The sequence below is a fragment of the Tiliqua scincoides genome, chromosome 13, assembly GCF_035046505.1.
Source record: "Tiliqua scincoides isolate rTilSci1 chromosome 13, rTilSci1.hap2, whole genome shotgun sequence".
Classification (NCBI taxonomy): domain Eukaryota; kingdom Metazoa; phylum Chordata; class Lepidosauria; order Squamata; family Scincidae; genus Tiliqua; species Tiliqua scincoides.
This window is the reverse complement of record NC_089833.1, coordinates 4,334,313-4,398,924: the sequence shown is the minus strand read 5'-3', so window position 1 is coordinate 4,398,924 and position 64,612 is coordinate 4,334,313. Positions and strand designations below refer to the sequence as shown.

Genomic DNA, 64,612 nt, shown 5'->3' with positions numbered 1-64,612 from the left:
CCAAGGCCATTAGTCATGGTAACAATGGAACCCCCATATAAAGGGGCAGTGTGCACCTCTGAACACCAGGGCCTGGGAATAAACAATGGAAGAAGGTGCTTGCCTTTGTAAATGGAACCTCCATATACAGTGGAGTGTATTGACACACAGTGTATTTCTGAATACTGGGAGCAGGGAGCAAACAGTGGGAAATGGCTATAACTGTTATATCCTCATTAGGCTGGCCACTGTGTGAAATGGAAATCTAAAAATCAGATCTTGGTCTCTCCAACAAGGCAGCTGTGATGTTTTCTGCTCCCTCTCCTTGCACCACAGGCCTCTATATTAGTGCAAGACTTTGCGCGAGTGTTGTGCAATAATCACAAAGAATTGAGGATTCGGGGAGTGTAGCGGAAGAAGATAGGGAGGAAAGATACCTGTTAAATAAAGTAAACAGCTGCTGCACCCACCCCACCAAACTTATTTTGTTGGCTTGCTGAATGAATTTGTCACCACCATGTTGTCAAGAAAACAACAGGATGGGACTCTGTTCGGTGCCCAGAACAGCTCCTGGGGTTCCTCAGCAGCTGGTGCTGGGGGACCAATCAGACTTCTGGGGCGATCCAGTTCCCACAGCAGGAGATTTGGTCTTCAGAGAAGTTGTTTATTTCAGTGGAACGTCTCCCAATTTGGCTTACAGCAGCAAATCCCATTCCGCATTGTCTACTAGGCCCCAGGGGAAGCCACAAGTGGCCCGCTTGTGCTTTAGCCCAAAACTTCCTTTGAGTTGCAAAGCCCAGTTCCCAGGTTATCCAGTACCATTTCAGAGGTGGAAATAGGGACACTCTTTCTCATGTCAAAGATCAGGACACATTGTGGAAGATCTACTACATGCCAGTGGCATAGCTAGAGGGGGTGCAAAGCACTAAGTTTCGCAGGAAGCCTCACCGCAAGAGGCCCCTCCCCTTCAGAGCCATTCCAGGCAGTGGGAGCAAAACAGAGGCATTTTGGTTATGCGCCAAGTGGAACTCACAGAGAGGTTTCCACTGGATTTTGAGGGTGTGGGTGGAGACTCCTTGGTGAGCCTCAAACCCTGAGTACCTCTAAGGAGGTGTCACTCCAACATAATGGCCTATTTGAGATGCCATCTAAGGAGCCCCAAACAGTCAACATACTGCAAGATCTTCAAGAAAGTAAAGAACGTTCCCCTTGAGCCTTACTTGCTGGACACTCTAGGGGACTGCTTCTCTGGAGTACTGTCCGATGTATGGATTTTGTTTCCAGAAAGAGTTTGAAAGCATCATCACCCCATTTCCTTCATAACAGCTTGAGAGTCTGACAGAGAGAAGCTTCGTGGTGTCTGTTGCCCAGAAAACTGGGGCTTCTAGTCATCGCTCTCTCGCCAGCCTTGGGAAGGAAGGAGCAACAAAGATTTCTGGGTGCCACATGGACAAGCTCGTTGCTGAAGCTGTGATGACTTAAAGGAGCCATCTTTCCAGGTAAATTAGGAAAAGAAAAAGGGAGAGACAAACAGCATGATTGATTGCTTTGAAGGATGGTAGCTTAGTGGTGCTGTTGCACAAAGAAGGTCCCAGGCTCCCCTGTGGCAGTGTCTCCGGGCAAGCTGGAGAAAATTTCCTGCTTCGTGCTTAATGGACCAGTCATGGTCTAACTCAGGGAAAGGCATTTTCCTAGGGCTGGGTCCATTCTGACAGCATGTTAGAATGACTTCGATTCATTTTAAGGGTCTCATGAAAAATGCAGGCATGAAACAGTAGGCAAATGGATTCGCAGCAGTCCAAATCCAACGCACAGCCTCTGGGAAGTAGCCAGAGTCTTCTGCAATTGTCCTCGGCTGGGGAGAATTGGGTGCCTGGTTTGAATGTCAAATTCAACCCCTTTTCTCTGGAAGTTGCTTCAGCAAACAAACGGATAAATATATCCCCAAAAGGCACTTGTTTTTTGATGTTTTGGAATTATCTGTTTCATTCCAAAGTGTACCTTTACATGTTCTTTTCAATGACTTAGGGCACAATCCTAACCAGGTCTACTCAGAAGTAAGCCCTATTTTGGTCAACGGGGCTTAGGAAAGTGTGGTTAGGATTGCAGCCTATGGGTCCAACCCTGTCTAATTTTCCAGCACTGGGGCAGCTGCAATGCAGCCCCAAGGTAAAGGAACAAATGGTCCCATACCTTCAGGAGGCCTCTGTGACTGCTTCCACACCACAGGGTACAGTGCATGCCCCATTGGCACAGCTGCACTGGCACTGGAAAATTGGATCGGATCGGGCCCTTAGTTATGTGTTCTTAGTCAGTGTTTACTCTAGAAAAAGGGCACCTGAGGGGGGACATAACTGAGACATACAAAATGATGCAGGGGTTGGTTAGAGGGATGTTCTTCTTCCTCTCCAACAACACCAGAACCAGGGGACATCCACTAAAATTGCTGAGTGGGAGACTGAGAACACACAAAAGAAAATGTCTTTACCCAGCATGTCATTAGTCTGTGGAACCCCTTGCCACTGTATGTGGTGATGGGATCTGGCCTAGCTGTTTTTAAGAGGGGATTGGACAGATTTCTGGAGGAAAAGTCCATCACAGGTTACAAACCATGACAGGTATGTGCAACTTCCTGATTTTAGAAGTTGGCTACTTCAGAATACCAGGTGCAAGGATGCAGGTCTCTTGTTGTCTCATGTGCTCCCACCTGGTGGGGCACTGTGAGATACAGGAAGCTGGACTAGACTGAAGAGCCCCAAACACTGTAGCCTTTCCTCATCAGGGAGGTGCCCCAGCCCCATAATCATTTGCACCTTCTCTAGTTCCACTATATCTTTTCCAGATGTGGCAACTAGAACTGGATGTAATACTCCAGGTATGTCCTTATCATCGATCTCAGCAGTGACACATCTAGCTGAGACTTGGAGCGTCCTTCTCAGGCAGCAGACTCAAGGGACAGTGAAAGGCAGTATCTGTGTGGTGGAGGACACACTTGGAACTTAGGTTCCAACAAGAAGGGATCTTGGGTAGGGCTGGGAAAGAGCTTCCTGCCCAAGTTCCTTGAGAGCTGACACCAGTCAGAAGAGCAAAGTTGGAAAGACCAGCCTCCTGACTCTGGATATGGCAGCCCAGGAACAGAGGGAGCTGCTGCTACCCATTGTGTCAGGTTTGTGGTCTACCTGGCGCAGTCTTGTCAGCACTGATAGGAAGCAGCTGTCCAGCACTTCAGACAGGGATTTTTTTCTCTGCCCTACCTGGAGATGCTGCTCCTGGAGACTGAACCTGGGATCTTCTGAATGCAAAGGAGGCGTTCACTGATCAACTCTTCCTGACTGTCTACCAGGAGATAAACTGTCTACCAGGAGATAACCCCTGCTAATTGGGTAAGAGGCACTTTTTCAAGTGGGTGCTCTTTTTTTTAGCAGGGGGAGAGTAACTGGCCCACCTCACCCCAGCAGTGTCTGTTCTAGTGGCTGTCTGCTGATATTCATTTGCAACTTTTTAGATTGTGAGCCCTTTTGGGACAGGGAGCCATTTAGTTATTTGATTTTTCTCTGTAAACCGCTTTGTGAACTTTTAGTTGAAAAGCGGTATATAAATGCTGTTAATAATAACTAGAAGGATTTTTTCAGAGAACCACAGGGGATGGGAGCAGAAAACAGTTGCCATCGAGTCTAGTATTCTCTGTGGGCAGGAACTATGAGGTCTTGAGAAAAGGGCCCATTGCCTAGTCTGGAGATCCAGGATCCATCTGAGACTGGAGATTCCCAGAGACTAGAGATTCACTAGATTGAACCCAGGGCCTTGCCCATGCAAAGCTCCAATTCTACTGCTGAGCTATGGCTGCTCCTGCACAACCCCATCAATGAATGACAGAGGCTGCAATCCTGGCCACACTTTCCTGGGAGTAAGCCCCATTTACTATAATGGGACTTACTTCTGAGTAGACATGCGTAGGATTGGGCTGAGAGGCACCTGTGCATGAGCCACAGATGCTCCCTCTATCTACAGGTCTGCTCTAGCAGGTCTACTCAAAAGTAAGCCATTCTGTTCAGTGGGGCTTACTAATAATAATAATAATAATAATAATAAAACTTTATTTTTATCCCGCCCTTCTCCCAAAAAGGGACCCAGGGCGGCTAACAACATATAAAACAAATTAAAAAAGCTTACTCCCAGGAAAGTATGCGTAGGATTGTAGCCTCAGTCATCGAGAAATAAAATGTATTTTAAAACATGACATGAAATACATTTGATGCTCTAGGGCAAGCATGCATGTTGCCAAAGAAAATACCTCACATGGAATCTGCATATTATTATTATTATTATTATTATTATTATTATTATTATTATTATACCTACCTTGTTAAAGTCAGCTTTCTGAATTGATTTTAAATACGTAGCACTGAGAATTAATCCTGTAAAAAATCCGTCGTTAATCAGGAACAAAAAAAGATTTTTTTAAAATCCATCCTTGCAGGAAGCAAAAATGTCTTCATGCTTGCACGTTGCTGGCCAAAGCCATCAGAGATGCAAAAGAGAATATGTTAGGGGGCTCCCTAGAAAGGGGTGTAGGACATTTTGAAACTTTCTCTGCATGCACAATATCTATTTTTCTTTACAATTTCCAATAAATGTTTTTGTTTTTTTTCCAGTTTCAAGGTTTGCACCCTTCATGACTCACTTATTCCACATGGTGGCTTCTCAGCAGGCTTCCATTGAAGTGCGTGTTAAAGCTTCAGTCATTTCCCAGCCTTGGGGCAAACCTACATGTGGCATTAAGGCCATCATTAGTAGACAAACTTACAATAGGGAGTGTCCTTTTTTTGTTCAAAAGTTGTTGCATGTGTGCGTAAATCTGACCGTAACCCCTTTGGGAGGCAAACAGCTATTCTAGGGGTTGAAATAAAAGAAAAATAAACATAGGAATGTCAATGATCGTTGACGTTGGAAGGTTGGATGAAATCAGACAGAAGAGGAAAGGATGTGGATTAAATTTGAAATGTGGTTATAATTGAAAATGGTTGAAAGAGCCAAGCGTTGAGAGTCAAGAGGATGAAAGTCGAGGTATTGCTGTAGCAAGTACAGGCATGTGCCACTTGGAGATATGTTCTCCGATCCGTGTTATGCGATTACGTTGTTAAGTGAACGTTCAGCCCAGTCTAGTGCCTTTATTGTGTAAACAGACACTCCCTGCAAGATACGTGCTGGCTGCACAGGCTCCTAGAGACCTATTGCCTCTTCTTTGCTTTGAGAACCTCTGTTGTGTAAACTCTGGTGCAGGTTGAGTTATAACCGCCTTATTAAGAGCCTCTTTGTTGTTCTTTGACCACCGTCGTATATGCGGTCTGTCATTAAGCAGAAGGTCATTAAACGGCACACACCTGTACTTTTAATTTATTCAACCACTTAAAATGCAGACAACTACTGCACTATACATGACATAAATTTCCCCTTTGGAGCCAGTCCCATAGCTCGGTGGGAGAAGGTCCCCCTAAGGTTCTATCTCTGACATCTCCAGTTAAAGGGATCTCAAGCACTAAGGTGAGCAAAGACTTCAGGAAGATGCTGTCAGGTCAGTTAGTACAGGTTGGAATGATCCATAGATATCCTATCTCCTTCCTACAGATCAACATCAACTATTAAGGATGGGGAATGTAACCACCATCACAGAGTTTATTCTCTTGGGGTTCTCGGGACCCCCAGCACTGCAAGTCATCCTCTTCGTGCTCTTCTTAATTATCTACATTGTCACTCTGGTTGGTAATGTTGCAGTCATCACTCTGACCGGCCTAGACTCCCGCCTCCAGACGCCCATGTACTTCTTCCTCTGCAACCTGGCCGCCTTGAACATCTGCTGCACTTCCGTTGTGGTTCCGAAGATGCTCATCAACTTCCTGGCAACGAGGAAGTCCATCTCCGATGCCCTGTGTGGAGTTCAGATGTACACCACATTGTTCCTAGGGGCCGCGGAGTGCATCTTCTTAGCTGTGATGGCCATCGACCGCTATGTTGCCATATGCTATCCACTGCATTATTCCACTCTCATGAACATGCATGTGTGCGTCGGCATGGCAGCTGGGTCGTGGATCGTCACCTTCCTTGGTTCAGTGGTTCCTCTCACTGCGCTAGAGCTGCCTCTCTGTGGCACCAACATCATCGACCACTACTTCTGTGAAGTGCCAGCGATGCTGCAGCTGGTGTGTGTCGACACGTCTGTAAGCGAGAGTGCAATGTTCATGGGGGGCATAGCGGCAGAGATATTCCCCTTTGTCTTGATCTTTCTCTCTTATGTGCGCATCATTGTCGCCATCTTGCGCATCGCCTCGGCTGACGGCAGGCAGAAAGCCTTTTCCACCTGCTCGGCGCACCTGACTGTGGTCACCATTTTCTACACAACCGCCATGCTCATGTACATGCGGTCAAAGGCGCAGCGCACTGCAGAGCAGGACAAGGTGATCTCCATCTTCTATACTGTGGTCAACCCCATGATAAACCCAATCATATACAGTCTGCGCAATCAGGAGATGAAAGGAGCGTTGATGAAGGTCCTGGGATGGAGCAAAATGCCCCAGGTGTGAAGCTGCCTGGTCATCTCCGAGTGACAACACGGATGTCTACCATCTTGTTGACCAAGCAAGCTAGACTTTTGGTTTAGCTTGCCTGTTGGGGATCTGCAGCTCTTTCCACTACCTACCTCTGGAAGGAAGAGTCTGGAAATCAACCACAAGGGACCAGGAGAGACTAACACCCCTCTGCATATTTCTTTCATGATCCTGCTCTCCTTCAAGTGCCCCCTCTGTCCCAAGTTAGAGGGATGGCAGCGAGGGGGCGAGCCTTCTCTGTCGTGGCGCCACAACCATGGACTTCCCTTCTGGGTGGATTAAAAACTACCCCCTCCCTCCGAGACTTTTTTGGCAAGGGCTCAGAACGTGTCAGTTTCACTTGGCATTTGGGTGATGGGTTGTTGCCTGCCCTTCATGCTCTGGAATAGTGCTGTGGCTTGGCTAATTCTCTCTAGTTCAAATACTCTTGCTCACACACACACCCCATGGCTCTACTGTGTTTGTATGTTTTTAAATGATTTTAACTTACTATTTTTATACATTGCACATTTAATTGTGGAACTGTGTGAGCTGCCTTGGGCACGGGAAAGGCAAGATATAAATTTTTCAAATAAATATTTCAATATATTATGCCTCTTTAGTGGATTGCAATTGTAAATCACTTTGGAAACCCACCTTGGCCAATGTAAACTAATAAAGTGAACTTCAGCCTGTCATGGGCAAACACTCCTCTCCTGAGGACACCCTCCCCCTCCCCAAATGGCAGAGCACTGTGTACACTGCAGCCAATCTAGGAATTGGCCTGTCATATTCCCCATTAGGACCAGAGCTCTAGGTCGGCATTCTTCATAGTGGAGACCACTGGGTGCCAGTAAAGGTGTCCCCAGCGTGGACGAAGCTTACTGTTTCACCCAGGAGCCTCTGCCACAGATCACCCCTGACCTTTGCAGCAGCCAGCCGCTTCTGGGGTATTTCGACCCAGCAGGCTTTGCACCCGGATTTCCGGGTATGCACAGCTAGCCATCCTGAAAGTTGGGGGCAATTTGCAGAATGGAGAGGCCCCCAGGCAGAACGGTAAGCTCCGTTCACCCCGAGGAAGGACCACAGTGGGTGCTGGATACAGCCTGCGGGCTGGGGTTTGGCACCCATTGCTCTAGGTCATGTACCCCAATAGCACTCCCCGATTTATATGTATCCTGAAATGCCATGACTATCTGGCTACCCCATGGAACAGAAACCTTGGCTGAAACCTTCCTAGACCCCTCCTGGGCTTAGCTCACCCCTACTCATTGGCCCAGTTCACTCATCTAATTTTGAAGCAGGAAATTTGATGGTCAATTCCAAACCAGCCCAACAGAGCTGAGGGGGAGGAGGTTCTCTCATCTCATATCTTCCCAAAATGAGATGAGAGAGCATACCAGTTGTGTTAAATTGCAAAAAGCCAATCAAGCTGGGATGAAAATGGTGCTGCTGTCAGGCTAAGACAAGTTTAATTCCAAAGATCATGCTCCCTGGTGCCAGGAGGAGGCTGAATTGCAAGTGGATTATTTCAGTCAAGGAAGCCTTGGTTAGAACCTGTTCCTACTTTCTTTTGAACTCGAGAACTGGCTGTCAAGTGCAGAATTGGGACTTTTTTTTCTCTTTTTGATCATCAATAAATCTTTTCTGTTGATTAAAACAAACTTGCCAACTGTTTCAACCCAAAGGGCAGTTGGCCTCCTGTCTCCGGGACCTTGAAGCAAAGAAGGCTTGAGTGTGTGTTATGCGTATGGCACATGTGAGGAAGAGGGAGAAAAGCAAAGCAAGGAGGTTGCTCAAGACACAGCCCTGCTCCACCCTCCTGCCACTCTCTCTAGGCCAACACTTACTTACCTCCTCTGCTGTTTGATCTGGTGCTGGTAGGCCAGCACACATCCTTGCATCAGCTTACCCAGCTCACAAATCGTTGCGAACATGCTTTATGGCACACTTGCAACACTCATAATGAGGCTGGCAGGGGACTTGCGCTAGCCTAACCTCTAGTTAGGATTGTGCTCTCAGTCTGTGGGTTGTTGGGGATCAGACAGACTTACAGCTGAGTGAAGGGTTAAAACATGACTCTGGCCCTACATTATTTTACCCCACACCAGCCAGCTTTTCCCCTAGGCCTTCTGCTCACCCTGCTCCTCTGAGCAAGTGAGCCAATGGCAGCCAGACTGCCACTTGTGTGTCCCCCTGCCATGAAGGTGACACACCCTTGGGAAACACAACTACCCAAACCCTTGGCTGCATTTCCGTACGGATGAAGTAGGAGGTGGACAAGCTTAAATAGGACATTGGCTCTGTCTGGAGCAGGAGTTAACTGACAAGACTCACAATTCTGCGTACGTTCACTTGTGAGTAAGTTAGCACGAACTTTACCTAGTGGCCCTTAGTAAGCATGCCTAAGATTGCATTATAAAGTAGAAAAGATTTTGAATGCCTGTGAGCAAGCTTCAGAGAAGACTTTGAAAAAATTCACCATATAAAAGCACATTTATTTTTTAGAGGAATCATTAATTAGAATGTGGGGATTCTGCTGTCGGCGTCACAATTGAACTGTTGCAAAAGAGAGGAAACACAGTCTGTTCCCAGCTTTCGTCCCATCGAAGCTGCTTGGTTTTCTGCATGTTTCTTCTGAATGAATTAAGCTTGCCTTCCGCATTAGGGAATTCCCAGAACAGCGTCTTCAAAAGGTCAGAAAGAAAGGAAGAAAAACAGATGAATGCAACATGCAGGAGAATGAAAATACTGTCATTCCAAAAGATAGCAGCTTCTGCGCCAATAGATGCAATGAGGCCAGAGATACTCTTTCCTAAATAAAGATCTCTCAGAATAATTGCATCCTCTGTCAAACTCATTTCATCCAGCAGGCCAAATTATCATTCATGAAGCCTACAAAGTGATGTCATTAAGCAGGAAGTGATGTCATGCAGCAAGTGAGGACCAGAAATAATTTTTTTCCCTCACCTAGGAACACATTAGCTGCATATGACAGAAGACAAAATATGCAAATCTTGATCATATTTCCAAGATATGGGAGAGCCCAATTATCACGCAGGCTGCCCTTTCAGCAGTGATACCTCAGAATAGCTCAGTAGCTGACAGCAGCTGATGGTCATGCTGGGAGAGCCCAAGGGCTTCCATGGGCTGCATCTGGTCCCCGGACCTTATGTTTAACACCCTCTCATCCATGCATGAGAACAGATGCACCCCAACAAGTGACACATCTCTAAGAATAAACCACTTTTACATATATTTACATATATACAGTAAGATGTGAGAAGCCCTAGAGTCCTCAAAGAACAGCTAACACAATTCAACAATAGTCAGGACTGCTATTGGTATGCTGGCATTCTACAGGAAGGCAGAATTTGGCTGAGAATCTCATCTTTTATCTTCTTCTTTCTAAAGAAAGTTTATAGGCCAGGGCCAGCTTGAGACCTCCCAGCATGATGACCTGAGCCAACACGCCAAAAGCTGCAACTTCCCCTTACCCAGCACTGAATTTATTTAATAAGAGAGCTGGTCCTCAAAACTTCTGTACCTTCAGCTGCTCTGCAAGTTCACTGGAGTCTCTGAATATCAAACCGTTTACTTCGTGCTTCACAAGTTCATGTAAACTGCAAAGAAAGTTGTCCTCAGGTAAGCTCAAGTCAAGCAGTGTACCCAGCACACCAAAGGGCCCAATTCTATCCAACTTTCCAGTGCTGATGCAGCTGCAATGCATCTCAGAGGTAACAATGCCCCCTTTCCTTGAGAGGGCCTCCGTGACTGCCTCCTCACTGCAGGATGCAGTGCACGACCCACTGGTATGGCTGTATCAGTGCTGCACAGGATTGGGACTGAAGAAACAAATTCAGACAACGACTTGCAGCACAAGTTATATAGCTGCTTTCAGTCCAGCCAAGCAGAATGTGTGCATGGTAAAGGACTTCTGTGAAACAGGCCTAACCGTCTATGATGCTTGAACAGCATCCAAAGGTACTCTTCCTCCTGAGCAAGAGTCCCTTCCTCTGAAGCAGGTTATTTTGGAAGCTACCCACTTCCTATGTCACAGCCCAATCCTAACCAACTTTCCAGTGCTGATGCAACTGAAATGAAACCAAGACCTTGAAGAGGTCTCCGTGGCTCCCCCCACCCACTGCAGGATGCAATGTGCACCCTGTTGGCATGGCTGCATCAGTTCTGGAAAGTTAGGATGGGGTTGCCAGTTGTCAGCCTTCAGAGACACAAATTCAATAAGAACAGCTCTGCTGAATCAGATCGAAGGCCCATCTCATCCAGCACCTTTGATGAGCACTGGCCAAGAGATGCCACCTGGTAGGTGAAAAGCAAAGCAGGAAGGCAACGGCCCTCCTGTTTGACACCAACACGAGGTATTCAGAGGTGCGCTGCCTCAGACCAAGGAGACTCCAGGCCACTATCATTTATTTTGATCATATGCTATTGCTATATGCCCAAGCTATATGCCCTAATCACCTTTTAAAATGATCGAAGTCATTCATGGCCCAAGTTGACCTGACAAGTGTGTGTGAATCATGAAATGTTCTTACCACTGGAAGTGCACTGCGCACACAGGCAAACCACAGCCAAACATGTCCACCACTTTCATAGGCAGGTCTAGGCCGCTAGATGATTTGTGGAGACAAACGCCTAAATCTGCTGCACCTGTAAGAAAAATGAGTCCAACACTTGGTTTTTAGCAGCATGCTGGCTGCTAAAACAAGCAAGCACCTGCTTTCTTACTGTCAGAAAGATCTGACAAGATTAGCCATGCATCATTCGAGATTCTCATGGGACAAACTGGGTGGCACCCCTAGGAGCAGCCTGCAATGGATTAAGCCAGAGTGCAGAATCAGTGGCATACAGAATCCTAACTCTAGCATGGCTTCCACATATGTTTTTTCTGTTGCCTTTCATGCACCTTATGTCCTGCCCATATATGAACACATGTAAGAGCACAAGAGGCTCTCAGGGACCCTGACCCCTTCCTACATTTCTGCCCTCCACTCTGTCTTCATCCTTGGGGCATGGAGGAGAAACAAGAAAGGTGGAGGATGATGGGGACAAAATGCCTCTCCTGCATTCACAGGCGAGATGTCCACAAAAAGGCAGGTGCAGCAGCCTCACCTTCCCGCAATGGTCCAGTCAGATCCAGCACTTTTCTATGCCCCCCTAAGGACATTTTACTATCTCTTCTCGCAAAGCAGCAGTGGAGATTTCCAAGGAGGCCCTTACCCAGCAGAAGGGGGTAGTCTTCTGCTTCCAGCCATGGAGTGCAGACCTGAATATGCTTGAAGTGCATCGTCACTATCAGGTGGTTGTAATGCTCCTTCAGAGGCCCTTTGCCTTTTAAGACACAGACAAAGCAGGCAACAGGTTGTTGTTTACCAAAGGGACACTGGCCAATATCGTAGCAAGTACTGGACTCCAGGCCAGGTCTCCTATATCTGCCCAAAGTCAAAAGTATCCCGAAGATGGTCTGGACACTAAATGCATGTGGACCAGCACCTACTCAGAAGCTGGGCGCTACCTGGGTCAAAACGTGCCCAGTGGAGCAGGCAGGGGCTTCCTCACTACTTTGGTGCAAAATGGGCCTCTCCATTGTAAACCACAAGAGGGACAGAAAACAAACTATTAGATGTCACTACCTGTTATCACGCACACTAGAGGAGGAAGTTTTGCTCCCTCACCGATATGATGTTCATATTCTGTGGCACAAACAAAACAAGCAAAAGTTACGCCTTTCCTGCTGATATTATGGTGGACAGTTAACAAAACTCACCACAGCTGCAATCCTAAACACACTTACTCAGGAGTAAGCCCCATTTGTCACACTGAGTTTTGATGCTGAGTTGGTGTTCCTAGGACTGCACTATAGGTGCATTTATGGATTTCTGAGCAGCCTGGCATCACATTTACTTATCTTTGTATATTGGTTAGTTGGTCTGCTCCATTTTACATAATAGATGTATTTCCTGCATTTGATTGTACCAGCTGTAATTCTGGTTTGTCAATTCAATCATCACACCAAGCCATGATCTGTGCTAACCTCATTTCCAACCCAAGCTATGGTTCAACTTCTAAATGTACAGGCAAATCATGGTTTAGAGCAGGGGTGCTCACACTTTTTTGGCTCGAGAGATACTTTGAAACCCAGCAAGCCCCGGAGATCTACCAGAGTTTTTTTTACAATGTTCACGCCATCATAACATATAACATTTATGTGTACAACGTATGTTGGTGTACCTTGAGCCCCACTGAGTATAACAGGACTTACTCCTGAGTAGACATGCCTAGGATTAGGCTGTGAGGCTGCAATCCTAGCCACACTTACCTGGGAGTAAGCCCCATTGAGTACAATGGGCCTTACTCCCGGCGTTTCCTCCCAGAGGCACCTGAAGGGGGGGTCGGCACTCCGCAATCTACTCATTTTGCCTCGCGATCTACCGGTAGATCGCGATCCACCTATTGAGCACCCCTGGTTTAGAGACACTCACCTATGTCTGGTTTTACCATCACCTATGGCGCAGCTGTTGTGGAGCTACTCTGGTTTGCCAATTCAGAGGTCAGGGCAAACTGTGATTTGCAAATTTACTTCAAGTCATGGATTCCAAGCCTGGTTTGCCGGCATACTGCAAACCATAGTTTATTAGTTCACAGATCACAGCTAACTATTGGGGGGGGGGGAGAGAACCTTCATTTGTTTTTATTGTTTCTTAAGAAAAAACAAAAGCTTTCTCAGCAACCTACCTTCTAAAGCTTTTAACAAGATAGAAAAATCTTCATCCTCTGTAAAAGAAAAAAATGATTCTTTAAGACAGAGATCTCCAAACTTTTCGGCCAGAGGGCCACATCAACTATCTGGCATGGTGTCAAGGGCTCGAAAAATAAGTAAATTTAAAATTTAAATAAATCATTGGGAGATGGAACTTAGATGAATTATAAATGGGTTCAAAGTTCCAAGATTTCTCCAAGCACCAACACACATCACAGAAATAAAGCACACACTCAAATGGACCCCCATTCCCCAACCCCACAGCTTGTGGTTGCATTCAAGTTGAGCAGGTCAGAGGCCCAGAGGGGGCCAGAGGCTGGCCATGGGTGAGACAGAGGCTTGCTGTGAGCTGTATCTGGCCCCCTGGGCCAGAGTTTGGAGACTCCTGCATCTCAATGACATGCCCGGCCTCACTGAAAAGCATGCTGTGATTATGTGTGCTTTTGAGAGCTACAGTTGTTGAAAAAGGAATAACAATACCCAAACTTCTCAAACTTTTCCACACCGGGACCCACTTTTTAGAATTACAAGTTGTTGGGACCCACCAGAAGTGATGTCCTGAAAGTGATGTCATGGTTAGAAGTGACATCATCAAGCAGGAAAATTTTTAACACCCCATATGACAAAATTAAAATCAATCAATTAAATAAGTAAATTAAGAGTTTACAATAAGTTAAAAAATTGTTTAAAATAAAGAACACTCCCAAGCAGTGGCTTATCTGCTTTAAAAATTCCCCAAACATGCCAAAGGTTGTACAGTTCACAGAAGTACAGTTCTGTAATATTTCCCCAAATGCAGTCACATCCCATGGTAGCATCAAGTCTAATATATTAACAATAAAATGCACATTGAAATGAATGGAAACCCACTTGAAATTGGCTCGCAACCCACCTAGTGGGTCCAAACCCACAGTTTGAGAACGCTGACCAATATAATCAACAAGCACTCTCTTCTTCTATGGCCAAAAGGCTCACAGCAACTGAAGCCAAACACCCACTGGAAGCCTTCTGGCAAAATCTATTTGTTCGTGGGTAAAAAGGGAAATTGAAACGTGTTGACTCAAGGGGAGGGTTGCGGTATTTGATGTGCAGGCTTAGGTTGTCCCAGGCCATTCCTGCTTTAAAGCGCAGATCAATACTGAGGGAGAGTCCAGACCTGTCCAGCTGGTGCTGCTGATCAGGAGAGCTGGTCGGCCTGGGCAGTGCGTCACATTTCCGCTTTGGACATCAAGCTGGGTAAAGGCGGATTTCTCCACATCATCGGACTGGAAGGGCTCCACTCTGAGAAGAAACACAGTTCACTTCTGAAGATTGGCCATCCGGGATATGCAGAGAAGATAAACACCCGCAGAAGAGGTATGGCTATCCAACTAGGTAACAGAGGGCCTAGAGCAGTGTTTCTCAAACTGTGAATCTAGGTGGGTCATGAGCCAATTTCAGGTGGGCCCCATTCATTACAATGTACATTTTATTTAATTTTTATTTATTTAAATATACATTTAAATTTATTTTAAATAAATTTATTTAAAATATACAATGTATATTTTATTTTTAACCTATGAAACTTGATGCTACCCTGGTATGTGACTGCATTTGGGAAAAGTTACAGAACTGTACTTTTAACAGGCTACTATTTCTATGCTTTTAACAATGGTAGTCAATGGCTTTTACTCTGGGGTAAGTATGGATAGGATTGCAACCTTTAGGGAATTTTTTTTTAAACAGATCAGCAACTGCTTAGGTGGGTTAGGAGGGGTCCTCTTTATTTTAAATAAATTTTTAAACTTATACTTTTGCAAACTTTTAATTTACTTAATTGATTTAATTTGATTTTGTCATATGGGGGTGTTAAAAATTTTCCTGCCAGATGATGTCACTTCCGACCCTGACACCACTTCCAGGTTAATTACATCACTTCCGGTGGGTCCCCACCAAGGTGACCAGATGTCATAATCGCAAAAGAGGACAAGGCACCCCAAAATGTAGGACATTCAAGAAAAATGAAGACATGACAAAATAAAAGCTAAGAACACTTATATATAGATTGCATGTGGTTAATTTAAACACTATATTATTATTACATGTAAAACTATATTACATATAAGTTATTAATTACAAGAAGACTATGCACTGCTTGCAGGGAAAAGGAGGACATTTAAGTTCTTTTCCAAGACATGAGGTTAAAAAGGAGGACATGTTCTGGAAAAAGAGGACATCTGGTCACCCTGGTCCCGACAGATTGTCATTCTCAAAAATGGGTCCTGGTGCTAAAACGTTTGAGAACCACTGACCTAGAGCATCCAGCTGTGCCTTTCATAAAGATATGTAGAGTCCATGATTCTCCCAACCTCAACTCTTTTGCTGTAAAACAGGAACAGAAACAACCAGTCCTGCAGGGTGGTATTGTGGAAAAACACAACAAGCCACATTGCAAACCCAATACTAAACAAGGAGTAACACTTTGAGGCTGATCCATGCCAGGCCTCTCTTAAGGTCATTTCCGCATTACAAAGGCCAATTCACTCATGCACGTTCGTCACCAGCCAACAAGTCTGTTTTAACTTACGCGTTCCGGGCTTTGAAGGGAGAATAGTCTTTGGCAAGTTTCATAAACAGTTTGTGTTGATCACTCAATGATGTTTCTTTAAAGAAAGAAGGCGGCTTGTCATAGAGGGTAATTGCTCTGCAAAGAAATGTGCTCACTGTTCAGATAGTAAAAGTAAACATAGCTGAAAAAGCACCAAGAAAGAATTATCTCACCCTTAAAAAAACTGCCCTGGAAAAATATTTATACAAGATTTAAAAACCCCTAGGCAGACGGTGTGTTACAAAGGAAGAGCTGACACAAGTGAAGGATCAGGATAATGACCCCAAGTCCCACCCTTGTAGTCACACACTGAATGTCATATTTGTTGATGTCCATCAGGATGTTCTAATACTGTGGTGCATAGATTATACAAGATTGAGCCAATTTGCATTGGGATCTATACATATAAACCAGTGTTTCTCAACTAGTGGTACGTGTAAGTGGTACTTGAGGTGGTGTCTGGTGGTACTCACAGTATCCCTAGACACCTGCCCACCCAGCAGTGAGACCAGGAACATGATGCAACAAACAGTGGTAGGAGACTTGAGTCTGTGGGCAGAGCTCTAAAGCATGCTTTTCTGCGCTCAAAAAAGCCCTCCCATCCACCCTGAGCCTCTTACTGGTGTTTGCCGCATTGCATCTAGCCTCTCAACCCAGAAGTAACTGGCAGTGATGTCATTGCCAGTTACTCCTGGTGGTATTTCGAATAGGTGGACCATGTGAAGTGGTGCAAACCTTGAGAAACACCAATCTAAACCTCTCTGCAAATATGACTTCCCTTGTTTGATCCTGCCCCAGCAGTTTTATTTAATTAAAGGTTTACAGGCCACTTTTCTGCCTCATTTAAAGGATCATCAATGTAGCTTACAATCTATGTTAAGCTATGAAATTCAACAAAATATCTTGTAACAGATAAACAGAAAATTAGATGCCCATATCAAAAACCACACTCTTCAATATGGGGATAATATAAGTAATACTACAAGTCCTTTGTAAGTTCAAAAACCAATGTGCTTTTATTACTGCTTACTAGGCTCTACTATAAAATTAAACCACAATGATCAAGTACTAACTCTCAAATCAGAAGCATTAGGGCATGCCCCCACTCACCCCAAAATCAGCAGGACTGGATATTCCTAGATTACTGACTTCATCATGAGGTAAGCCACCTAATAAATCCCATCACAATGTACTGTCTGCTTGGCCCAAGCCCACCAGGAGCCACTGATTTACCTGATGTTACAGTTCACCTGAAGATCCTCTTTCATGGCCTTTGTCACACAGATGTTATAGTCAGCCAGCCGACCAAAGACTTCTTCGTACCTGAAAAAAACCAATCTTTAAAGACTTCTTCGTACCTGAAAAAAACCAATCTTTTTGGTTAGTGAACCTCAAGTGTGCTAACCTTGCTCAGATATTTGCAGTGTAATTTAAAGTTTCCTTCTCAGTTGCTATGCTTTTTTAAAGCAATTCAAATGCAAAAGAAACTAAAGCCAGGTCACGACATCAGGGGCCGAACTGCATTTCTCAATCCCCTTCCAAAGCACAGAAATGTATCATTTCTCCATTTTCTTCCCCCAGGCCCGAGTCACGGTGATGCTCTTCGGGTCTAAAGCAGATGAGTTTTAGTCTCTAGTTTCTAGCTGAGTCTCTAGTTTCCTTTGCTGCTAGGTTACAAAAGGTGCACAGCTTCTGTCTCACTCCCAAGGCCTCCCTGCCTGCTGCCACCAGAGTTTGCTTTCCACAGGACACTTGCAGTTTGTTAAAGAACAAACATCCTCAGGTTTCCAGGAACTCTACTAGCCTGCCTGTGCCTTCTACTAGCCTTCCAAGGACATTGGAAGTTGCTCCTGAAGAGTTTAATTAGAACTGACAAGAAAACACAGCATTCAGAAGCATCACCTTACCGGCCTCCATACTGCTGCAAAAACATGGCTGAAAGTGTGTGCCTTTCAATTTCTGAGTCATGCTTTCATTGCAAGATGATCTGGTCAACATGGTACATGCAAATCTTTCGCTCGGGAGTGCACAAATCACGTATATTTGCTAATCGTTGTTCTCAGGGATGGTTCTATAGGTGGACCACAGTCACACCTAGCCAATCTGAGGCTGTGCACGTCCACTGCAGCCGTTGCTTTCTGCCACTGCCCAGGAAACAAGGCACCAGGAGGCAATTGCTTACTGGGCAATTGTAGGGTAGTATGGACAGCAGTGGACACCATGACACAATGTGGCATCCAGAAATGGCAATATACCACTGGGAGAAGAGGTTGGCCTATGGCTTCCCACTGCCTCACAAGAAACCTCCAAATTGAGTGCCTAGCTGGGAACACTGATCAGGATCCAGGCATCAGATGGACAAGAGTCTGTCTCCATCACGGTCATGGTAGCTGTGTAGAGGAGGACTTGCATTTGTCTGGTTGCCTCTTTTCCAGCAACGTGAGGGCCCAGAACTAGTATGTGCTTTCCAAAGTGTGGAGATGCATGTCAGCTAGGGCCCCCTCTGCCCCAGGGCCCCAAAAACTGCTTTTCTCTCGAGATGACCACCTGCCTCATGCAAGTTCACATAAAGAATTTTAATAGTAGCCTGAAACGTGATTCACAGACTCTACCCCAGGAGTCTAGCTTGTGCTAGAAACGGAAAGAAAGGGATGCAACCCTCTTTCCCTGCAACACAACCCTCTGAATAAAGCTGATTGAACTTTATCTGCAGCACCTGGAATCTCCACCTACCTATGTCTCTGTGTGCATGTCTGCCACCTACAAGAAGGGACCTCCTGTGGCTACAGAGTCAGGCAACTTGACAGCCTGTAAAAATAATGTACCTTTTCTGATGGGAGGAACGGAGCTTTAGAGCCCTGTCATTCCTTTCCAGAGTAAATGATTCAGAATAAATGGAAGTCATGAAAATCTGCTCATGTTGTACAGTGCAAACAGGTCACAGATCATCTGGGCACAGAACTTTAATTCTGCTTAGTAGTGGATACACAGCGCCCTGGCACATCATCACCACACATACAGCAAAGGGCATGTGTAAGCACGAGACTAGCAGTTGCCTTTTCTAAATCCACTGCATACAACATCACTGAGCCCAAACATTTCCACCTACAGATCCCACCTTTGCCAGAAAACAATAAAGAGGAGAAAAAGTATGTACAAACCATTTGGCCATCCGGACGATCGGGTGCCTCTCTCCGTGTGTCAGACTCATGATCGTATACCCATAGTTGTGCCAGTCGATTATTAGCTTGCTTTTTCGCAGAAGACAAACTACCCACATAACAGCTATGCTGGGCAGACCAGGAGGATTCTGGACATTACAGGAGGGGAAAGGGGACAGATTTCTGAGCCACCTCAAACAAATAATGCCTGAATATAGAGGCAAGAACATGCAGTTTGTTTGGAAACAAAAACATAGATGCGTACCTGGAGAAGAACGTAACCTGGTTTCGCTATCTTCAACATTGTATACAGCAGTTGGATGCTCTGAACCATCACTTTTACAATATAGCGGAAAACCCTGGGCCCAACTGCAAAAAGAAAGAGCCTGCAGTCAAAGCCTCAGGCAGCTCTGTATAAAAAACAGTTGTTCAGTTATGAAAAACAAACAAGAAAAGCTAGCTACATTTTCTAGCTGATCTGCAACAGACAGGTATCAGAATCTTACAGCCCAAACCTAAACAACTTTTCAGCACCGATGCAGTGTGTGCACTGCATTTTGTGGTGGAGGGGAAGTCATGGAGACCTCCTCAAGGTGAGGGAACATTTGCTACCATTGCAGTTGCATCTGCACTGGAGGGTGGGTTAGGGTTAGGCTGTCAAACGCTTACCTACGGCATGCATAAGCTATCTGGGGTCTCCCATAATCACCATTCTCAATCGTGAATGCCAAAGTGGACACATTTGTAGAGTAGAACTTGGTGGGTGGTCTGCACTCACCAGTGCTCCTCTGCAAATGTTCCCACCTTTACCTCCAAGGTTGTTCTTCCCAGCTGAGCTTCCTCCGGTCTTAAAGGCAATCATGAAAAAAACAATAAAAAAGGCTAGTAGTGGGAACTGATAAGGACAAAAAAGAGCTAAAGACCCTCTTGATTCTCCCCTGCAACCCCACATTATGCAGCAAAGACACAGCCCTCCCTGTAGAATTTTCTATCAACAGACTCTTCTGATTAGAGGTTTCAACCACAATGCAGTCAGTCACCATACCTTGCCAGATTTTGAGCTCTGGAATATGTACAATCTGTATGTTTTCATTGCACAAAATCTCTCTGCGCGGCTTTGTGCCTGGGGGGAGATGCAAACAAAATTAAGAGAAGCTGTGTACACATAGAGGAGTGTGAGAACATGAAAGACAGGTCAGAAGGATTAGCAAGAAAAAGCTGCACAGTCAAGAATTCCCTTTATGGTTGCCTGCCTGCTCTTACTCCTCCTTAACAAGTGAGAACACGGCCGAGGTCACCCAGTGACCAGGCTGCCCAGTTCCAGAAAGGAACAGGTCAGTTTCTCAAAGAAGAGGTGCAGAGGGCATGTCAAACCACCCACAAGCTTCACTCTGCCTCTCAGAAACTCTTGCCCCTGCATTCTGGATAGGCCCAGCTACCACTGTTTTTCCTGGCAGTGCTGTAGCACCATAAAAGCTACATGGCATGGATAAATTCAACACATGCTACTTTCCTCCAAGATGGAAATGCAACAATGAGGGAAACAATTATATTTTTGGAATTTCTGATGGTCACTTCTTATGTTTGAAGTCCAGCAGTCAGGAGAAGACAGCAATCTGGCTGCTCCCTGTAGAAACCAGAATAGCGGACCTGATGACCCTTTGATGTGACCCCAGAAAAGTTGCTTATGTTTTTATTAGCCACAATGCTTATTCACATCCTTCATTTTTACCTGCAAACAGAGCACTAGGGGCCCAATCCTACCTGGCTCTGGTGCCAGTGCTGATCTCTAGCAATGGCACTGGGTGTTGCAAACGTGTGGTTACGTATGTTTGCGGTGCCTGGGAAGGAGGGGCCAGTTGGCTCTGGACCTCAAAGCCACATGGGCAACCAGCGCTCCTCCAGCACTGGCCAGCTGTAAGATGTCTTGGGACTGGGGGAAGGCTTTAAGTTCTGTGACTTAAGCCATTCTAGCCTCCCTGAAGTCAAACAAGCTCCATTTAGAATAGAACCTCCATGCCCAAGGGCACACTACCTCTGAACACTGGTTGCTGGCAGGCAGGCAGCATGGGAGGGCTTTTGCCTACATGCCTCGTCCCCCCAGACATTCACAGGAGCACCCAAGAAAGCAGGGCACGCTGGTCTGGATGAACTTTTGGCCTGTCGAACTGGGCAGGACTCTTCCTGGGATAGCTGAGCCTGGAAAGTCAGCTGTCAGTCCCAGAGCTGAAAAGTCCCCCCCCCCATAGAAATTCTAACTTTAAAAAGGTGTAGAGCAAGAGTGCCCTTGAGCATGCACAGAGTGTCCTCCCATCTTAAGTGAGGTGGGGTGTCTGGTGGGAGGAGGAGCTTCCATGGCAGGAGGGGGTCGGGCTTCTTGCCAGGCAGGGCAGGAGGGGGCTTGGCTTTCACATGGCAGTGCACGAGGGGGCGTGGCTTCTCACCTGCTGGGAGGAGGAGCTTCCATGACAGGAGGGGGCTTGGCTTTCACATGGCAGTGCACGAGGGGGCGTGGCTTCTCACCTGCTGGGAGGAGGAGCTTCCATGACAGGAGGGGGTTTGGCTTCCTATCAGACAGGGCAAGGGGGCGTGGCTTCTTGCTGCCAAAAAGCAAGATCCCGGGGCAGGAGGGGGCGTGGCTTTAGCTTGGCCGGGGAGGGGCGTGGCTTCTCGCCTGGCTTGAGCCCTGGTCTCCCCCTCCCTGCAGACGGAAACCGGGAAGACTCACCCGGGAAGCCGATGAAGGCGACGGAGAGCCCGCGCCGGACTAGCGAGAGGACGTGGTACTGCATGCGGGGGCTGCGGCCCAGGTCGCCCAGCACCAATACCGCCACGCGTGTTTCCGAGCCGGCGCGCGGAGCCCGCTGCCACAGCAGCAGCAGGCAGAGCAGCAGAGTCGGCAGCGCCGTGGCGCAGAGCGCCGCCCACAACGCCGCCGCCGCCATCTTGGGGGAGAGTGAGAAGGAGGGGACGGACCGGCAGGGCGCAGCGCCGGGGGAGGGGAGAGCGCGTGCGCGCCCCCTGGTGGCCCGCCATGGAAGAGCCGCTGAGGAGAAAGAGGCGCCGCCATCTTGGCTCTTGAGAAAAGGCGGGAAAGTCCTGTCAGGAGGCAGCTGCAGGCGCTCCTCTCAGGAGGAAACTCCTCAAGAGACAAGATGGCGGCCGCTTGACAGGATTTTCCCGCCTTTTTCTCAGTCAGTGCCAGACCTCGCTGTCGGCCCGGTCCTGCTCAGTTCTGCTTGGAGGAACCCCAGAGAGTTCATGGGGCCTCGCTCACTCCCAGTTAAAGCAGCCTGAAGCCAGGCAGAGGCTCTTGGCTCAGCGTCACGATGGCGGCCCTCGTGGTTCCCCCATCCCACTTTTTCCTCACAACAACCCTGTGAGGTGGGCGAGCGGCTGTGTGTCGATGGCTACCCAAGGTGGGCTTCCTGGACAGAGGAGGGAGAAGATGGACCAGGTCTCTCAGTTTTGCTCCAGGCTCATTAAACACACTGCCTCATTTTATTTATATATATATCTGTTTATGTATATATATATATATATATGTGTGTGTGTGTGTGTGTATATGCACACACACATACATATACAGATACACACACACATATATACATACATATATATGCGCGCACACATATACATACACACACACACACACATATAGGGGATTTATATCCCGCCTTTCCCATGCCAATCTTCGGACTCTCCATCCATTGTGGCTGGCAACTGGAACAACACAGTGTCTTGATTAAAACATCAGAAGAGCCCTGCTGGATCAAGCCAAAGGCCCATCTAGTCCAGCCTCCTGCATCCCACAGTGGTCCACCAGACGCCTCAGGGAGCCACAAGACCACAAGAGACCTGCATCCTGGTGCCCTCCCTTGCACCTGGCATTCTGTCGTAGCCTCCTAGAATCAGGAGGTTGCATGTACACACCATGGCCTGTAACCTGTGATGGACTTTTCCTCCAGAAATCTGTCCAATCCCCCTTTTTAAAGGCATCTAGGCTAGAAGCCATCACTGCGTCCTGTAGCAAGGAGTTCCACAGACTCCTATGAATGTCTTGCCCTGTGCCCATGCATGCAGACACATGCAGTAAAATAGTGCAACACTTGTTTCTACCCCTGTTGAAGCCTTTTCCCCTCTTTTTTGTCCACACAGCCACCTATTTTACCATCGCCTGGATTTTCTAATGTGGCGAGGTGGTCCCTTCTGCCAGTGACCAGTGGAAGCGTTGAGTTTGACTTAGCAGAGGGACAGAAGAGTTTATTGAATCCCATGAATTCAAGAAGCTGCAGTGCAGGCGTATTATACTCACAGTTCAATCCTGTGTTGGGGAAGCACATGCACAACGGTCACCTTCCTAAAAGCAACAGCAACAACAACAACAATAGTATTTATATAACGCTTTTCAACAAAAGTTCACAAAGCGGTTTACAGAGAAAATCAAATATCACTGTAAAAAGTGCTGTAAAAAAAAGCACTGTAAAAAGTGCTAAATGATGTGAGGAGGCAGCACTGGTGGATCAGCCTGTGCTGGTCCACCAGCGCTGGATCCAAGCCCCTGGCCGCTGGTGGAGGTGGGTTTTGCACTGAGAGGTGCAGGGGCTGGGAGAGGGTGGCGGGAGTGAGTTTTGAGCCAGGGAGGGGGCATTTCTGTGTGTGGGGAGATGGAATGCAGGCAGATGAGGTCTGGGAGGGGGCAGGATCAGCAGATCAGGCCTCCACCATATCCCATCGTCCCTTCTGGCCCAGCTGGCATTACACCAGGCTGCTCGGACTCCTGCCAACTATATAGCTGGTGGATATCCAAATAGCTCCATAGATCTGGCTGGGGTGATACTCAGGGTAAGGGGGAAAATATCCCTTTACCCACTCTAGCTGCCTCCTGGCTGCTCCGCCATGCAGCCTGGCTGCTCCAGCACAAGTTAGGATTGGGCTGTCGGTATCTGGAAGTTGCCTTCTCCCCTTTGCATTGGTCTTGCTGCTTACAGCAACTGTTCCTGGGGTTTTCTTTGTCTGTATCTGCCTTTCCACTCTGACTAATGGCGAGTGTTGATTTGCGGGCACATCACTTTGGGTGTTCCCTGCCCTGCTTAAAAACAGGAAGGTTTCCTATAGCTCCCCGCTGAAAGAAGACTATCGCATGAAACATTTTCAGGGGGTAGCTGGCTGGCTTAAACGTTCTACCAAAGAAACATTGACTAAACACAAGGAACAGTGAGAGTGTAGAATTAAGTTAAAAATAGCAGCATATAGAAAACGCCCAAATCAGGCAGAGGGCAGATGAGAGATGTTTGGTTGTCATGCCAAATTGACTGTCATAACTGATTGCAGCAGAGCAAGTGGAAAGGAGGGTGCACAGAAGAGTGGGGGCCGCAAACGGAAGGAAAAAGGTGAAGTGACGATGCAGAGTCCATGAATGGCTGATTCCCTGACCTTGGTGAGGGGGACATGGCACAAATGGCATGTGAGCTAAGCTGCTGCTGCTAAGGGCCAGATTCAGGCACACAACTCTATCACTGCCACTCAACCTATTCCTTTCCTTCTAGGCCCAAAACCAGCAGGTAAGTTTAACAGTTGGCTGTGAATGCAGGGCAAGACCAAGCTCACTGCTGTTCACTGCTTGCTTTCTAACTTAGGCTCTTCTCTTGGCTTCTTCCACTCCTGTTCTGCCACACCACTGTCTTCTCATAAGAACAGCCCCACTGGATCAGGCCATAGGCCCATCTAGTCCAGCTTCCTGTATCTCACAGCGGCCCACCAAATGCCCAGGGAGCACACCAGATAACAAGAGACCTCATCCTGATGACCTCCCTTGCATCTGACATAGCCCATTTCTAAAATCAGAAGGTTGCACGTACACATCATGGCTTGTAACCCATAATAGATTTTTCCTCCACAAACTTGTCTAGTCCCCTTTTAAAGGCGTCCAGGCCAGACGCCAGCACCACATCCTGTGGCAAGGAATTCCACAGACCAACCACACGCTGAGTAAAGAAGTATTTTCTTTTGTCTGTTCTAACTCTCCCAACTCTCAATTTTAGTGGATGTCCCCAGGTTCTGGTGTTATGTGAGAGTGTAAAGAGCATCTCTCTATCCACTCTGTCCATCCCCTGCATAATTTTGTATGTCTCAATCATGTCCCCCCTCAGGCGCCTCTTTTCTAGGCTGAATAGGCCCAAACGCCGTAGCCTTTCCCCATAAGGAAGGTGCCCCAGCCCAGTAATCATCTTAGTCACTCTTTTTTGCACCTTTTCCATTTCCACTATGTCCTTTTTGAGATGTGGCGACCAGAACTGGACACAATACTCCAGGTGTGGCCTTACTATAGATTTGTACAACGGCATTATAATATTAGCAGTTTTGTTCTCAATACATTTTCTAATGATCCCAAGCATAGAATTGGCCTTCTTTACTGCTGCCACACATTGGGTCGACACTTTCATCGACCTGTCCACCACCACTCCAAGATCTCTCTCCTGATCTGTCACAGACAGCTCAGAACCCATCAGCCTATATCTAAAGTTTTGATTTTTTGCCACAATGTGCATGACTTTACATTTACTGACATTGAAGCACATCTGCCATTTTGCTGCCCATTCTGCCAGTCTGGAGAGATCCTTCTGGAGCTCCTCACAATCACTTCTGGTCTTCACCACTAGGAAAAGTTTGGTGTCATCTGCAAACTTAGCCACCTCACTGCTCAACCCTGTCTCCAGGTCATTTATGAAGAGGTTGAAAAGCACCGGTCCCAGGACAGATCCTTGGGGCACACCGCTTTTCACCTCTCTCCATTGTGAAAATTGCCCATTGACACCCACTCTCTGTTTCCTGGTCTTCAACCAGTTCTCAATCCACGAGAGGACCTGTCCTCTAATTCCCTGACTGTGGAGTTTTTTCAGTAGCCTTTGGTGAGGGACCGTGTCAAACGCCTTCTGAAAGTCCAGATATATAATGTCCACGGGTTCTCCCACATCCACATGCCTGTTGACCTTTTCAAAGAATTCTATAAGGTTTGTGAGGCAAGACTTACCCTTACAGAAGCCATGCTGACTCTCCCTCAGCAAGGCCTGTTCGTCTATGTGTTTTGAGATCCTATCTTTGATGAGGCATTCCACCATCTTACCCGGTATGGATGTTAGGCTGACCTGCCTATAGTTTCCTGGGTCCCCCCTCTTTCCCTTTTTAAAAATAGGCGTGACATTTGCTATCCTCCAATCTTCTGGCACCGTGGCCGTTTTGAGGGACAAGTTGCATATTTTAGTCAAGAGATCAGCAACTTCATTGCTGAAGTGGGTGGATGCCATCAGGGCCCGGTGACTTATTGATCTTTAATTTATCAATGAGGTCTGAAAATCTTCTCTTTTAACCTCATCTGACTTAACTCCTCGGTCAGGAGGGGCCGTTCGGGCAGCGGTATCTGCCCGAGGTCTTCTGCCGTGAAGACAGATGCAAAGAACTCATTTAATTTCTCTGCCATCTCTAAGTCTCCTTTTATCTCCCCTTTCCCTCCCTCACCATCCAGAGGGCCAACCGCTTCTCTGGCGGGTTTCCTGCTTCTAACATATTTGAAGAAGCTTTTATTATTCCCCTTAATGTTGCTGGCCAAGCATTCCTCATAGTCTCTCTTGGCCTCCAGTATCACCTTCTTACATTTCTTTTGCCACAGTTTATGTTCCTTTTTATTCTCCTAATTAGGGCAAGACTTCCATTTACGGAAGGAAGCTTCCTTGCCCTTCACAGCCTCTCTAACTTGGCTCGTTAGCCATGCGGGCACCCTCCTGGATTTAGTGGAGCCCTTCTTTCTTTGTGGTATACACCTCTGCTGGGCCTCTATTACTGTTGTTTTAAGCAGCCTCTATGCACTCTGGAGAGATTGGACTCTTTTTACCTTCCCTTTCAAACTCCTCATTTGAGGGAAGTCCGCTCGTCGGAAGTCAAGGTTTTTTGTGAGAGATTCTTCCCCCGATGTGCATGTCGAAACGGATCGCAGCATGATCACTGTTCCCCAATGGCTCTGTAACATTGACATCTCTAACCAGGTCCTGAGTACCGCACAATATTAAATCCAGAGTCACCTGTCCTCTGTTGGGCTCCATGACTAGCTGCTCCATGACTAGCTGCTCATTTAGCATATCAAGGAATCTGGTCTCCTTTTCATGACCAGAACACAAATTGACCCAGTCAATATGAGGATAATTGAAGTCCCCCATGATTACGACCCTATCCCTCCTTGTCACCTCCCTGATCTGTTTCCTCATTTCAAGGTCCCCTTCCAGTTTTTGGTCTGGAGGACGATAGTACGCCCCCAGTATTACATAGCTCCTCAGGCCTGGTAAATTAACCCACAGAGATTCTACGGTGGAGTCGGACCCACCTTCAATCTCTACTTTGCTGGATTCTATCCCTTCCTTAACATAAACGGTCACCCCACCTCTAACATGCCCCTCCCTGTCCCTCCTGTAGAGTTTATAGGCTCGGATTGCAGTATCCCACTGATTTTCCGCATTCCACCAGGTTTTCGTTATGCCTACTATGTCAATGTTTTCCCTTGTCACCAGACATTCCAGTTCTCCCATCTCTGCTCAGAGACTTCGGGTATTTGCATAAAAGCATTTGTACATGGAATGCCCCAGGATGGGCTGCTTATTAGCTCCTTTGTCTCCGCATCCTCTCACTGTGCCAAACCGTCTATCATATCCCATCACACTACCATTCCCAATTTCTTCTCTTACTCTGCCTTTGTCTTGTTGTTCTCTATTCTCCCCATCTTCGTCCCATAGGGATGAGGAGTCCTGAACCGGATGTCCCTCGGCTCCTGTCGGCCTTCCCCCAGGGATCAGTTTAAAAGCTGTTCTGCCACCTTTTTAATGTTATGCACCAGCAGTCTGGTTCCATTCTGGTTCAAGTGAAGCCCGTCCCTCTTGTACAGGCCCTGCTTCTCCCAAAACATTCCTCAGTACCTAACGAATCTAAACCCCTCCTCCCTACCCCACCGTCTCATCCACGCATTGAGACCCCTGATCTCCACCTGCCTAGCTGGCCCTGCGCGTGGAACAGGGCAACCTTTCAGAGAACGCAACCTTTGAGGTCCTGGCTTTCAGCTTCCTACCTAATAGCCTAAATTTGGCCTCCAGGACCTCCCGGCTACACTTGCCCATGTCATTGGTGCTGACATGCAACACAACCGCTACCTCCTCCCCAACACTGTCTACCAGCCTGTCTAGACGAGAAGTGATGTCTGCACCAGGCAGGCAAGTAGCCATGCGGTCCTCACATCCGTCGCAAACCTCCCTTTCTATGTTTCTAATAATCGAATCCCCCACTACAAGAAGCCCCCTCCTGCCGAGGAGTATCCTGAGTGCATTTGGATACGGTCCTGTCCCCTGGAGAAGGGGTCCCTCCTAGGGGATTTTTCCCCTCCTCCCCAGGATGACGTCCTCCAGCCCCGAGACTTCCTACCTGGGCAGCTGAGGAGCTGCATGCAGCTGACTTCTCACTCACTTCTCACCACATCATCCTGCCCACCCTCCTTCCCCCACCCCACATGAGTCGTAGGTGCGGCAGCACTGCTGTGTCACTTATCACCTTGCCACAAGCACACAGGAGTGACCTCGTTGTGTCAAAAAGCAGGACCCTTGAGCACATTTAGAGAAATTCTTGGAATATGGAACATTCCCTCCCCCTCAAAAGACATTCCCTCCCCCCCAAAAAAACTCACGTGGGACTGCCCCAGAGAAACTGCGTTGTATGGTTGCTCAAATCTAATTAGCAATCCTGCACTCCCATTTTTGAAGGAGACTCCCCTTTGGTATGTATATCCAGAAAAAATATGGCAGAGTACTGTTTTTGCACACATGTTGGAGGCCCTCTCTCTGCCATGTGTACAGGTGTTTGCCGTTTTAACAACCATTTGCTTAACGACGGACCACATGTATGCGGGTGGTCAAAGCACAAGATGATGACGATGATGATAACAACAACAACAACAACAACTGGGTATATACCGCCTTTCTGGTCATCAGATTCCTCCTCTGACTTTATTCAAGGCAGTTTACATAGGCAGGCTGTTTCCTATATCCCCACAAATCACAGAAAAGTTCTGTCTTGCAAGAACCACACAACATTTCAGATGGATCTTTCTGGTCTTAATTAAGCATTAAGATGCTCTTAATGAGGCAATTGCATCTCCCATAGTCTTCCGCAGTATTTGTTTACACAACAGAGAGGTTCTTAATACAAAGAAGAGGCAATCTCCAGTAGCGTGGGCAGTCAGCTAGTGTCTGGCAGGGAGTGTCTGTTTACACAACAAAGGCAATAGATTGAACTGAATGTTCACTTAATGGCCTAATCGCATAACAACGGGGATAAGAGAACATTTCCCGGTTGTTATGTGGTGCACACCTGTAAAAGGGTTGGAAACAAAACCCAGCAGCCCACAGTTCCAGAGGGGTTTGCTGCTGGCTTGCTCAAAAAAGGGGATTGTATGAAATGCAGCACCTAGACATCTAACCTATTTCAAATGTTCACAAATTTGTGGAGGGTCAGGGAGTAAGATCAACCCCTGTTATCCCCACTTTCAACCTACACACATTCAGCAGTTGGTGTGACTACATACATGGACAAATGGTACACATCTAGGCTCTGTCAGTGCAATTGGAAACTATGGATCTACCATCACATGTACAGAGCCTATGCATAGACAGGGCTGGCCCAAGACATCCTAGCATTTGAATCAGCAAACCAAAGTTCCTCTGCTCCACCCCCCCAACTTTCCTCTGTGGATTTGGAAAAAAAGAGGGGAATGGAGTAGAAGAGGAAATGTGGAAGAGCAGGGACTTCCTCTTTTGTGGCGTTTCCCCTCCTTCAAATTTCTTCTTCTGCTCTTTTCAAATTCAGGACAAAGAGGGGAAGTGGAAGCATGCAGACAGACTTCTGTGCGTTCAAGTGCCACTGAAATTAACTTTTCCTAGATCTTGCCGTGTCCTTGTGTGTGTGTGTGTGTGTTCCCCAAAGCTTGAGAAATGATCCTCAGTTGACTGCGGTTGTAGCGAAACAGAAGGTAATTGTCTTAAAGACAAACAAACAGTAGCCTACAGGCAACTGTGTCCACTCGCCTGAACAGAATTCTGTCACTTTAATTAGGCTTCCAGTCTATAATTTGTAAAGAAACAGTTGGAATGAAGTTGAAGGTCTTCCAAAAATAACAGCCTTCCCTACCTAGGTATATTTTGATTTAAAGTGAACTCCTTCACATCTTCCATGAATCCTGGTTGATCATTTAGTAGAGGGCTGCATTCTACAGTCTAATCGTCTCATACAGCATAAGCCTTTGCATATCTACTAAGAAATGAAGCACTTTAAATTCAATGGGGCTTACACCCAGGTGACTATAGCAGTGGTTCTCAAACTTTTTGGAAGCTTTACTCCCAAAATGAGTCTTTGCGGGGGAGGGGCGAAGGCAGCGACGCAATCCCCAGGATCACATTGCTAAGGGGGGCGAGGGGGATGCTTTTACTTTGGAATCTTTGGAAATAGCAAGCATAAGCCACCTGGCTGTGTTTTCAAACCGGAAGTGGCTTGTGTTTGCTATTTCTGAAGATTCCAAGCCTTGGGGAGCCCTGTGGAGGGTTGTGTGGGGCTCCCTGCACCTCCTGCTACTTGCCGTAACACACTGTAAGTAAAAGCACCTCCCCTTGCCCCTCTTAGTGACACAATCCTGGGGATCAGTTCAGTAGTTCAGTTCAGTAAGACCTTTATTGGCATAAAATACAGTGAAAGAACAAAACAAAACAAAAATATACAAAGACAACACAACATAGACATCAGTCTTTTCCTCACATACTGCCCAGAGTTCCAGAGCGCTGCCTGGCAATTACCCCAGATAAAAAGGAAGCGACCCTATCAAGGGTCTCAGAGTCAGGTGTGGAAAGGAGAGACTGAAGCAAGATTGAGTCCTCCCAGCCCTGCATCCTAGTTAGCAAAGGGCCTAGATATTTCTTGCATAAAACGTCATGAAGTGGGCAGTAGAAAAGGGTATGTGTTATGGTCTCAATACAATCCCTACCACACTTGCATTTCCTCTCCGAGTAGGGAATACCACTAAACCTGCCCGATAACACGGCTGACGGAAGAGCATTACATCTTGCAAGTGTGAATGCTCTCCGAGCCTGTGGGCACTCCAGGTGATAAAAGAAGGAGGGATCCTGGGGATCCTGGAGATCGCTGTCTCCCCCTTCTCCCACCCCTTAAAGGGATGGGGGAAGCGTTACACAAGCCAATGGGTCACAACCCACCAGTTTGAGAACCACTGGTGTATAGGATTGCGACCTTAACCTGAGAGGTTTGTTTCAAGTGAAGCATGCACAGGGTGGAATGGGGAGAGACGTAACTGCAAGTGAATACAGTTTACTGTATTCATTGAATACTGTTTATAGATGAGCTCTTTTGGGTAGGTGCAGATCCCTCCCCACAGTTCAGAAAAGACCAAGTTACAAAAGACCTTCCAAAACTATGATCTAATTTTGAACAATGGGCAGCTGAGCCCTATTCAGTGCTGATGCAGCTGACCCACGTGGCCCACACTGTATTCAGAGCTGAATTTGGACAAGCTGGAGTTCTCTTTGGGGCAAGGTAACATTTGTTCCCTTACTGCAGGGCTTTTCAAACTGGGGCTTAGGAGTGGGCTGCCAATTTTATTTTTTAAGTCGGTCATAGAACCTCCAACTTAGAATTGAACCACAGCACTTGGGGGGGGGGGGAGTTAGCCCTTTCTGCCTATGTCTTTTTTTCCTGATACATTTCCTGACACATTCCCCCTCCAAGTAGCTGTTTGCTGCAGCTGGGGAAGTGTACACATATTTTTAGATCTAGCATTTCCAGTTTGCCTGTTTCTCCGTGATTGAACCTGTTCCTCCAAATGAACCTGTTTTTTGAGACTTTTTTTTTTTTAATTGTATTTATTTATTTTCCCCCCACCCATTGACTTAAAATCCTTCCAGGCCATGTACAACAATGCTCTTCAACTTTTTTGTGCTATGACCCCAATAAATAGATAAAGACTGGGGACCCTCTGCCAATCCTGCCCCCTTCCTCGAACACAATCCACTGAGTTTTGATAAAGGAATACAGGTAGATCACTCTTAATCCGGACTTTTCCAAAATCCAGATATTTTTGTCCATGACTTGTTTTCTGTAGTGTCAACACTAGAGGGTCTTGTGCTCATTCCAAAATGCATTTCAGGTACATGCTGGAACTTCTATTCTGTGCTCTGTGGTGTGTACCTGAACAGACATTGTTGAAAAATGTTAAAGAGGCCAGCAGGCACCCATATAGGTAACAGTGAAAAGAGCAAGAGGAAGCATCAATCATTATATTTATGCAATTATTCCGAAATCCAGAATAATCCTAAATCCAGTCACCTTCCTGTCCCCAGCAGTCCAGGTAAGGGATACTCACCCTGTACCATTATTGGATTGAATCCTTGCCCTCTTGCGTAGGCTTTGAAAGGTTGCCACTAATCCTCAAAAGAGACTTTGACCCCCTTTGGGGTCATGAACCACAGCTTGAAGAACACTGACAAGAATAAAATCACAAATGACTAAACCACAAATGTACAATTACTGTTTAAGAGTAATAATTATATATTATATAATTAATAATTATATAGAGGGGTTATAATTCTTCCCCTCTGCTGCAGCCAAGCAAAGTGGCTGCCAACAGACGCAGTTCTCGAAAGGGAGGAAACAAGTGACTGCTGATTTTACCAGGTTGATGGAGAGGGCTTGGCAGAACACAAATGAAAAACGTTGCCAAGGCTAGATGAACTTTTGACATTAGATTTATTTTCTTACGTCAGCGCTTCCCAAACTTACCGGGCCGGCAACACCTGCTCCTGGTACTGCTGGGTTCCGAACCTGGAAGTAATTACCAATGACATGTGGGACATGCATTAGCCCTTACTTCTGGGTGTGGCAACTGTAGAGGACCCTACAATCAGTGTAAATGAGGTAAGGGTGGGCAGAAGGGCCCAAAAATCCCTTCGAAATGATGCACAGTATGCGGAGCAAAGCCTCTGTTCCATGGTCTGTTGCATTGCGATTGCACTGCTGAGTGGTTTGGCTGGTTTGCCTCCCATCACACCCAGTTTGGAAGCCCCTGCCTTATATCCTCAAAGCCATCATTGCTTATTTGCTTCTAGGGCTTCCAGTCTGACTAAAGCTATTCCTAGAGACGTTTTCCCCCCAGTGTGATATAATGTGGGAAATTCATAGAGGCCCTGTTAAGATCTTCAGCATTGCTTTCAGAGGTCACTTGAAGATTGATACTGATTCCTCGAGCCCCAGGTCAGTCCTGGAGGCTTGGCAATGATTTCCCTTCCAATTTGAAAATAATCCAATTGCGTGCATGCCAGTTATTTAGCAGTCCCCACTTATATGTGCCATTTCTTACTGCCTCACATTTCTTGACTGCGAATTAGTATGCGTGGCTCCCCTTGAACTCAGACCCAGAACAATTTGACACAGTGTCATTTCTGGACGAGAAGGAGTGCTTGAAGTACACAACCGAAAGCCACACAGTCGTCAAAACTATATTATATCTAAAATGCATTTTACATCCAATGTTAATATTAACATAATCTGCTGTTCATACAAAACTGCTAAACAGGCAAAAGTTTAAAGCATCTGATGCATGTAGGCGAAGTCACAGCCGATGCTTAATCATATGGACTGTTGCAAATGCTGAAGCTGCAAGTTTTATTTGAAGACTGGAAAACGAGCATCCAATATTCATCCCACTTCATTAGAAAACTCTTTTTTAGACAGTTATGTGAAGAAGAAACACAATTCAAGGCACTGATTGTTACCTATAAAATCTTACATCGTTTTGGAATCAGGCATTGGGGGTACAGTTGGTGAGGGACACAAAGCAGGTTCTTTTCAGGGGCAGCACCCTGCTTGTGAAACTCCCTCTCCCAGGAGGCCCAACTGAGTTCCAACACTATCCACTTTTTAGTGAGCAGTGAAGGTTTTGTTTTGTTCAGGTTTGGCCTTTCTAGTTCTGTTAACAATTTATCTTGTTCCTGTGTTTTCTTCGCTGTCCTGCTGAAGCAGGCCTTTGGAACTGCAACAGAAGGCATCTATCTCCGGACCAGATCAGACGGAAAGCTCTTCAACCTCTCCAGACTGAGAGCAAAATCCAAAGTCCAGCTGAAATGTCTGCGTGACTTCCTCTTTGCCGACGATGCAGCTGTCACTACCCACTCTGCCAAAGATCTCCAGCAGCTCATGGATCGTTTTAGCAAGGCCTGCCAAGATTTTGGACTGACAATCAGCCTGAAGAAAACACAGGTCATGGTTCAGGATGTGGACTCGCCTCCCTGCATTACAATCTCTGCGCATGAACTGGAGGTTGTCCATGACTTTGTGTACCTTGGCTCAACGATCTCCGACACTCTTTCTCTCGATACCGAGCTAAACAAACGCGTCGGTAAAGCAGCTACCACGTTTTCCAGACTCACAAAGAGAGTCTGGTCCAACAAGAAGCTGACGGAACATACCAAGATCCAGGTCTACAGAGCTTGCGTCCTGAGTACACTTCTGTACTGCAGCGAGTCATGGACTCTTCGCTCACAACAGGAGAGGAAACGGAACGCTTTCCACATGCGCTGCCTCTGATGCATCCTTGGCATCACCTGGCAGGACAAAGTTCCAAACAACACAGTCCTGGAACGAGCTGGAATCCCTAGCATGTATGCACTGCTGAAACAGAGACGCCTGCGTTGGCTCGGTCATGTTGTGAGAAAGGATGATGGCCAGATCCCAAAGGATCTCCTCTATAGAGAACTTGTGCAAGGAAAGCGCCCTACAGGTAGACCTCAGCTGCGATACAAGGACATCTGCAAGAGGGATCTGAAGGCCTTAGGGATGGACCTCAACAGGTGGGAAACCCTGGCCTCTGAGCGGCCCGCTTGGAGGCAGGCTGTGTAGTATGGCCTTTCCCAGTTTGAAGAGGCACTTTGCCAACAGTCTGAGGCTAAGAGGCAAAGAAGGAAGGCCCATAGCCAGGGAGACAGACCAGGGACAGACTGCACCTGCTCGCAGTGTGGAAGGGATTGTCACTCCCAAATTGGCCTTTTCAGCCACACTAGATGCTGTTCCAGAACCACCATTCAGAGTGCGATACCATAGTCTTTCGAGACTGAAGGTTGCCAACTGTGATAGATCTCTGATGCGTTGTACTATTTTATTGTTGGTTTTAAAAATGAGTTTACTTTTGTTTCGTTGTTATATTACTGTAAGCCACCTTGGTGGATCCTTTTAATGTGGCAAAAAGGCAGCCTGGTGCAGGGGTTGGAACTAGGCAGGGGAGGGTTGGAAGGGGGTTGAATGGGGTGGGGGAGTACAGAATGGGTGATAAACAGAGTGGGACTTGAACGAATTGGGCCCAGGAGGGGTTGGGATTGGTGGTGCTGGTGCATGCCATATCCAAACCCCCTTTCCAGGCCCGATCCACCTGCATGGTTCAATATGGACTTTTGCTATCGATAGAGCTGGTGCAGGTCTGGGTTGACCCATAGCAGCTGCTGGGGCTTACCCAGGGGCAAGGGGACAAATGATATCCAGTGCCAAAAATTCCCCATGGAATACAGCAGAGCCCGTACTGGCACCACTGCATCGCCGTGCAAGAATTTAGATAGGATTGGGCTTTGAAGTAACCCTTACTTGGGTTCACAAATGTTGCTCTTCATACTTGTTCTGCTGTTTCTGCACAGGTGGGTAGGGAAATTCCAAGATCAGTTCTTGGAGACGAATTAGAAACAGACAATCGACAACAATCGACAACGCTAGCCAGAGGAAGCAAGCATGGAAATGAATGGTATGGAAAGCAGTACTTGGTCATCCCAGAACAATGCAAATGTAGCCCTGAAGATTCTGGAGGGGGGTTGGCTTAGCCTTGACAAGTGTTTGCTTAGGTAATGCTCTGGCTTGTGGTTATATGAGAGCAAGAAGATCCTTAGTCATTCAGACAGGAGCTGCTAAGGAGCAGGTGACACCCGTTGGCTTCCCGCTTGTTAAGCAAGATGTGGTTCCTTGTCTTCCAGCTGTTGATTTGCCTCCTTCACCCAAATCTGTCCAGCTGTGAGGAGGACACAAGGAGTGTTATCATTTCTGTCCTGGAGAAAGCGACTGTCTTCCTAGAAAATGAATTCGATAAGATTAATTTAGATGCATTGATGGGATATCGCCTGATGGAAGGTACCGTAGCAGTTACTTCGGTGACTAATCTAGGCACCCCTCTCACTTTTAAAACAGATTGTGCATCAGCTGTAGAACAGTGATGCCCCCAACTGGTGCTGGGATCTTATCTTATATTTTGTACTTCTTCAAGTATCTTTGCTGGGAGAACTGTCCTCTCAAGATTTTTCAGGCATTTTGGGAATGTTGTCTTCTTATTCTCCTGAAGCGGCACAACATTTGCGTTTTATTCCTTGTAAATAGATTGATTGAAAACATATATACCTCATCTGTCCACCTAATTGGACCTTAGAACAATCCATTACAATAAAATAAGGCAAACCATGTAGAAAGAAAAGCAGGGGAAAAAAGCAGGAGGTAATAAAAAAACTCGAAGTTCTAAATACTTTACAAAATGTTGGAAAAGTTTCAATGGAACTTCCTCTTCTTCTTTTTCCCCTTCTTCTTTTCACTGTCAGTTTTTTTTGGGCCTGCTGCCAAGAGCCAACGACTAAATGCCAACAGCCTGATAACATTCTCTCTCTCTTTTAAAAATCTCAACTTGGTCTCTTTCCATACAGTTCCTCTCCTTTTTATTTATTTTTTAAAAACTTTTCAGTAGAGATGGCGCCAGGGCTTGGAATCAGTGCCTCAAACAGAAGACATCAAGATCTGTAGTTTTTTATTGTGGTGGTGGTAGTATTTAGTATTTTTTTTGTTACAATACCATAATTCCCTTTTTCACTATTTTGTTTTTATATACATTAATTTAGTACGCAATCTACCACTTAATGCAATTTGCATTTTCCTCTTTCACTGGACTGAACATTGTCATGCAGGTTTTGAGTACAAAAGGTCTCATCAAATGGAATTTGGCCTACTTTCTTAAATTATCATTATACAATGATATGAAGGGTTATTACATGATTAATTAATAATATTGTAATAGAGAATGTTTAAATTGGTCTTGTGGAATATGAAGGGATACACATAAATATCAAAATGTGATCTCCAGGTTATGGGAACCAACTGCAGATATTTGTCCATGCAAGAGAACTATCTAATGTTGATAATAAATTTTTTTTAGATTAAAAAATAGGTGGGTGAGGCCCATATGTTCTAGAGCTGTCTTCCACTTCCTTCAATCTGCTGAGGCAATGGATTGATAGAAGGGCACTGCCATGCCGTTCATGTCTGCCTCATCCTCCACTGCCACTGCTACCATCACTGCAACTCCTTCTCATGCTTCCTGGCTGTGGAAGAGGGGGATGAAGCAGAACAGGAAGTGGAAGAGAGAAGAGTGGTGGGCTAGAGCGTCTCCCAGGAAGCACTCTCCAGGCAAGCATTCTCCTACATTTCCTCCTTTGCTGCCCTTTTCAAATCTTTTCAAATTTATGGAGCATGGGAGGACCACCAAGAGCAATGGTGGCTATGGAGGAGGAGGATACAGACATGGGCAGTAGTGGCTTTTCTTGACTGCTTGCACACCACTGGGTGACACTACCAGGTAAGAGGAGGTGACATCTGGCACTCACTTCAAACATTAGCAGATCTTTGACTGTTCCTAACTTCTCCTGTCTGTCCTTTTTAGAAAGAGCTGATAAATATCATAACATTGATCTTTTCTTTCTGCAAACACCTAGTTTACCTGGGTGGAATTTTGAGGAAATGGAGCTTGAACCCCAGATTAGCTTCAGAATGGAATCGAGTGGCTCGCTTAGAGACAAAACTGGCAACTTTGACAGAAAAAGCAAAACTTGCTTTGGAGCAGAACAACCCAGATTATTACAGAGGTAAAAGCAAACCTTCATTTGTATCTTGGGGTCAAATGAAGTTGGGGGCTATGGTTAGGGAAGAGGGGTGGGCATCCATCCCTCTCTGTGCTGAAGTTCTTAAAATATCTGTTCTCTTCATGGTCAGTGGCAGTAAATACAGGTGAGGCCTCAGTATCCATGGGGGATCTGTTCTCAGACCCCCCCCCCCGCCCCCGATGCGAAATTTCGTGGATAATTAAATCCGGGATCAGTCCCACCTGAGCCCTCTGGAGGTGACTACAGCTGTGCTCCGGTTGCCTCTGCAGGGTATTTTGAAGCCCACAGAGGCAGCGTGCACCCACCCGTTGCCTCTGCGGGCTTCAGAATGGCCTTCCTGCCCCCCCCCCTCCAAAATGCTGCTACTGGTTTCCCAAAGGAAACCAGAAGTGACATTTTAATGCCATTTTTAAGCCCAGGGGCTTCCTTCCTCAGAATGCCTTGTATGGCATAAAAATGTCACTTCCGATTTCCCAAGGAAACCAGAAGTAGCTTTTATTTTGGCCAAAAAGGCCATTCTGAAGCCCGCAGAGGCAGCAGATCGATAGGCACTGCCTCTATAAGCTTCAGAAAGCCCTCAGAGTACAGCTCTGGTCACCTTCAGAGGACTCAGGTAGGGCCAGGTCTGGCTCCATGAGGGTCCGGAGGAACCCACGTTGAGCCCACCTGTATGTGAATATCAGATGTTGGAGACAAACAATGATCACTGAAATGCACTGGTTCCTTCCAAAGTGCCAGGGAATGTACTAAATGTCCACGTGGCTTTTCAAATGCACTGAAATTTAACCAGGGTGATTGCAATGCAATCTTTGCATATCTACTCAGAAGTAAGTTCAGTGCTGGAAGGGCTGTGGCTCAGAGGAAGAACACTTGCTTTAGATGCAGAAGGACCCAGATTCAATTCCCTACACAGCATCTCCAGGTACAGCAGAGAAAAATTCCTGTCTTAAGTTTTGGAGAGCCACTGCCAATCAGTGTTCAAAGCGCTGACCTTTTTGGACCAATGATCTGACTTGATCTAAAGCAGCTTCCTATGACATTCTGACCACCTTAGTTCCTTACACATCGGTTTTTAGGGAAAAGGACAAAAATCATCTCAGAATAAAAACAGTATTTTCAGAAAGCATTTCAATGGTCCTTCTCTAGAGGCTTGTCATTTCAAATGACCACTGAAATGCACTAGGGTGGGTTGGATCCTGCTAAATGCAACCTTGAGTGAGTTGTTTTTAAATTAGAAATGCAGCACACAAATATTCTGGCTAAACACATCAGTTTAGCAGCCTACTTTCTAACTTTTCAAGCAAGTGTACCATTTTACAAAGGAATGCCATTGCTAGAGGTGTTTGAAAAATGGTTTTATATTCAGAAGTAAGCACACTGTGTTCATTAAGAGGCTGTAATCCAGTGTTACTCATCAGAAACAAACACTTCTAGCTGTTGCAAATAAAATGCAGGGGGGGAAAAAAATTTGTCTTCTTCCCAATTTGTTTTCAGTATTTGCCCCAGCTTTCAGGCCAGGATTTTGGAAGATTCCCCTTCAGTGGACCCAGATCAACTCTTCCATTGCTTCCCAAACTGGCACTGATTGCCCAGTCATGCTGCTGTCAGACGTTTGCATCTCGGCTTTGCTAGGGACATGGTAAGCGTTTTTCTTTACCCTTGAATCTTGTTTTGCATGACGGCTAGGCCTGAAGAGAGAGAATAACGAAATCCTATGAATTATTAGGGAGGGTGAGACTGAAAATGTCACTAACTATTGTCCTACTTTTGCACAGGAAGGGAAGTGGCCAGCCTTGCTCTGTCCCAGATGACTGCAGAAGAGCGATGACAGGCCCCCAGTGCTCTGGTTATGATCTGTCCCATCAACTTCTCTACTTCATGTTTGCAGAAATGGTATGAAGTTGACTGTGTGTTTTGCCACTGGTCTTGTGTGTGCTCCCTGAGGCATTTGGTGAGCCACTATGAGATACAGGAAGCTGGACTAGATGGACCCTGGGCCTGATCCAGCAGGGCTCTTCTTACGTTCTTATGCCAACCGCAAATGGATGTGGTGGGGAGGAGTCTAGGATTCTGGTCAGAATCTAGCCAGGTATTTCTAAGGTCCCCATCCCTGTACCAATAGGATTGCAACCAAAACAGGACCACCCACAAACAAGATGGAGGTTTCTTGGAACTCACTGAACTTTAGAAACTTAAAAAAAAAAGACAACCCAAAGGGGGTGAAATTGCTCCTGAACTCTTTTCTTCCTGAAGAGACTAAAGGTTCAGTGGAGAGATAAGTAATCCCACTGGTAAAAAACCCCCACTAATAAACCCCACTGAGACAATGAATTCAGGCAGAGATAAGTGCAGGTGGCATCCTGCACCCATCAGCCATCCACGAGGGCTCACTGGACCTCGGTTGCCCTCTATTATTACCTGGTAACCACTATTCCCTTTAAATTGTGCAGCTGTGAAACTCAAAGGAAGCCAAACTTTGTGCAGGACAAAGGACAAAGGAAGCCAAATTTTGTGCAGCTTGGAGTTTGGCATTCCCAGAAATCCAGTGATGGCACATGACATCATCGCTGTGTTTCTGGGAACATCCCCAAACAGCAGTGCGGCAACCGAAGGTAAGAGAAGCCACGGCAGCGTGGTGAGGAAGCAACTGTCTTAGCCACCGTCCCCGGCCCTCTGGCTGGTGCTTACCATTTCAAAATGCAGAAAGGGAGGGGAAGAGGGAGGAAGTGAGGAGAGAAATGCAGATGGGTTGGGCTGGTCCCTTTCTTGCCTCTGTCTTTGGAAATGGCAGACACAACTCTCACCCACCAGTATCTGCTCCTTTCCCCACTTCCTCCTTTCCTCCCCTGCCCCCTCTGCTCTTTGAAATAGTGGGGAGTGGGAAGTGGGGGGATGAGGGTGGTAGCAGCAGCAGGAAGTGATGAGGTGTGGTGGTGGAGCAGACTGGGGGACGTTGGAGAGATCAGAGGGGCTAGTGGAGGGATGCAGGGGTCAGGGATGGCTTGGTAGAAAAAAATTGACCCAATGCACTTTGCATTCTCACAGGGGGTATGAGCACCTGATCTTTGCCCCAAATGCTGGGGGAGCACCTTCTGCTGAGCCAGACTGTTGGTCCACCTACCTCAGTATTGTGTACTCAGACTGGTAGCATGTCTCCAGGGTTTCATGCAAGGGCCATTCCCAGTCATTAGGTGGAGAAGTCAGAGATCAAACCAGAGACATACTGCTTGTAAAATGTGCTTCTTCACTGAGCTTTAGTCCCATCCCCCAATAAAGGTACACACATGAGCACTAAAGCATCCCAGCTTGCCATTTTGTACCCTGCAGCTGCTGAGGAAAATTCTCAGCTGTTCATGTACTGTTGGATAAAAGAGAAGGATCTGGTATACCGCCTTGAACTTTGTGCAGATCATTATTGTTACAGTGTCTCTGCTCACTTCTTCCCTCTCCTCCACATTTCCTCTTCCTGTCCGTTCCCCTCTTCATTTTTAAATCCAAGGAGCAGGAAGAGAAAGAGTAAAGGCAGCAACTTGACTGCCACCAGCCAGGACAGGGTAGCATTTGGTATGCTGTGTCAGTCACCAGGAGGTCTTGAGCCCATCCAGCTTGTACTTACTCTGTCACTAGTAAGTGGCGTGCCATGGTGACTCTAGCCCTGACAGTATTTGCCTCTCCTCCCTACCAAGATTGCAGTCCTCACACGGGCAACCTGATCCTATGGTGCCCTAGCACCAGTGCTGCGACTGCACCGCTGGCACTGGGTGTCGCAGTTGTGCTGTAAGGCATGCTTGCACTACCCAGGGAGCAAGTAGAACTGGTGGGGAGGCATGTGCCACCCAGTCAATACCGCAGTGAGAGCCCTTGCTACCCATGGAGAGCAGGTAAGTGCCGAGTGGCCCAGAAGCAAGGGGAGGGGGGCAGGACAGGACCAGGAGGTGGATGGGACTCGCCTTCATCAAATCCTGTCCCCCCCCCCCCCCACAGGGCTTCTTGAGTCTATGTCAGTGAAATAGCTGGCACAGACTTAAGTAGCCCCATTGAGCTATCCGGAGCTTTACTTGGAGTGAGGGGACGAATGTCCCCTTACTCCAAGGAGACCTCCAGCCTGCTCAATTCCAGCACAAGATGCAGCAGTGGGCACTTGGCTCCACTGCTCCTGTGCTGGATAGGATTGGGCCATAAGAGAAGGGAGCAGACAAGCTCATCTTTCCGTTATTCTACAAAGCACAGTCAGGATCTTTGGTCTGATTGAACAAGTTCCTGAAAGTAAGTTCTCTAAAGGCACAGTCCTAACCCACTTTCCAGCATCGACATAAGGGCAATGCAGTTCTGAGGTAAGGGAACAAACATTCCCTTACTTTGAGGAGGCTTCCGTGAGTGCCACCCAACTGCAGGATGCAGCACACGTCCCACTGGCACAGCTATGCCAGTGCTGGAAAGTTGGTTAGGATTTGGGCCTAAGGCAAAGATCACCTAAGGCCAGCAGCACCTCTGAAGGTTCTAGCATCCCTGGTTGAAAGTAGCATATGAATTGCTTTCATGCCACTTCCAACCCGATCTCTCTCAGCACAGAAAGGATGCTCCTGACCAGTGTCCTCAAGTAAAGCAATGGAAAGGCATAAAAAGCACCTGTAGATTACAATTTATGCAGGATTACTGCAGCTCTGTGCTGTCCTAACCTCCTCCATTACAGCTGGAATTGGAACATTACCGAATATATTTATATGTGAATATTTACAAACCTTTGTTTCTAGTCTTCCCAGGAAGTTTCGTATTGATCTCTAGGAACATCACACTCCTGTTTAGCTGAATATTCTGATTCTCCACCTTGATTCTGATTCTCCTCCTGCTCCCCTTGGATCAATAAAGCTGGAGCACGTAGCAGAGTAAGACAATTATGTTTCTCTTCTTTCCTCGCCATATCTAGGAAGGATGCTCAGATCCGCTGTTCCTTAATGCCCAGTATTACAGGAATCTGTTCTGTGCTCCCATGATGCAAATCAACATCAACGCTGAAAAGGAAGGACTTCTGGAGAACTTTGGAGACCTGTTTACTGAAAACAGTGAGTGCTTTGCTGTTGATGAGGCAGTCATTCAGCTCCCTTCTTAATACTTAGAAGATTTTTCCCTGCCTATTTCCCCAACATCTGCTAGCAGCAGCTGCTTCACTAATGTCTTTGCGTTTTCCTTTTCAGTTTTGTTTTGTGGCATGTCTGGATTCTCTGACTTCTACAAACCACAATGGCTAAACCTTATTCTCAACTGGCAGAAGCCAGAAACAGGATGTTTTTGGATGTACGGTGCGTAGACAACCTTGCTCAATTTATTCTGGTGCAGAACCACCAAATTCTATCAACAGAACATGTGATACAATTTCTTTGATTTTAGCATTTTAGGCTACAGCCTTAAATACTTCTGCAGCTTAAAACTACAGAAGTGATACCTGAAAGTGCTAAACAGAGATATTAAAGAGTAGACCCCATTGAACCAGCCCATCCATGAGGCCAACTGAGACTATTTGATGTGGAAGGGTACCCATATCTATTCACTGCACTACCTAATTCCTTCCAGACTACCTAACTACCTTCCAGAAGGAAGAGGGAAAAAGAGCAGAGCTGTGTGGTGTTAACTGGATTATAGACTATATGGAAGCCCCAAGTCCAGGTTTGCTGGGTCCAGATGCTGGGAAAGTATAAGGTTTGCACAAAAGGGAGAATTATGCCATGTGCAATCTTGTCTGACAGGAAGATGTGGTGATGAGAGAAGCAGAATCCGCCCCATCTTTGCTTTCCCATGCATCTCTTAGGGCCAGGCTAGATATGCACGCAAATGCTGTGTTCTTCCTATTATAGAAGCACCTTCTATTTATTCAAAATTGCTGCATGGGAGCACTCAGAACCTCTCAGAACTAGGAAGTTCAGGGAGGAAGAAGGATGCTTGTCCCCAGTGCACAGTTTTGAGGCCAAAAATGACCTCCCTAAAGCAGCAATTTGCAAGTGAGGTGGTGATTTGGAGAAATTGTCCCTTCAGCTGCAAATCTCTGCTTCACAGGGGAACAGCGAACTCCCCCTTCATGTGCATCCTGGTTTTGACTGGGGCAGCTCCCTGCATGGGAGTTCTCAACAAATTGAGAGCCCAATTCTATGCATGTCTAATCAGAAGTAAGTCCCATTACAGTGAATGGGGCTTGCTCCCTTCAAGCAACCTTCTTGCTCCCAGGAAGGTGTGGATAGGATTGTAACCTTATTTACTTATTTTTACCTCGTCTTTCTCCCCAAAGGGCACCCAAGGTGGCTATGCAACCAAATGAGAGATGCTTCCACATGCCTCTGTCACCCATGTTTGCATGCACACCAAATCTGGCCCTTAAGGCACAGAAAACCACTTAAGGTCTGGACCTGGAAATCTTACCCCAGTTCTGCCCAATACTAGCTAGACTGGCTCTCCAAATTCTTTGTCTTGAATTCTCAGGTCCTTGCTGCTTGGGCTTCTGTGCCCAAGAGGCAGAAATTCAACAGAATCTCTTTCCATCATGATACCTTAGGGAATGCTTTTCCTGGTGATTTTCTGTCTGCTAAAAGCAGTAAGACGTACTCCTGCCAAAAAAAGAATGACAACTTGACTTTGAGTCTGGTTAGTTCCCCAAAGGGTGGCAATTCCCAATACTCACTCTTTTATTTGCCCACATGAGGTTATTCTTCTGATGCCACTGTTTAGGTTTAAACTGGTCCAGTAGTTTTCTACCAAAGTAGTTAAAACTTTGGCATAGCTCCTGCTTTGGCTTTGTTGTTTAATCATAGCTTATATTTTCAAGTCAAAGACAAACATGTTTTAAGGAAATGAAAGACATTCTAAGACTTGATTAGTCTAAACCGCATGCTAAAGCTTTTTGTTAGATGTTTGAAAGCCATCTGTCAAACCAATGATTATTTTCTTTCAGGTGACCAAAGCCAAAACCAGAACCAGATTTACGAGGATCGTGTTCTAGAATTACGAAGAGTTAAAAGATCAGAGAAAATTCTTGATGGTAAACTTAGTGAGGCTCTGTGTGTGTGTGTGTGTGTGTGTGAGAGAGAGAGAGAGAGAGAGGGAGGGAGGGAGAGAATTCTCAAATGTTTAGCATTGGTGACCCACTTTTTAGATTGAGAATCTGTCAGAACCCACCAGAAGTGATGGGTGATGTCACTAGAAGTGACATCATCACGCAGGAAAATTTTTAACAATTCTAGGCTGCAATCCTACCCACACTTACCCAGGAGTAAGTTCCTTTTACTATCATTGTTAAAAGCATAAACATAGTAGCCTGTTAAAAGTATAGATCTGTAACATTTCCCCAAATGCAGTCATATACCATGGCTAATATATTAAAGTCTAATATATTAAAAATAAAATATTGAAATGAATGGGGACCCACCTGAAATTGGTGGGTGAAATTGGTCCCCACCCACAGTTTGAGAAACAGTGGTGTAAAGGATTACAGCCTCTGTCCATCTCCAGGTCTAACTTGAAACTTACAAGTTCATTCCAAGGCAAAGATAATTTAAAAATATAGAGTAACAGGCTGGACTTTAAATTCTCAAAGCAGGAGATGAATTTAAGATGTTGCACTAGGCTGAATGTCAACTGGAGATAAATTGGAAGCCATTTAGGGCCCAATCCTGAGCTATTCAGCCCGGTGGTACAAGCATACCACCAGGACTTGTGTTACAAACATGTCATAAGTCACGCCTCTGACACCCTGTGCTGTGTCACCCTAGCGCTGAGCTCAGCACCAACCGGACACTACCTGGAGCTAGGTAAGAGCTCTGAATGGTGGTGAAGGCCTTGGGGTTGGGGGGAGGCATTCCGGAGTGGGGGGGGGGGAGAGAATCAGGGCAGGAGGGTCAATGGGACCGGCAGAGCTCTGATCTGCCAGATCCTGAACTCTGTGTTGAGCCAGAAGGCCCAACACGGAGTCTCTCAACTCTGCACTGGCAAAAAAGCTGATGCTATTGGGACTATAACTTGAGAAGCCCCATTATGGGGCTTGGGGCTTTCCCTGGGAGAAGGCGATGGGGAGATTTTGGTGGCTGCTGTGGGGCTGCAGGATGCAGCAGTAGTCGCTTTGGCACTGCTCCACCTGGCAGTGCCACTGCCTTTAGGATTGAGCTGTTAGTTTCTGTAAACCACTTTGTGGATTGTTTTTTTTTAAACCAGAATATTAATACTCTTGAAAATAATAACAATTTCTCAGAAGAAACAAGAATGCCAGCAGGCAACGATAAATAAACTTTCCATTTGCATAGCACTTTGAAATACTTCATGGGAATTATATTTTATAAGCCTTTCACAATCCATAAATATCGTTAATCAGCATAGTTAATAGCAAAAGGACACCCCAAATGGTTAGACCGGAAAAGCTACTAAGAAATGGGAGAGTCAGCCAATTGGTTCCCAAGATTGCTGTACTGGCAGGAAAAAAAGTGTCACCGACTCACCCTCCCTCTTTGGCACAGAACCCATATAGAAATGCTGGTCACCTATTTGGCCCAGGGTTGAATGAGAAGAATGGAGAAAGACAGTAATGGCTGGATAACCACCAGAGAACAGTCCACAGAAAAATAATCCCCTTCTTTTTACTCCTACCAGAACGTTACAGAGCCTCAACAGAGCACTAGGTGCTGTTCAAGTCACAGATTTAATAAAATCTGTTTCCAGAGTGCTTTGCAGATGAATAATGGTCAAGTAGACAAGATACAGGAATGTGGTTGGATCTCCTGATGGCTTTTTAAAAAAGGGAGGGGGGATTTGGATTGGGGCCACAGCACAAAGGAGAGGAGATCTAACCCTCCCTCCCACACTGTGGGCTCAGTTCAAATCTCACACTCGCACCTCTGAAGCCACCCTTCACAGAACAGGGGAACCTTCCCCAGTGAACTTAGCAGGGAAGAGCCAGAAGCTGCAGCTGCAGCGGGCTGTCTGCTTCTTCCCCCAGTGCCTTTTTTCAAAGCCTGCTGCTGCTCCCTGCCATCATCTGGTAAGCCAACTGTATTGCAGCTGAGGCTGAGAGGGAGCGATTTGATGGCACCTGATGAGACTGTAACCAAGGTGGGATATCAAACAAGGAACTTCCAGAATCGAAACTCTTTCTCTCAGCAATTATGCTACAATGAAATGTTGGCATCCTTCAGTCTTGGAAGACTATGGTATCGCGCTCTGAATGGTGGTTCTGGAACAGAGTGTCCTCTCCAGTGCGCAAAGCCTGGGTAGAGTAGATATGGAGGATAGACTGTTACCCATGCAGCAAATCCCCCCTCTCCAAGTCACTGAAATGGTCCAATGGAAAGGCAGAAGCCAATACGGTTGGTTCCAGTGGCGTCGCAGGAGTTGCCAGAACGTGACTGTGTTCAGCCACGAACTGCCTCAGGGACTCCGGCTCTGGATTTTGCCTCGAGGTTGACTCCTGAAGCCTTTTCCATAACTGGATGTAGCCACAAGGCAGTGGAGGGTTGGGATCAGAGTTTTCCTTCTCTCAGATGAGAAAGGCTCATGACTCCCATCTACCCAGTGGCTGTTTAGTCGCCTCTTACGACAAGTACAGCCAAACAGAGGGCCTATTCTTATCCCCCAGCCCCCAGGGGTTACAAACAGCTATGCTACAATAGCTCTTGTCTTTTTATATGAAGACAAATTGCAAATTATTTGTTAGACTGACCTGTTCGATTGAATGAATTGATGCATCATCCTAAACAGTCTTACCTGCATCGCCCTGCTCCGCATGGATCCAGTTTTACCAGATAAGGAAATTCATCTCTGTGCTTTGAAAACCAACCACAGATTTCGCTCCTCCACTTTACTCGTCTTTGGCTGCTTGGAGGTCTCCTGGTGTCTCAAATGATCCTTTCCCCCCCCTCCCTTGCTTCCTCTTAAGTCTGAACCTACCTCCCAGAATGCTTCTGTGATTCGACCTTCTTCTTCCTTCAAGTCCCTTCTCCAACTAACCTTTTCCTTGAAATCGCAACACACATCCCTAGCCTCTGTGCACTACTGAGAATCCAAGTAACTGAAGTAGCTGCATAAGCTTCCCTCTTTACTCCTGTCTTCAATCCCTTCCACTCTCTCTTTCATCTCCCACATGTTAAACTTTAGAGACTGTAAATTCCTCAGGGCAGAGACCTGTCTTATACTTTGTACCCTCAATGCACACTGTAATACTGTATAAATAGTCCTATCACCACTTTTTGATTCAAAGCCTGTTGTTTCCTCTGCAGGTGGATGTTCTTCTCACAATACTGGTGTGGCCGTGGGAGCACTTGCAGGGTTCCTCTATTATGGCTTCTGATGCCTCATCGGTCCCTGTCCTACAGATTCACCAAGGAATGATCTAGTACCGCTGATCTTGTGCTGATATTAGCATCTTCTTTAGAGTGAATTAAGTTTACATTTACAGAAGCTCCCCTATTACAAACCTGTTAAGTTCCAGATGTCTTTGTAAGGCTGCAATCCTATACACATTTTCCTGGAAATAAACCTCATTGAACACAATTGGACTTACTTCTGAGTAGACATCTTAGGACTGTGCCTTAAAGCCCATTTATTCACAAGTACAGTAATATGTCCAAGCAAGTTCACCCACTCAGAACATTGTTAGTTTCACTAGGAATGCTGTCACTTGCTGTCAGTTTCCCTTCCAGATTATGAGATTCACTCACAATGCTGTCAGTTTCGCTGAAGATCCACTCAAAATGCTCTTGAGCACCTTCTGTAGTCAGCAGCGTTGGTTGCAAACAAGAACTGAAAGTGTTCCCTAACTTGCACATTCATAAGTGGGGGTGGTGTGGCTTCTGTATGTTTGAAACATACACTGCTTTGAAGCTTTAGGAAAAGCAGTGTATAAGTCCTTTAATTCAATCAATAAAATAAAGATCTCTTGATCATGCACATCCTGGCAACTCAGCTCTATGCTGAATCGACTCATTCTCCTCTTTGGTCTTCTGATGCACTTTGGCGCCATCGCCTCTCTCCAGAATTCTTCCCCCAAAGCCATTTGCCTCTCCCATTCTGCTTGCAGAAGCTCCACATTCTGCAACCAGGGTACATTATTTTGTGCAGTGTAAGGGAAACACCACTAATTTCTTGCTTTGTGAACTTCTCAATTTCTTTATGTTGGTGCTGAATTTTTTTTTGGTTTTTGATATTCCTCTTTCTGCTCCTCTTTCTGGGGCAGTCAGAAGTCACATGGGACAAGGAACCCCCTCGTAGATAAATTGTGCAGTAACTAAATTTTTTGTCTGAATACAGGGTATCAAAAATAAATGGTTCTTTTCACTGTTTTTCTGTAGAAAAGTCACACACACACACACACACACACACACACACACACACACACACACACACACCTGTTCTTTAAAGCTGAGTTGTCTCTGCTATGACCTCCTGCTAGCTGGGTAAAGAGGCACCTTTTAAGGGGTGGTTTTCTTAAATTGATCAGGGAGAGAGCAACAGCATATTCATCCCAGTGTAGCATCTTTCACTGTGGTCTTTTGCTGGTGTCTCTCTTGAGCATCTTGTTTTAGATTGTGAGACCTTTGGGGATAGGGTATTATCTTCTCGTTTCTTCATTAATGTTTTGTGAACTTTTTAAAAAGTTAATTCAATGTTCTTCATAATAATTCCTAATGATATTGTAATTTGGCCTTCAGAGAATGATTGAGTGAGGGAAATGTTTGGGGGAAGATAAACCACACCCGTCCTGGCCTTCACTGTTTCCACTAATAAACATCTACTGTATTGATTTTCGGGGAAAGCATTGCAGCTCTGAGCTGTATTAAACCACTCAAGGCACTTCTCTGCTTCTTCAGTTAGGAAAAAGTCAATATTTGTCTAAGGAATTATTTCCAATGCCACCATTGGATTTTACTGGATTTTATTATCAATCAAGTCTTTTGTTTATTTTTCCCTCTGCTCATATGATTTGGTTGTCTCCAGGGCCTTCGAGGGGGATTTTATCAGGGGGAACAAAGTTTCTTTTGGGTGGCAACAGGGGTGGGCTGAACAGTGGTGGGGAGGGGGTGAAGCAGGGCAGGGGGATGTGACAACGGCCTGAAAAGTCTTTGGAGACCGGGTCTACTCGCCCACACAGCTTTGGCAGTTAGATACAGTAATACGGAAAACCAAACACTCTCCCAACTCTCTCTAATATAGAAAATCATTGCAGAAAATTAGCATCATTGTATTTAGGCTCACATTAGAATGGAAAGTGTCCTGTGTGTACCACAACTTACTTCTGCAGCAGCTGTAGTCCCACAGCTGTGTCCCTGAGCTCCTATACACTCCTTCTTGTAAGCGAATCCACAAGCCTAAGAGCCACTGTAGCACCCTCAGCATCCCATCTAGGCACCAAATCCAGGTGAGATTGGAAAATGTAAGATCCCAGGAAATTTCCAAGGCCCCTCCTTTGACTCCTGGGCCCTCTTTTTGAACCTGGGCCTAGGCACAAATGGGTACAAATTACCCCTATACCCATGGTCCCTGTCACAAATCACCAAAATTTTCCCACCACCTGAGATTATAGCAGAAGATCCTGGGGAAGGGTGCCTTGTTGCAATGCTTGTCTAATATAAGAGATGGGCAGCCCAATCCTAACCTGCGCTGGAACAGGCAGGCTGGCCGGCCTGTGCTGTATGCAGCGCAGGATTGGAAGTGACTTTGGCATAACTCAGGGCAAGAGGATATTTTTCCCCTTATCCCCAGCACAACAATGGGGCTACTTGGATTTGCGCCAGCTTAAATCACTGGCAGAGATCTGAGCAGCCTGGAGTTAGGTCAGGCTGCTTGGAAGAGGGTTTAGGGTCTGACCCAAGTGCTGACCCAAGTGCTGGAGGCTGGACCCACTCCCCTCCTGGGCCTGGCCCACCCACTGGTCACCTGTTTTGCTCTTCCCCTACCTGGAATGGCTCTGAAGGGGAGGGGTTGGGGTTCCTTGTATGCTGTGATGAGGCTCCCTGCAAAACTTAGTGCTTTGCACTCCCTCTAGCTATGCCACTGAACCACAGTAGTAGTAAAGCTGTCTTTACATCAGAAAGTCTTTACATCAGGACATGCAGACCATGACATCTAATGCAGTTTTTGTTGACATCAGCAGAAACCTGAAACCCCTGGTTTTCATTCTCATGCAAGTTTCTAGACTTCATTGGTGAAGCAAAAATCTGAAACGTTTGTTAAATCTGCCTTGGGTGGATCTTTGCTAAGTACTTAGAAACTAGAGGGCAATAAGATTGGACATAGATTCAGTCTTGATAGTATTTTTGTGCTTTTGATTTTTTTTTTTGCCTCCCGTGTATTTGGTATTTTTGGCTCTTGGCTTGCTGTAACCCAAAGGGATGATTCTGAGTTTGGAAGGCACTGGAGACAGGCAAATTGGTCACTAGGGCATCTTAATAAGTAGTTTCCCACTAATTGTTGTGAACAAAGACAGAGGCAATAAGACAGCTCATTTGTAAGTTCTTTTTGGCAAAAATACAGCTAACTTTTTAATGATGTTCTACAAATGCTTTACTTAGCAGTGGCCGAGGGACACTTGTTTGCTGAAGAAATAAAAACAGCAAGAAGGGAAAAAGGAGTCACTGGGTCTATGGTGAATTAGTCCTCAGAGGGTCCAACTACAGGTTAACTATGCAAATAGTTACAGAGTCTTACAGCCCAATCCCAACTTGCACCGGTACAGCCAGGCCGCATGGCCATCCAATGCAGGTTAGGAGGCAGCTAGAGGTCACCTTGGGGTAATAGTACATTTTCCCCTTACCCTGAGTAACACCACAGCTGTCCCGATGGGCAGTAGCTTAGCTAGAGGGGGTGCAAAGTACTAAGTTTTGCAAGGGTGCCTCACCATGATGTGATCACCCCTCCCCTTCAGAGATATTGCCTCCATTTTGCTCTAGTGGCCTGGAATGGCCCCAGAGGGGTCACTGCTTGCACACCACAGTGAGGTACCATGCAAAACTTAGTGCTTTGCACCCCCTCTAGCTACACTACTGCTTACAGGGCTTCCTGGATCCATCCCTGGCACACATCCAAGAAGCCCGGTGTCATGCTGGATCAGGCCACCTTTGCCCTGGGAGAAAACTCCCTTTGAGGTCCTGGGGTTGCCAGTTGTCAGTGCATAAGCACGAGCTCAACCCCGAGCAGTTATCGCTCAGACATCCCAGTAGCCCTACTAGATTTCAGTCAAGATGCAGCTTTAGGAGTTTACTACAGCATCACCTGCACAGATGAAGGCCTTAGGAGTGGACCTCAACACCTGCATCACCTGCACAGATGAAGGCCTTAGGAGTGGACCTCAACAGGTGGGAAACCCTGGCCTCTGAGCGGCCCGCTTGGAGGCAGGCTGTGCAGCATGGCCTTTCCCAGTTTGAAGAGACACTTGGCCAACAGTCTGAGGCAAAGAGGCAAAGAAGGAAGGTCCACAGCCAGGGAGACAGACCAGGGACAGACTACATTTGCTCCCGTTGTGGAAGGGATTGTCACTCCCAAATTGGCCTGTTCAGCCACACTAGACGCTGTTCCGGAACCACCATTCAGAGCGCGATACCAGAGTCTTCCGAGACTGAAGGTTGCCAACAACCAACCTGTACAGAAATGTTGCCAGCTTCCAAAAAAGAAAGAGGATTCACATTTCATACTTTGTGTCACTTCGGGGTGATGTTTGTCACGTGTGCAGATTCATTTGATATGTCTGTGCCTTCGTATTGCTTAGTCTGAACTCCCTGCAGGGGACCTCAGGGTCAGAGGCATAACCCACTGCCTTGGCGCCTGGAGCAGTGATGGCATGACGTCACATGACATTGTGTCACTTGATGTCACTTTGGGGTTTTCCCTGGAGGAGGGGTACCCTGCTGCAGTAGGTCTGCACTCCCTGTTCCTTCTCCTGTGGAAACGCCCCCTGAAGGGCAGCCTCCACCGAAGAGAAGGAAAGGGAGTGCAAAGCTGCCAGCACCTCCTCTGTGACTAGAGTGGAGCCTGAGGGGCAGTCATGTGCCCCCCCCTTGCCATAGCGCCCAGGGCACCATGCAACCTCATGCTCCACCCTAGTTATGGCTCTGCTCCGCATTCCCTGCTCCTCTTGTCCTCACAAAAACCCAGTAAAGCTGCAATCCTGTTCACAGTTTCCTGGGAGTAAGCTCCACTGAACACAATGCGACTTACTTCTAAAGTAGACATGTTTAGGACTGCTCTGTAAGATAGATCAGGACACTGATCAGGCATGCTCCTCCACATTTCCTCTCTGTCCCCCTCTTCCTTTCCAGGGAGAGGACGGGAGGAGCACAGGCCGGCTCTTCAACAGGTAAAGGGGGGGGGTGACATTTGGCACAAAGCCTTCGATGCCGGGTGGTTTCGGCTCAGACCTAATGGGTGTGAAGCGGGGAGCCCTAGTTGGAGACCCCCTCCGACCATGCCTGCCACGTATAGCCATGTGTATAGCATGTGAGACTGTAGCCCAGTAGCGTAGCTATATGGGGGTGGTGCTGCAACACGTTGTGTAAGTGGCCCCTCCCACTCGCCATTGGAGTCATTCTGGGCAGTGAAATGACATCCCCCATTGGTTTTCGTGACCCAGAATGGCTCTGGCAGCAGGTGGCAGGGTGCGCTTACGCAGCACCTTGTGGCACCTGCAGTACTTACTGTGCCCCACCGCCCCTAGAGCTACGCTACTACTGTAGTCCAGTGCATGGCTCTTCCTCAACTGGCAAGGCTTCGCCACAAAATGAGGCTGGCATTATTATGAAGCCATCTGGAGGGCAAAAGGACTACATATGAAACAGCCTTCTGCTGAGCCAAACCCCACAAGGGTCTGTCCCAGCCTTACCGAGAGGTGCTGCCAGGGATGCCAGGAAAGCTGGTCTTTCCAATCCAGCAAAACACACTTCTCGCTGTTCCATTCTGATCACCACTGCTGGGGGGGCTAAGGCTGCCTCCCTCCTGGGGAAGCGAGAGAACTGTCCGAGCAGGCCGACAGGCAAGCTTTCCCTAAAAAGCCCAGCTAAGGAAGAGCTGATCCAGAGGAGAGGTTGCACCAGCACGCACTGGGGAACAATGACCAGTTTGATCACTGGTGCTGCTGCCCCACCTCTTCCAGAAGCATCTGCAGGGTCCTGATCCAGAACACGTGCTGGTTCTGGATTCCTCCTCCCAAGTTGGGTTCAGGGATGGGAGGTCTTGTCCAGACAGATGTGGCCTGGTCTCCATTTGGATGCATCACTGCTGCTTCTGCTCGTGTGGTGCGGAGCTGGGACAGGTCAGGGGGCATCAGGGCTCTCACGTTTGCAGTCTCCCCAAGTTGGGCGCCTTCCTAAGTGATCATCTTAGGGGGAGAGATTGTCAGAAATTTCCTTTCTCCCTGGATCAGGGGTGTGGAACATCCACAGGCTGGATGCCCTCCCCAGAAGGCCCTCTTTATCTGGCCCTCATGGTAACTGGGCTCTCCCAGTACCACCCTTTCTGCAGCACTGCTTCTGCTGAGGCTCTGGTAGGGACAGATGAAAAGAGACTTCAGAAGGCAAAGAATGCTACAGGGTAAGGGGCAGACCAAAAGGGGGAGAGAGGGAGACCCTGCCAAGGTACTGACAGAGCCCAATTACCAGCAGCGCCGCTTCTGCCCAGGCATCATTTTACAAACCACCTCTCAGCTGATAATTGGCTCTCGCATATCTTGAAAACATGATCAAGATTTGTGTGTTTTCTCTTCTGCCATTTGCAGCTAATGAGTTTCTTTGTGAGAACAAAGTGCTTCTTCCAGGCCTTCATCTGCTTAATGACATCGCATCCTGCTTAATGATGTAACTTCTGGCCCTCAGAAGGTGCCATGACTGCTATTCGGCCCACTATATGGAATGAATGACACCCCTGTCCTGGATCCCCACAGGTGATAGGACTGGTGAGGGGTGATCCATTTCTTTCCAGGTCTCCTCTAGTTCTGGTCCAGTTCTCATAGGAAGGTTGTGGACTGTGATTCCAGTACCCAGGACCACCATCTATGAGTGGTCCCTAAGAATTTAGATGCTGTTGTCCCAAGATTCTGGAGCAATTGTTTTCCCTGGCCTATGTGAAGGTTTCCCAAAGTAGCCTGCTGCCTCGAATTTCTGATGCCCCACCTGTATGCACCTGTATTGCCTATGAGCTGGCCCCAGAGCTACAATGGGGCATTGAGCTACAACCTACAGCCGGCCCTGGGTGCACAGTCCAGGACAGAACATGGGCACAATGTGGTGGTGGGGGGGGAGGAAGAAGATTGCTTCCCTGTCCTCCTGTGCACTGCATTGCAGACCAGATTGCCAGACACTTCCTGAAAACCAAGGTGTTCATCATAGCCATCCATTCTCACTAATCTGTGATTGCAGAACCCGCAAGCACAAACTTCTGGTCCTTCTGTGAATATGTCCTCAGAGGACCAGTGTCTGTTTTAAGTACCACCTCCAGCAGATGCATTTCCACAGGCTCTGGCTATCAGCAAGAGAAGCGTCTCTTCCCTCCCACACTTTTGCTAAAACCAGGTGAGGGGGTTCTATAAGAAGGTGAGAGGATTTTGGCAAACACAGCTCTGCTGGTCCAGAAAGAAAAAAAACGAGGCACTCACTCCCAAAAGGAAATATCCCGGAACATAGACTGAGAGTTATTTTTAGCACCCTGGACTAGAGGCAGATGATGGATTCAGAGAGCTGAAAGAAGGGTGTTGAAATTCAGGGCAGCCCAGCCAACATGGTTGTTTCAAAGATGGATCCAGTCTACCTGGCAGGCTTGCCAACCCTCCAGGCTTGGCAGGTCAGGAGTCTCCAGGAGTCAGCATCAATCTTGAGGGGGCTACTGAAAGCAATCCTGGCATTTGGGGCCCTGCCTGTAGGAATTTCCAACATTATGTCATGTGGGGGGACGGGACAGGACGGGGGGGCAGAGCTCCAGCAACCTTAGTACAGTTATTATTTGGGAAGGGGGGTGGGTCTCAGTATTTAACATTTTACTTACTTATAGTCCAACCTATCCATATCTAAATCATGTAAATCGCGATTACAATGCATTTAAATTACAATGCGCAAATCGCATTGTAGTCAATGGGGCTTACTCCCAGGTAAGTGTGGACAGGAATGCAGCCTTAGATGACAGAAAACAGAAATATTCAGTTTGCTTTAATTCTGTTTTGAGCTAATCTGTGTCTCTGTGTTGTGTGTTTATACAATAATGACTATTAATTTGATATTAAGCAATTTTGCATGAGAATTTCCATACAGGTTCTGGTGCTTGCCAGCACATTCCTGTCTGCCGTCCCCCGTCCCCCCCGGCTGCCCTATATGGTTTGCAGGGCTGACCTTCTTTCCAAATTAGAATTCCATCCCCCAGGTGAAAGCTATACATACAACATGCTGGACCCAGATGCTCAAGGTCTAATCACACCTGGCTGCTATGCACCATCCGAAGCTGCTGTATTGTACATACCATAGGAGGCTGACCATTGTACGCCTAGCTCAATATTGCCTGCTCTGATTGGCAGTGGTTGCCCAGGTGTCGGGCAGAGTTCTTTCTCAACCTGTTTGTGATGGAGTTGCATCCGCATGCATTTGATCACCATCTTTTCCTACTTCCCTCTCCATAACATTTAGTCCAACTCTGTCAGAGCACAAGTTCAGAATGTAAAATGACTTTTAGCTGTTCCACTGTCCTCTTCTCTCTGCTGTTGGCAGGCCACCTTCTCCAGCCCCTTATGAGTTTGGCGCTCCAAGCATTGAGAGCCATTCCCAGCTATCAGGAGACCATCACAAGGCATGAGCTCCCATCCATGAAACTGCAGCCAATCAATAAGCCAGCCATTGATCTTACGAAAGACAGTCTGTGTAGGACCTCAACAATGACATTAATGTTCACTGGGATCCACCTACTTCTTCACAGAAACAAGACAGCCAAGTAAAACAGCTTCCTGCTTGTTCTTGGTATTTATTATTGTTTGAAATTAGTAATAACAATTTCAGTACATCAAGAAATATTATTTGTAACCAGCCTGCTTGAGATACTGCCCATGATTAAAATGAGAAGTCCACAATCCTGTGCTAGCCAATATCTTTTTTTTTTTAGGACCATCCTAAAGTAACAAAGAAAAAAAGCAAGTGTACCAATCCTACAGAATTCTTCATCAGAATGCTGGTAAGCAAAAGGACGGGGGTGGGGAGAGAAGTGGAACATGCAGGAGGAGTTTCAATAGTCTTCTGCTTGTAAAAGCAAAAGGTGGAGTTTGGGAGATCTCCTGGAGACTTGTCAGCTCTGAAAGGTCCATGAGGCAGTTTCAGTACATGAGCAGGGCTGTTTAGACAAGGAAGGGAAAAATATGGCTGAAAACCCATAACTGTCTACTGTATCTGCACTACTTTGTTGCTTTCATACGCTTGAACGTGTTTAAATTGTTAAAAATATTTCTTTACCCAGCATGTAAGTAATTTGTGGAACTCCTTGCCACAGGATGTGGTGATGGCGCCTGGCCTAGGTTCCTTTAAAAGGGAACTCACCATGTTTTTATGAGTCTCACCATTTTATGAGGAAAATGCCATCACAGGTTATAAGCCATGATGGGCATACCTCTGGTTTTAGAAGTAGGCTGTCTCTGAATGGCAGGTGCAAGGGATTGGCAACAGGATTGCAGGCATCTCGTCTTCCATGCCTCTGGAGACATCTGGTGGGCCACTGTGAGAGCCAGGAAGCTGGACTAGATGGGCCTTTGGCTTGATCCAGCAGGGCTCTTATGTTTGTAACTGCTTTGCGCATCTTTTTGAGGAGCACTAAACAGCAGCTGTGGGGCAGGATCGGGACTGGGGCTGTGGCGGGGAGGATTAAATCCCCCTTTCACACACACCTCTGTGCCATGTTTTCAGTCTGGATACCCAGCAGCTGTTGCTGCTGCTATTTAGATAAAAGAAAACCAAATGCCTGCCAAAGCCAATACATATAATAAACGTGGTCCTCAGTCTCGCATGAATCGAGACTGTTATACGATTCAATGATTCGTATCATTGGCGTAGCCAGACATCCTAGAGCCAGGGGCAAAACTAAAAAGGATGCCCTGTTTTTCCCAGCACTTTTTGCAAGAGGTGGGAGCGTTGATCGGGGGGGGGGATTGCGTGGGTGGGCAGCCAGGCTGTTGCCCCCAAGCAGCCTGCAGTTCAGTGCAATTGCTGACCTTGCACCCCCTCTAGCTACACCACTGTTATACCCTGATGCAGCAGGAGCTGGAGAAGATGGCCGCCTTGTCTTCTCGGATCAACGCTGCACTTATCCTTACCAGCTAATCTGATCACTTTCACTTCTTTCGCTCCCACCACCTAAGGAATGAGAATCAAATCATGCCAGTTGCCAACCACAGTTGTCAGTTTTGCCACAGTTGCAAAGCAGATCAGGTGGGAAAAGGAATGCACACGATATTGGGTCAGTGCTGTTCTTTTCACGTTCAACTTTAATGGCAAAACATAATTAGCCAACTCGGCTCATCCAGGTTCACATTTCTGTAAATCATTAATTCATTGGCTCTAACAAGGCGATTCAAGAGTTGTTTGCTAGAAGTGGCCAGGCTTGGGGACAAATCATGACCAATCAGCTTCAGACCCCACCAAAATTAGTGTGTTTGGTTGATCCTTATGTAAGAACAGAAAAACTGACAAGTTGGGGCAAGGAAATGGTCCATCTCATGTGGCATTTGAAGTTCCAGCAGCACATGGGCCAGCCAGATGCCACAGGGAGGTTCACGAACAGGCATATTCAGTTAAGTGGTCCTCAGCCACTGGCAGACAGTTAAGTGGACCTCAGCAACTGGCAGAGAGTTAAGTGACAGTTAAGTGGACCTCAGCAACTGGCAGTTAAGTGACAGTTGAGTGGTCCTCAGCCACTGGCAGACAGTTAAGTGACAGTTGAGTGGTCCTCAGCCACTGGCAGACAGTTAAGTGACAGTTAAGTGGACCTCAGCCACTGGCAGTTAAGTGAGAGTTGAGTGGTCCTCAGCCACTGGCAGACAGTTAAGTGACAGTTAAGTGGACCTTAGCAACTGGCAGTTAAGTGACAGTTGAGTGGTCCTCAGCCACTGGCAGACAGTTAAGTGACAGTTAAGTGGACCTCAGCAACTGGCAAGTGACAGTTGAGTGGTCCTCAGCTACTGGCAGTTAAGTGACAGTTGAGTGGTCCTCAGCCACTGGCAGTTAAGTGACAGTTGAGTGGTCCTCAGCCACTGGCAGTTAAGTAACAGTTAAGTGGACCTCAGCAACTGGCAGTTACGTGACAGTTAAGTGAGCCTTAGCAACTGGCAGACAGTTAAGTGACAGTTAAGTGGACCTCAGCAACTGGCAGTTAAGTGACAGTTGAGTGGTCCTCAGCCACTGGCAGACAGTTAAGTGACAGTTGAGTGGTCCTCAGCCACTGGCAGACAGTTAAGTGACAGTTAAGTGGACCTCAGCCACTGGCAGTTAAGTGAGAGTTGAGTGGTCCTCAGCCACTGGCAGACAGTTAAGTGACAGTTAAGTGGACCTTAGCAACTGGCAGTTAAGTGACAGTTGAGTGGTCCTCAGCCACTGGCAGACAGTTAAGTGACAGTTAAGTGGACCTCAGCAACTGGCAAGTGACAGTTGAGTGGTCCTCAGCTACTGGCAGTTAAGTGACAGTTGAGTGGTCCTCAGCCACTGGCAGTTAAGTGACAGTTGAGTGGTCCTCAGCCACTGGCAGTTAAGTAACAGTTAAGTGGACCTCAGCAACTGGCAGTTACGTGACAGTTAAGTGAGCCTTAGCAACTGGCAGACAGTTAAGTGACAGTTAAGTGGACCTCAGCAACTGGCAGTTAAGTGACAGTTGAGTGGTCCTCAGCCACTGGCAGACAGTTAAGTGACAGTTAAGTGGACCTCAGCCACTGGCAGTTAAGTGACAGTTGAGTGGACCTCAGCCACTGGCAGTTAAGTGACAGTTAAGTGAGCCTTAGCAACTGGCAGACAGTTAAGTGACAGTTAAGTGGACCTCAGCAACTGGCAGTTAAGTGACAGTTAAGTGGACCTCAGCCACTGGCAGTTAAGTGACAGTTGAGTGTTCCTCAGCCACTGGCAGACAGTTAAGTGACAGTTGAGTGTTCCTCAGCCTCTGGCAGTTAAGTGGTCCTCAGCAACTGGCAGACAGTTAAGTGACAGTTAAGTGGACCTCAGCAACTGGCAGTTAAGTGACAGTTGAGTGGTCCTCAGCCACTGGCAGACAGATGTATCCTCCCTCTATATACAGATATTGTATCTTTCTGTCCTTAGGCCTCAATAATTGGGTGACTGCTGCTGTATCTTCACTTGTTTACAACTTGGCTTATTTGTAATGGACTCCAACCTGTATTTACACTGTAGGCACTATGAGGGCGGCCGCTTGGACGGCTTCTGCATCCCACCTCCATCTACTGCACTGCAGCTGCACTGTGTGTGGTAGCCAAGAAAATGAACCAGGCAGATGAAAAGGAAGGATACGCACTGCCAGGTAGAACTGACCCTCACCATTATGGCCATCCTGTGCCTGGTTACTCCCAGGATTTACGTGCAGCTGCGTATCCACAGGTCAGTCCATAACTTCTGAGAGCTGCTGATGACAGAATCTATGTCATCACCAGCTCTCAGAAGTTATGGGCTGACCTGTGGATAAGCTCTCAGGTCTCAAGTTCTGGGTCTCTGGCTCCAGTAATCTATGTCCAGTAATCTATGTCAAGATCCCTTAAGGAATCAGCTGCTCCCCCCCCCCCCAGAACTTCACACTCCTCTGAGCACATCAGTGCTACTGAGAGCAGGCCAGGAGGAGTGCGGTGGGGAGCATTGCAAGACTCCAGCCAGAGGGCTGCTCCTTTATATTTTTCCATTCCCAGGCAGGGACGTAGCACCAGGGTCAGCAAATTACTCACAGAGTTTTCTAGTCTCCTGCTAAGAGGACCCGAGGAACAGTTTGGGTTTGTGTCACCTGGTGCGGGAGGCCAGCACGGTACCCCTATGATGGACCTCCTCCCATGCAGTAGGCAGGAGGCTGTGGTGATGTACCATCGCCCTGCCCCCACTGGTTTTTTTGGCTATAACTTTTGATAGAATAGAGATTTTTAAACAAGGTTTGTTTCATTGCATTCTGCTTGAACACATTGAATAATATACAGGTGCGCACCACTTAATGACAGGGAAATGTTCTCCGAACCCTGTTGTTATGCAATTAGGTCATTAAGTGAACATTCAGTCCAGTCTATTGCTTTGTTGCGTAACAGACACTCCCTGCTAGACACTAGCTGGCTGCACAGGCCACTGAAGATAGCTTGTCTCTTTGTTTCACTAACAGCCTCTCTGTTGTGTAAACAGACCCTCTGCTGCAGGCTATGGGAGATGCAATTGCCGCATTAAGGCATCTTTATTGTGCTTTGACCACCGTTGTTAAGCGAATGGTTGTTAAGCTGTGCATGCCTGTATATCATGATGGTATTATTTGAAAATACCAAGACTTTAACCATTTTGGCCAGTAGTGGTATCATGGGGGGGGCGTCGCCCAGTGCAGCCCACACTCCCTTAGCAACGCCACTGCTGAGGAATCCCCATTGCCAAGAGAATCTGTACAATTTTGGTCTTTGTTTTCTTGTTCCCGACATATAGGGAACCTAGAAAACCAAACTTCTGTCGGTGAATTCATACTCCTTGGGTTCTCAAACCATCCTGATTTACAGCTACTTTTCTTCTTGGTCTTCTCCATCATTTACACGGTGACCATCATGGGGAATCTGATGATAATTCTGGCCATTATCGCCAGCAGCAATCTCCACACACCCATGTACTTCCTCCTGGGTAATTTGTCCTTCATTGACCTTTGCTACATGTCTGCTACCGTTCCTCAGATGCTGGTGAATTTCCTCAGAGATCCCAAGACTGTCTCCTATGCTGGGTGTATGGCCCAAATATTTTTGCTCATTTCATGCGTTGGTTCGGAGTGCATCCTGTTAGCAGTGATGGCGTATGACAGATATGTAGCCATCTGCCAGCCGCTCCTGTACCTGGTCCTAATGAACAGGAAAAAGTGCATCAAGATGGTGGCTGGGTCCTGGACAGGGGGGGTTCTGAATTCCCTTGTACACACCCTCCTGACAGCTACCTTATCCTTCTGTGGGCCCAAAGAGATCCGCCATTTTATGTGTGACGTCCCCCCACTCTTGGAGCTGTCCTGCACAAACACAGACCTTAACAACACTGTCCTCCACACGGCCAGTGTGTTCATCGGCATCAGTCCCTGCTTGTTCATCATTGCCTCCTACATCTTCATTGCGTCGGCCATCATCCGAATCCGCTCAGCCGAGGGGAGGCGCAAGGCCTTCTCCACTTGCGCCTCCCACCTGACAGTGGTTGTCACCTTCTTCGGAACAGCCCTGTTCAATTACAACCGATCCAATGCAGGCGACTCGCTGGACATCGACACGCTGGTCTCGGCTCTGTACTGCATCGTCACACCCATGTTGAACCCGATCATATACAGTCTGCGGAACCAGGAAGTGAAGGCTGCCCTGAGGAAACTGATGAGTAGAAAGTGGGCCGTTCTGTAAGATGCAAGTGCTTCCAGCAGTAGGTAGGGCTGCCAACTCTAACTGAGGCAATTCTGGGAGGCTTCCCCCCCCCCAATATATAGTGCTGGAAATTCCTGGAAGCCCTGCTAGAACCCCAGGTTGGCTTTCAGCTGTCACCTGGAGATTGGTGACAATTGCGGCAAAACTACTAGGGTTGAGAGGCAGGAATTGCACAGCTGTTCTCAGGCTCTTACGTGCGAGATTGGTGCAGGTAATTCAGTGAATCATCATTCAGAATGCCAGGTGCAAGGGAGTGGCAACAGGATGCGGGTATCTTGTGGGGTGCTCCCTTGGGCATCTGGTGGGCAACTGAGACATAATGGAAGCTGAACTAGATGATCCTTTGGCCTGATCCAGTGGAGCTCTTCTGATGTTCTTGTTACTTGTTGGATTGTGAATGATGCCTAAGGAGCACCTGCACGCCTCACCCTATGCCTTGTTCCTCTTCAACCATGTGATGATGTAACAGCTAGCACTGCCCACTTAGATGCATCTGAAAACCTGATGTTTTTGAAGCAGGGCCCACAAGGTGGGGGTCCACTGATGATGTCACAATTATCCTTTGTAAAAAGGCAGGGGAAAGAATGATACTGGGGTGCTGCTTGGCCATAAACTGGCAGAGTCCAGTGACAGCCCACAAGTGGCAGGAGATTAACTTTTGTTGCCTGTCCAGCTGGGGGAAAAAAGCAGAAGAGCTGGAGAAAGAGGCTCATTTGGGCAACATGGCAATAGAAGAGATTTCTAATTAGCTAATCTGCACATTCTCCAAACTTAGGAGTACTTTTCAACAAGCAGCCCTCCCCATTCGAACAGATTGTCCTAGAACAGGGGTCCTCAGGCCCTTGGGGGCTCTCAATCAGGCCCTTGGGGAGCCCCCAGTCTCCAATGAGCCTCTGGCCCTCCAGAGACTTGCTGGAGCCCGTGTTGGCCTCTCAGCAAGAGAACGACTGTTCGACCTCTCACTTGAGCTGTGGGAAGAGGGCTCCCTCCACTACTTGCTGTTTCACGTCTGTGATGCAGCAGTGGAAGCGAAGGAAAGGCTGGCCTTGCTTTGTGCAAGGCCTTTTATAGGCCTTGAGCTATACTGCAAGACCTTCATTCATTCATATAAGTTCCATCTCTAATATATTCATTTATGTAAATTTATTCAAATTTTAAATTGTAAATTAATTCTTTTTTCCCCCGGCCCCCGACACAGTGTCAGAGAGATGATGTGGCCCTCCTGCCAAAATGTTTGGACATCCCTGTCCTAGAAAGTGGGTCTTGGTGCTAAAAACTTTGAGAGCCACTGCCTTCAATCAATCAATCAATCAATCAATCTGCAGTATAGATCTAGTAAGACTAGTGATGACTTCATGTGAGAGGAAACAGGCAAGTAAATAAATTCCACTGCTAGAGACAAAAATTCAGCAGCAGCAGCAACCCAGTTTAAATCCCCAGGAAGGAAGCAGGCATTTAAGTCCATATGGAACCGGCCACCAGAGGGCGCAGCGAAACCACCAGCTCCCTGTTCCCTCTTGAGCTCAACCTCGCATGTGATGGCTGATCATGTGACCGATCAGTGGGCTCAATATGGCGGCCTCCATGGTGTGCCTGGATCATGCACTGGGGAAGAGACTTTCTGCTTTCTCCTTAGTGCTGCTCGGCTGCTTCCTGGCGGTCCAGGGTCACGCTGGGGACTGGTAAGTGCCCAAAGGGGGGTCAGGAGGACTTTAAACATGTAAAAACATGTAAACGTATAATAACCTTGTGGGTGGCACTTCCTGGTTAGTCCCCTCCTTCCTCATTCTTTCTAGCCAGTCTTTGGCCGAATCTGCATGTGAAGTGGCAGAGTCCAGACCAGGATCTCCAAGAGGAATTTGATTTG

The 64,612-nt window shown here is 46.9% G+C and overlaps 5 protein-coding genes across 6 annotated transcripts in view; 4 read left to right on the top strand and 1 right to left on the bottom strand.

The window, feature by feature from the left end:
- The first annotated feature begins 5,627 nt into the window (after window positions 1-5,627).
- On the top strand, window positions 5,628-6,560 carry LOC136633703 (olfactory receptor 10A7-like). Its single transcript, XM_066609483.1, has one exon. It carries the CDS (start codon window positions 5,628-5,630, stop codon window positions 6,558-6,560), a length of 933 nt encoding a protein of 310 aa, XP_066465580.1.
- Window positions 6,561-9,040: 2,480 nt separating this feature from the next.
- ALG1 (ALG1 chitobiosyldiphosphodolichol beta-mannosyltransferase) lies at window positions 9,041-22,037 on the bottom strand. Of its 2 annotated transcripts, XM_066640581.1 has the most exons (13): window positions 21,821-22,037; window positions 20,138-20,215; window positions 19,358-19,461; window positions 19,093-19,241; window positions 17,165-17,254; window positions 15,911-16,027; window positions 14,501-14,625; window positions 13,320-13,358; window positions 12,218-12,277; window positions 11,805-11,915; window positions 11,120-11,234; window positions 10,111-10,186; window positions 9,041-9,250 (listed from the first exon to the last, which is right to left on the bottom strand). In XM_066640581.1, the coding sequence occupies exons 1-13, from the start codon at window positions 22,035-22,037 to the stop codon at window positions 9,080-9,082; spliced, it is 1,452 nt and encodes a 483-aa protein (XP_066496678.1). In that variant the 3' UTR covers window positions 9,041-9,079. The 2 variants fall into 2 exon arrangements, with proteins under 2 accessions (XP_066496678.1, XP_066496679.1); XM_066640582.1 differs by lacking the exon at window positions 12,218-12,277.
- Window positions 22,038-36,176: 14,139 nt separating this feature from the next.
- On the top strand, window positions 36,177-48,462 carry C13H16orf89 (chromosome 13 C16orf89 homolog). The gene is made up of 8 exons (XM_066640812.1): window positions 36,177-36,351; window positions 37,974-38,123; window positions 39,636-39,780; window positions 39,917-40,034; window positions 43,069-43,204; window positions 43,337-43,441; window positions 45,899-45,937; window positions 48,392-48,462. Exons 1-8 carry the CDS (start codon window positions 36,177-36,179, stop codon window positions 48,460-48,462), a joined length of 939 nt encoding a protein of 312 aa, XP_066496909.1.
- A 3,928-nt stretch (window positions 48,463-52,390) lies between these two features.
- Window positions 52,391-62,724, top strand: LOC136663850 (olfactory receptor 5V1-like). The gene is made up of 5 exons (XM_066640810.1): window positions 52,391-52,465; window positions 53,426-53,463; window positions 55,563-55,669; window positions 56,852-57,001; window positions 61,787-62,724. The coding sequence occupies exons 1-5, from the start codon at window positions 52,391-52,393 to the stop codon at window positions 62,722-62,724; spliced, it is 1,308 nt and encodes a 435-aa protein (XP_066496907.1).
- A 1,593-nt stretch (window positions 62,725-64,317) lies between these two features.
- NAGPA (N-acetylglucosamine-1-phosphodiester alpha-N-acetylglucosaminidase) overlaps window positions 64,318-64,612 on the top strand; it is a 16,965-nt gene continuing 16,670 nt past the window's right edge. Inside the window, exon 1 of the mRNA XM_066640809.1 lies at window positions 64,318-64,427. Within this exon, the coding sequence (XP_066496906.1) occupies window positions 64,318-64,427 (110 nt within the window). The remainder of the gene's footprint in view (window positions 64,428-64,612) is intronic.

Bases quoted from the DNA above. Each gene is read 5' to 3' on its own strand.
- LOC136633703 (XM_066609483.1), top strand. From the start codon at position 5,628: ATGGGGAATGTAACCACCATCACAGAGTTTATTCTCTTGGGGTTCTCG.
- ALG1 (XM_066640581.1), bottom strand. From the start codon at position 22,037: ATGGCGGCGGCGGCGTTGTGGGCGGCGCTCTGCGCCACGGCGCTGCCG. The intron at 19,462-20,137 runs GTATGGTGACTG...TTCTTTTTGCAG, and splicing joins AGAGCTCAAAATCTGGCAAG to TTGGGCCCAGGGTTTTCCGC. The intron at 11,235-11,804 runs GTAAGGGCCTCC...TTTTTCTTACAG, and splicing joins AGACTACCCCCTTCTGCTGG to GTGCAGCAGATTTAGGCGTT.
- LOC136663850 (XM_066640810.1), top strand. From the start codon at position 52,391: ATGAAGGCCTTAGGAGTGGACCTCAACACCTGCATCACCTGCACAGAT. The intron at 55,670-56,851 runs GTGAGGGGGTTC...TGCTGTTGGCAG, and splicing joins CACACTTTTGCTAAAACCAG to GCCACCTTCTCCAGCCCCTT. The intron at 57,002-61,786 runs GTAGGACCTCAA...CCCGACATATAG, and splicing joins TCTTACGAAAGACAGTCTGT to GGAACCTAGAAAACCAAACT.
- C13H16orf89 (XM_066640812.1), top strand. From the start codon at position 36,177: ATGTGGTTCCTTGTCTTCCAGCTGTTGATTTGCCTCCTTCACCCAAAT. The intron at 38,124-39,635 runs GTAAAAGCAAAC...ATTTGTTTTCAG, and splicing joins CAACCCAGATTATTACAGAG to TATTTGCCCCAGCTTTCAGG. The intron at 45,938-48,391 runs GTAAGAGCTCTG...TTTCCTCTGCAG, and splicing joins CGGACACTACCTGGAGCTAG to GTGGATGTTCTTCTCACAAT.